This window comes from Equus quagga, chromosome 7 (assembly GCF_021613505.1).
Source record: "Equus quagga isolate Etosha38 chromosome 7, UCLA_HA_Equagga_1.0, whole genome shotgun sequence".
Classification (NCBI taxonomy): Eukaryota; Metazoa; Chordata; class Mammalia; order Perissodactyla; family Equidae; genus Equus; species Equus quagga.
The window spans coordinates 21,869,138-21,931,473 of NC_060273.1; the positions used below are offsets into that span (position 1 = coordinate 21,869,138).

The following is a 62,336-nucleotide window of genomic DNA, read 5'->3' on the forward strand; positions in this document are numbered from 1 at the left end:
AGGTGGCTAATCTGGTTGAGCCACTTTACTCAAATAGAGGACCGGGCCTGGCCTAGTCTTCCCTTTGCCACCAGGGCCAGAGCACCTCCTTCCCACCCTACCTGTACTGGTGGGTCCGCGTGCTGAATGTTGTCTTGTAGATGGCTCATGAGCATGAGGTCACGGGCCTGGTACCAGCGGGAGTGCAGAGCATGATGGTAGATATGGCAGAGGATGGCACACGTGCGGATACGGTCTGTGCGGTCCTTGGCATAGATGTACTTGCACAGTCTCTCCATCAACACAGCTGAGTCCTCGCCCTCATTTTCTGCCTGGTCTTGCTCAGACTGGGAGGGGGTGTTGTTGGAGGAGGAGATATGGCAAAGATAATAGTTCTAAATGGCTCAGGCTCCAGCAATCAAAGATGAGACTCCATTCAGCCTCGGTCTAGTCCCTCCAAGTTCCCCTCCCTGCTCCATCTCAGAGTCCCCAGTGAAGAGGAGATTTGTCATCAAGTCCCGAAAGACTTGTAGGACAGACTGACACATCCCTCTCCCCTCTGACATGGCTGCAAAGCACTCACCTTTGAGGAGCCCTCAGGCGGGGTAAGCTGCCGCTGATGGGCCTTGTAATCAAATTTGTAGTAGGTGTGGAGGATGCGCCTCAAGTAGACACGACAGATCTCCTCAGTAGTGCCCTTCTCCTCCAAGTAGCGCTGCACGCGCTCAATGATGGCGCACACCTGTGCCTCATCCTTCAGGTGCTCCACATACTCTGGCAGAGAGAGCACCCACCCTCATCTCAGCCTGGTACCCAGGCTTTCCCAATCATCTGTTGTCAGTCAATCAAGTAACCTGTTTTCTGTACCCATCAGAAAAGTTTACTTGCTGTGCCCTGAAAACACCATCCTCTTTCGGGACATGCCAAGCTCACTTTTGCTTCCTCCTGTCAGGTGCTCTCTTATGCTAATTCCTCCCCTAATGAACTCTTCCTCCTCATTTGGATCTTATCTCAAATCGCCCCCACCTAAAGACGATTTGTCAACCACTATGGAAAGCAGCCACCCCTCCAGTCACTCTTTATCACAGGTGCCCCATCTGAATTTCTAATTCCCACTTTACATGGTCTACAACCGCCTCATTTGTCTGTTGAAGTACCTTTCTCCAGCACCAAAATGTGAGCTCCATGAGCAAGAAGGCCTCCAGCTGCCTTGTTCATCACTATGCCCTTGACTCGATGGGCATTCACATTTTACTGAGTAGATGCCCTCTATTTTCCCCATCCCAATGCCTCTGATCCAAACTAAACAAGCAAAGTGTTTAGAAGCTATACCACAAGGGTCCTCAAAGTGCAGTCCCCAGACAGCATCACCTGGGAATGTGTTAGAAATGCACATTTTTGGGCCCCACCTAGACTTACTGAATCAGAAGCTAGAGGACTGAGGCCCAGCATCCTCAGAGGCCCTCCAGTGTGAATGCTGGCGTAAACAAGGGTTGGCTTTCCAAACACTCCGGTTTAGTATAATCTTTACTATTACTCACTGTGCTTTTCCTCTCACTGACTCCCACATTTGCTCAGGCTCACCTTGAGAGTGAGGATCAGTATTCTGCATTATTTTGGTAAACTCTTCATCCATTCGTTCCACCAGAGTTAGGATACAGCCACGGACACGCAATGGCTAAAGAGGAAGGCAAAGGAAGAGTAAATACCTTAGCCCAGATCTCAGTCCCAAATTCAATCCTTCTGTCTCCAGTGAGTCGTCCCAAAGTAGACAACAAGCACCATCAATTAACCATTAATTCCTCTTTTTTACCTGCTCAATATTATGCAAGTTCTCACTCTCTTCCAGAATGTTCTCTCCAACAAAGATGTTGGGGTTTGCAAACAGGATGTCCATCAGCTCATTGATGCAGTCCAGGCACTTCTGCCACATCTCAGGCTGCCAAGAGATCAGACAGCAGTCAGAGGTGTAAAGGTGGAATAAGCAGATGCCTTCCAAGAGCCCCTTTACCAGGAATCCACAGGACCTTCAACCACTAAGACTGTTTCTACAGCCCTTGAATTTTAAGACATTAGGCACCTTCCCCTGACTCACCAACTCAGCCCTAGGATGCTCTTCATTGCCCTCACCTTCATGTATGTGGCCAGGTTGGGGTTGTAATCATAGAGAGAGGCGATGATATTGAACTTGATCTTGACAATTACACCCTCCCCAAGGTTGTTTTCAGAAGCAATCTGAACCAGCAGCTGCAGCAGCTCAATCTGGGCTGCACTGTAGGGGTACAGAACTGGGTGAGGCATCAGAGACAAATCAAAAAGCCTCATCCTGCCATACAGCATGCTCTCTTCAGACAAGCAAAGCAGCCTCACTCCCAATCGCCCTATCCTCACCACCCATCTACATACTTCTCCGTCATAAGTGCCAAACAGAAACGGCAATAACGCTAACAATCTACCATCCTCTTCAGTCACTGAATAAACAAACAAGGTGAGCATAATTCTCATTTTACAGATGGGAAAACAGTCCCAAAAGGTTAAGTGACCGGTTTAAGGTCAAAGGGACAGTAAAGAGCAGAAAATGGATTGGTATGTTCCAAATACACCATTCCTTCTACTGTAGTCACACAGAGGTCTTCCCCAAACAGCACTAATTCCCCTTCAACCGCCACCCTGTATCTTAGAGAAAAAGAGCTTTTCTCTGTAATCGCACAGCCCAGGCACACAAATCTTACCGATCAGTTCCCTTCTTGCCTCGTGCCTGTAAGATCTCATTCAGTTTCTTGATGACAACAGCATGGGTGATCTCAGTTCCCTTGGCAAACATTTTTGGCTTCTCCTAGGCAACAGACATCCTGTCATGGGCAGGCCAATAGGAATCCATTTTTGCCTTAACTTTTCTCCCAACCCCATCAGAAGGACACCTGTATGCTCTCCCAAACTGTTTCCCGATTCATTTTATTTCTAAAATCCTCACCTTAACGAGGGGTACTCCACCCCGGACCCTTTCCCACTCTCCGCCTTCATTGTCCTCCTCCTCCTCGTCCAGGCGCTTAGATTTCCTATCATGCTTCTTCTTGGCTTTGTCCTCCCGTTTCTTCTCAGCTGCCTTCTTGTCCTCCTCTGTGGTGGGGGCCCTGCCAGGAGACACAGGAGAATATGAAAGACCAATCCCCTCTCCACTTTTGAGCCTTCTTCCTCCCATCAACTTCCTCTTTTCCTCCACCAAGTCCTGGGTCCAAGTTACACTCTCCAAGAATGACCTAGGGGCCAGCCCCATGGCTGAGTGGTTAAGTTCCCACGCTCCACTTCGGTGGCCCAGGGTTTTGCAGGTTCAGATCCTGGGTGCAGACACGGCACCACTCATCAAGCCATGCTGAGACGGTGTCCCACATGCCACAACTAGAAGGACCCGCAGCTAAAAATATACAACTATGTCCTAGGGGGCTTTGGGGAGAAAAAAAGAAAATAAAGTCTTAAAAAAAAAAAAAAATGAATGACCTAGAGTCAACCATAACCATACCCTAAAGAAGGACCACTAAGCATTTGAATTTGTTGGACTACTTACCAAAGTCCGTCACCATATTACACCCACTAAGAAACTTATGAAGGGAAGAGTACGGTCTGGTCTAATAAGGTAGAGGTGCTAACCAGGTCACTGTAGGCACAGAAACAGCCCCCGCTGTTGCTCCACAGCTAACCTCTAAGGCTTTCCAGAGCATCCATAAGCCACATAGTTGTTCCTTGATACCAGCTGCTCTGCCCAGACTGATCTTTTTACCAGCCACCAACCAATCAGTTTAAAAATCAAAAAAAGAAAAAGGAAAAAAACTGCAAAAAACATTTACTGTTTCCAGATTCTCTGCTTCCCCCCCTTTTCTCTTCTAACAACTGATTAATCTAAATTCTGAGTTTAAAAAAGCACTTCTTCAATACAACAAAATGCTCCCACAAAAAAGTATAAGATCATTGACTGTCTCAAAGCAGTCTTAGGCCACAAGACATCTGAAATCATCTCTAGATGATTTTTTTAATCACCTTTAATACTGACATAAGGAAACAGAAACCAAATGACAGAGACAAATTACTTCAAATTTTACATAGATATTGATGAAAAAATCTTTCCAGAAAAACTCAACAGACATCTGAATTACCTAGAATTATCATAAATCACCATTTTAACATTTACAAATAAATTTCACTTTAACAGCTTAAAAGGTCTAAATATGTTTTAGCAACAGTTTATAAATTTGCCTACTGGATTAAAATCTTCCCTTGCCAAAAGATTTATGCTGTAACTCCTAATAAAAGCATGTGCCCCCCCACCCCAATACTACCACAATACTCTCTAATGATAAAAATTCACTTTACAAATATGCAAAGTATGTTCATTAAACTGAAACTGCTTGGTCCACATCATCTCCAAAGCTCTGAGAAGATCAAAGGACCTAATGCTATTTCAAAATCAATGCTGTCTAGGGGCTGGCCCCGTGGCCGAGTGGTTAAGTTCGCGCGCTCCGCTGCAGGCGGCTCAGTGTTTCGTCAGTTCGAATCCTGGGCGCGGACATGGCACTGCTCATCAAACCACGCTGAGGCAGCGTCCCACATGCCACAACTAGAAGGACCCACAACTAAGAATATGCAACTATGTACCTGAGGGCTTTGGGGAGAAAAAGGAAAAAAATAAAATCTTTTAAAAAATAATAAAAAAAAATCAATGCTGTCTAAACTTCAAAACAACCTAATCTTCTTATGCCTGAAGTTTTACTCCCGGCCCTAAGGATATTGTGATTCATCCCTCAAAAGCACAATGAATTCGCACCCTATGAAATTCTAACGGAATAACCTAAGACTTGGCTTGACCTCTCTTCTATGACAGATTATACCTTGGTATGTTCACATCTTATTAGAAATTACCAGACAACTAATATGTATGCTCTCAGTTATATATAGAACAGATGCAAGCTACCTTTCTAAAAGGACATCACCAGATGACCCTCTACGTAATATGTAGCTAAAAGACTGAGGATATTAAGAGACACCAAGAGGTGAGCCCTAAAACTACACCAAAAAGAACTACTCCATGTCCTCTTAGCCACAACTACTTACCTAGCCCCTTCATAAAGACATACACCCTTCATAGGATCCTAACAACTTGAACATCCAATCCCACCACAGATCTATCCTGAGGTTCACTTAAAAAAAAAAGGGGGGGGGGGGTTCCAGGAGTGGACAGCTATTAGAAGTAGACAGCGTCTTGTCACGATTCCATAGGTCAATCATGCTATCCGATGTAGACAACTTCCTCTAAACATCTTCGAGACAACAAACTTATATCTGTGTCTTCCTTCTCTTTCACTTCCGTGGAATTAATTATTTTTGCTTTTTTCTCCACTGCTAATCTTTTCAACCATTAAACAGTATCCAAGTTTCAAAATAAAAATTCTGGTTGCTCACATTTGATTAAGAGTCTCACAATGCTAACTTATCAGAAAGGGCCTAAGACACTGCATTTCATCAGTTTGTACTTCAGAATTTCTACTCCAACTACAAATTCAGAAACATGAATGTGTGATCTGTAACTTACTTTCAATGTGGTCCAAACAGCAAGTAAAATAATTTCAATATTTTAGCCCCAAAAATTCCTTAGCTAAAAATTAGCCCTAAATAAAACTGATCTCAAGTACTGGTCAATTGAGACTAAGTCTATGCAATAAATAACATCTTATTGTACCCAAACATGTATGTGGAAAAAGCAAACCAAGTAAGAAGAAAGCCACTTGATTAAAACTTCACTAAATTGATTCTTAGAAGATAGGTTCTAAATGTTTCTAATAATATCTGTGACTGTCCTCAGATTTTCTGCCCAAACCCGCTCTCCAATATCCAGGTGCTTTAATGTTGCTAGACAGCCTTATCCCACATCAAAAAGAGACTGAAGCTCTTGAGACTAAACCCATCCCTTTATGTGCTTGTTTTGATGAAAAGATGAAAGCTGAGAAATTCTGATGAGGGAAGGGGTATAGACTGGCTTAATATGGAGACGCGGAAAAACGATACTGGCAGACACTACAGAGATAGCCTGTCATGTTTCTAGAAAATTCATTAACCACTAAAGCTAATCCTGGCTGGCTTAGATAGCTAATGAGTTTACACAAAAAAACGTGCAAACAAAATGCATCGTTCTCACAGTCTGGGATTTTCCTTCTCTCCTCATTCCTCTTTCTCTTCTGTAAATTATTCTTTTGTCTTAGTTGGAAATCAATCCTAAATAATGGTCAGCCTTATACAAGTTAAATAGTATCTCTGAATTATTCTTTGACACTACAAAGCCACACTCTCAGTATCAAAAAGACCTTTGAGGAGTCCATGGTTAACCCAACCTCTGATACTTGAAATCTGAACTGAATCTAATTTTAGGGGTTTTTTTGGGCTAAGTATACAAAGCAAAATTTCATAGGTTAAAAAAAATCTCAAGGGTAATCTCTAAAAGAATAGCGTGTAACTCCCAAACCAGTAGAGGAAACAAACTGAGTAAGATGAAAAAAGAATACAATCTAGAAATGGCAAAACAAGAAAAAGAGTGTGAGAAATGAAACAGAAGACAAGATTAATCTCGAGTGACAGGAACATCTTCTGTTCCAATGAGGCAATTGTTGACAGGCCCTTAGATAGCTTTCAGGATAGGGGCTGGATGCCAGAAAGACTAAGGCATAATTACAGGGTTAGAACTTTCAGCTCCACCCGCTGACCACTGGGGAAGGGAAGAGGGGCTGGAGACTGAGTTAACCATCAATGGACAATGATTCCATCGATCATGCCTAGGTAAAGAAACCTCCATAAAAAACCCTAAATGATAAGGTTTGGAGAGTTTCTGGGTTGGTGAAAACATCAAGGTGCGGGGAGGGTGGCGCACCCAGAGAGGCATGGAAGCTCAGGCCCCTTCTCCCATACCCTGCCCTATGCATCTTTTCCATTTGGCTGTTCCTGAGTTGCACCCTTTATAATAAACTGGTACAGTAAGTAACGTGGTTTCCTGAGTTCTGTGAGTGGTTCTAATAAATTATTGAACCTGAGGAGGGGGTTGTGGGAACTCCGAGTTTATAGCTGGTTGGTCCGTTGGGAGTTACAGGTGCCAAACTTGGGACTTGCAACTGGTGTCTGAGGTGGGGGTAGTCTAGTGGGACTGAGCCCTTAACCTGTGGGGTCTGCACTATGGGTAGTGTCAGAACTGAACTGAACTGCTGAACACCCAGTTGGTACCCAGAGAGCTGAAGAATTGATTGGTGTGAGGAAAAAAAACCACACACAGTGTCAGAAGTGTTCTAAGTAAAAACAAATCAGATATGCAATCCTGTCCAGACTTGACCACAGTGCTCCCCAGAACAGAGTGAAAAATACTTCTCAACAAAATGCCTATGCTTAGACCTCTCTAGAGTCAGGGAACTCCCTACCTCCTGAAGCAGCATAACTCCCAACTTTTTTTTGGTGAGGAAGACTCGCCCTGAGCTAACATCTGTTGCCAATCTTCCTCTACTGTGTAGGTGGGATACCTCCAGAGCATGGCTGACGAGTGGAGCAGGTCCGCACTGGAGATCCAAACCCACAAACCCGGGCCACCAAAGCAAGGTGTGCATTCAGAACTTCAACCACTTGGCCACAGGGCCGGCCCCAGTGTAACTCCAACTTTTGAAACCAGGAAAGCAACCAAAAAAGCAAAAGAGCAGCAATGGTTCTGCCCATGAAAAGAGTACTGTTTACCAGAGCTTTTCATTTGACTCCTGTGCAATACATAGGAGCAGGTATCACTTTGACTTCAAAAGAGGAAACTGAGGGTCAGCCTGGTGGTGAAGCAGTTAAGTTTGCACACTCCGCTTTGGGGGCCTGGGATTCACCGGTTTGGATCCCAGGTGTTGACCTATGCACCACCTATCAAGCCATGCTGTGGCAGGCGTTCCACATATAAAGCAGAGGAAGATGGGCACAGATGTTAGCTCAAGGCCAGTCTTCCTCAGCAAAAAGAGGAGGATTGGTGGCAGATGTTAGCTCAGGGCTGATCTTCCTCTAAAAAAAAAAAAAAAAAAAGAGGAAACACAGACCTAAGAAGGCACAGTAACTTACCCAAAGTTGACAGCTACTAAAAGACTAAGGGCTAGGACCAGAATCCAAATCAGAATCTTTACCCATTCAGTGACTGTCCTGGTAAAGTTCAGAAAGGCTTGCTGCAGTCTATATGCAATATTCTAACAAGTTCTTGGGAAGAGTGACAAGAGTAGCAATTATCACTGAGAGCTCACCACACGCCAGTCCTGGGATGAACCACTTTCCTGTATCACCTCCCATCTTGCAGTTATCCTCAGAGGTAGAGTCAAATACTACCCCATTTTACAGATGAGAAAACTGAAGACTGGAAAGCTTAAGCAGCTTGTCCAATATCAACTAACTGGTGTCAAAGTGAGACTTACACACAGTCCATGTGCAGTGAGTAATGACATGGTTAAATATTGGGACTCTCAAGCCTTCAAATCCCATTGCCAGGACTCATTAGCTTTGTGTGACCACAGCCAACTAACATACTTGACTCTGAAATGCCTCTGTGCAAAGGGAGCAGTTGGCATCTATGATCTAAAAGCACTGCATGTAAGAACCAACAACCTTCAAGATGATTAAAGGCATCCTACCCTTCCCACTGTAGCCCAAGATACCACCACTTTTACTTTTTAAGGAATCTTGAAGCCAGCACGGTCTGTTTCCCTTCTTCCTCCTCTGAGTCTGAACCAGAAGATGTGGAGCCTGTGTCCCAGTCTTCATCATCTTCTGAATCTTCTGAGTCCTCATCTTCATCCTGAGAGGAAAAAAGAGGATTAGCAGGAAGGAGATGGGGACACTGACTGGTCTTCCTGCTCTCCCTGCTGACACATGTTCCAGGGATTTTCAGGAGCAGAACAAGTGGTTATTCACGGAATCAGGATATTAAGAGCTGAACTGAACCACCAAGACCCCGAGAGAAGTGGTGACTTGCCCTAGGGACACACAGCTCCCCAGGGGCAGAGCTGGGCCCAGAATCTAGCTGTCTAGATTCCAGTTTGCTCAGTGCTCTGATCTAAGAGGAAGGCTGTTCTCAAACCAGGCTCTGCTAAAACGAATCCCTCCTAACCCCAGAGTTCTGAGACTCCTCTCCTCAGGAACCCAAGAATGATCTGCAGCAGACAAACCACCCCTTAGTGTAACTCTGGCTCCTACCTCCATCTTTTTGAGGAACTTTCGACTCTCCCCAGAAGGAACTTCTGATTTCTTCTTCAGGAAAGTTGCAGCACTGACTCCATCCTCATCCTCATCCTCATCTGAAGAGCCTGGTGGCAAAGAGGAGGGAAAACAGCTAGACTGAGAGCAAGGCTGAAGGGCAACCAAGAAACCATGCTAAGGGAACCCCTAACTATGGACTCTCTAACCATTCCCAACAAGGGTCTCCTCTCTCACCTTCTGAATCCTCCTCATTCTTCTCAGCATCTTCATCTGCAGACTGCTCAGGGTTCTTAACAGCGAAGTGAGAGAAAAATTAAGAATGCCTAACAACCACCACCCCACCCTATCCCTCCAACCCTAAGAGTTTTGTCATGATTCCTTCTCCAGGCACACCTCCCATTTGCACAAGCTTTTTTGTCTCAGTCACAGGGTCACTGTTCCCACAGTTTGAAAAGTCTGCCTCTAGCATCCCCACCTGTTTGTAATTTGTAATATGAGACTCAAAATCTCGGTTGTATTTTCGGATCTTCTGGCGCAGGGTGCTCAGGGCCTTGGCATTGTTCTTGTTCATCTTCTTCTTGCCTTCCTTATCTTCCCATAGCTAAAGAAAGGAGAGGAAGAAAGGGAAAACAAGGATCTGAGACTAAGCAGTATTTCTTAAACTTCAGGCTTCACCACCAGTTTTTTAAATCTTACTATCTGTATACCAGCTGTACTGCTTACTAACTATATCTGTTACTTTTTAAAGATCTTTTATGTATTGGGGCTGGCCCTGTGGCCAAGTGGTTAAGTTTGCACGCTCTGCTTCAGCGGGCCAGGATTTTGCCAGTTCGGATCCTGGGCGTGGACATGGCACTGCTCATCAAGCCATGCCAAGGCAGCATCCCACATGCCACAACTAGAAGGACCCACAACTAAAAATACACAACTATGTACCGGGGGGCTTCGGGGAGAAAAAAGGAAATAAAATCTTTAAAAAAAATAATTAAAAAAAGATCTTTTAGGTATCACCACCAAAAGTCCAAAACTACAAATAAGATGTAACATAAGAACAAAATACACTTAAAATTCTTAGTCCAAAAAAGGACTCTCTCCTTGCTTCATCTTATTTTTTATATTCTAGAAACACTGTATACACAGCAAACAACCCAGAGGGGACATGATCCTGGAAGTAGGTTAAGGGCAGGCCCCAGGTCCACAATCCCCTCCTAGATGCCCCCTCACCCAAAGGAATCACACCTCATTAAGATAGTCTTCTAGGTCAGCCAAGATGCGGATATAGAACCGTGGGACCCCTTCCTTGTCCACAATGCTCTTAGCCTTCCCATATGCTTTTCCCAGCAGCTCAAACTCTTCCAGGCACTTGGTGACATCCCGAATCTTCATGGCATTACGGATGGTCCGGATAAGGTTGGTAAGCTCTTCAAACCTGGGTTGGGAACCCAATACCACGTTGGACATGCCCACCATAATCAACCAGAACACCCACCACTGTTCCAGAGACTCCCTACCACGCAGCCTCCCCATGGTCCTCACCTCTTGTCCTTGGCACTTCGGACAACTCTCTTGGTATCTTCTTCATCCTCACTCAGCAACAATGGCCTATTTGGAAGGAACAGAAACCAATAACCTTCCTTCTTAGTTCCAGTCTTTCCAAGTGATCTCTATTTGTCTTCTCACATGAGGCAGGTAGCACAGAGAAATATGACTGTCTCCATACTCTCAGAAATAAACAAAGGTGCTTATTTACTTTGTCAGAAAACTACTTAAAGACACAAGTTACTAAGAAGTACTGAAAAAAGTTGACAAAGAGGATACTTCAGCTACAACCAATGGAAAAAGCACCAAGAAGGTGGTACCTGAACTAGGTCCTAGAAAGCAATGTTTCCCAGGGGTTGAGAGGCCAAGGGCAAGGAAAAAGTCTCAATGGCTTTAACACCTCCATTGCTAATATTTTTTTTTTTGATGAAAGACCAGACCACAGACAGCCCTCGCTGGCAACAATGTCTCTACTCTTTTCTTTCCACTTTATTAATTTTTCCACTTATTTTATGGCAAACGATGTTGGTTTCCCACTTGTGGCAGTGGTATGAAATCATACGATATGAATTTATATGAGTGTATGCGTGTGGGTATACGTATTTTTAAACAGTAGCACAGGCATATGACAAAAACAATGATGGCATATGTATGACAGAAATTTGAGAAACAACATTCCACTGTTTCAAAGGGTGAAAAGAAATTCAATTTGAGGAGACAGAGAAAGGATATTTAAGCGGAGGTAAACAACAGAAGTTTAAGAACGTGCCGGCAGCACCAGGTGGCTGCTGGGCTTCAGAGCCACATCAAGGAGCTCCCAGACAGGAAGAGAGCATTGTGGATTTCTTTTTGCGAGCAGCGAGGAGCCACTGAGGAGTTCTTGGTGCTAAGAGTAACTGCGACTTTTGGAGTCTGATGCCGAGCGGAGGAGGGAAAAGCGAGGTGGGACTGAGACTGTCGATATAGAGGCCAGTTAGGAAGCTGACGCAAGAGATCCAGCCAGCAGGAAACCCCTTGTCCCTTGTTCCCACACTCACAGCACCCCAAGCTTTAAGGTTGTCGCTCCAACCCTGCTGCGGCCCCTTAAACTCTCCACACGCTCAGCGCCGGCTCTCGCCGCGCCTACCTCACTCCCCTCCCCCACGCACGGCCCCCCACAGCCCGCCGAACCCCGCACGCCCGGAGTGGGCACCGCGACGCACGCCCCGCTCTCACTGTTTGCCGTAGTTACCCCCGACGGGTTTGGTGACGAGCTCTTCCCCGGACAGGGACGACTCAGACTCGCTGTCCGAACCGGTGGTGAAAAACCTCGACATGGCGACGGCGCCGAGGGCGGCGGGTGCGGCTGGACCTACGGGAAAACCGGAGTCACGGCCCACGAGTCGGGTCCTGCACCGCCACCACTCGACCCTCGCCCCTCACCGTCCCTGCCCATGCTCCGACCCGAAACCCCGCCTGAAGCACGAGGCCCAAGAAACACGCACCAGCTGACCTCGCGTGTCACTCCGCGGAGCCGAAGCGGAGCCGAAACGGCGGAAACGCGGAGAGGAGAAGGCGGGACGCTTGCGTCACTTCCAGGAAGCGCTGACGAATATACTGGGCGACTACACTCCCAGAGGCCTTCGCGTCACGCGCCGGGTGGGCCCGCGTCTGACGTAACCTTGGCAGGAAGGAGCGTGCTTTGGTAATCCCCGTCCCAGCCAGCTCTGCGGTCATGTTTTCATACTCACAGATGCCCAGCCTCACCCCTCTTCTGCGGAATCAGAATCTCAGGGCTAGAAGTTTCGTTTTATAGAGCACCGACGTGATGCTGATGAACTTCAAGGTTTTGGAGCTAGGCTTAAAGCAAACTCGGAATCAGACTGGATTCAAATCCCAGCTCTACCACTTACTAGTTTGTGAATTTAGGCAAATTCTTATCCTCTCCGTGATTCAGTCTCCTCAAGCTATAAAATAAGGGCAATAATAGCATCTGCTTCATAGCGTATTATGAGAATTAAATGACTTAGTATATATGAAGTATTTAGGACAGTGACTTGTACAAAATCAAGTAATTGTCAATGAATAAGAGGCGTAAACTGTGGGAGAAGCAAAAAGTTTGGGGACTCAAGAATTGCAATTCACAATTCAGAATTGTGAAGCACAGAATTGTGAAGAATTGCAAGCACAGATTCAGGTAGAAAAACAGTGTCCCACTAGGGAGTAAAAGGGGCTTTTAAAGGCAAAGGAGGGAGCTTGTATTACAAAGAATTTTAATTAGAGGCAGAGAGTTAGTGGCTAAACATTGACTTGATTTTTTTTTTTTAAGATTTTCTTTTTCCTTTTTCTCTCAACCTCCCTCACTCCCCCGACATAGTTGTGTATTTTTAGTTGTGGGCCCTTCTAGTTGTAGCATGTGGGATGCTGCCTCAGCATGGCTGATGAGCATTGCCACGTCTGTGCTCAGGACTGAACTGGGAAAATCCTGGGCCGCGGAAGCAGGGCATGCAAAAGCCACTCAGCCATGGCTGGCCCCTGATTGACTTGATTCTACCTTCAGAAAGTCCACACTCCTCAGTCTTTGTGATCAGGATGTCCATTCTCCTGTTAACTTCTCAAACAATTGCCTGTGAAACAATTGACATTTTGGCCCAGTCCAAAGTTCAAAACAGCAAGGCAGTTTCTCTGGAAAGGCAGCTCTGACTCCATTTAAAATGGCCCCATTATAGTCAATTTTGACATAACATATTAGCTGGTATTCATTTATTATTCCACAAATACTTATTTACTGAGTATTTATTGTGAACAGCGTCCTAGTGAACTAAACAGGAAAGGTCCCTGATTTCACAAAGAACTGACATTCTAGTGGAGTGGCATAATTAACAAGTAAACAAATACAAGGTCATTCCAGGGGGTCTGGCCCTGTGGCCAAGGGGTTAAGTTCCCGACTCCACTTGGGTGGCCCAGGGTTTTCCCAGTTTGAATCCTGGGTGTGGACATGGCACCGCTTGTCAACCCATGCTGAGGTGGCATCCCACATGCCACAACTAGAAGGACCCACAACTAAAAATACACAACTATGTACTGGGGGGCTTTGGGAGAAAAAGGGAAAAGAAAATCTTAAAAAAAAAAAAAGAAAGATCATTCCAGATAGTAATAAGCACCATAAAAAATATTAATGTAGGGGCCAGCCAGGTGGTGCAGCGGTTAAGTTCGCACATTCCACTTCTCGGCGGCCCAGGGTTCACCGGTTCGGATCCTGGGTGCAGACATGGCACTGCTTGGCAAACCATGTTGTGGAAGGCGTCCCACATATAAAGTAGAGAAAGATGGGCACGGATGTTAGCTCAGGGCCAGGCTTCCTCAGCAAAAAAAAAGAGGAGGACTGGCAGTAGTTAGCTCAGGGCTAATCTTTCTCAAAAAAAAAAAAATTAATGTGAATGGTTAGACAGAAAGATCATTTTGGATAGGAAGGTCAGGGCCTCTCTGAAGAGGTGACATTTGAGCTGAGATCCAAATGACAGAAGGAGGGAGCCATACAGAGAAGGTCATCTAGGGAAAGAATATTCTCATGTCTTCTAGGGGAAGGGGGCAGCAAGTGAAAAGGCCTTCAGGCAGAAATGAGGTTGGCCAGGTTCTAGGAATAAAGAGGCGATTGTGCTAGTAGCAAAGTAAGGCATTAATAGTTTAGAAGTAGGCAATACTAGATTCATGTAGGCCCCTGTACTTCTGTGGATTTAAATCCAGGTAGGTTGGAGAAGCATTCAGCAAGGATTTTAGTAGCACAGGGACTGTTTTACATTTTTAAAAGTGGTTTCATTCATTCAACATTTGCTGCCTGTCTGGCCTTGTTTAGCATTTGGAGGCACAATGCTCCCTGGAAAGAAAACTGGGAATTAGCAGATTAAGGGGAAAAAAGAAGGCCACTTTAGGTAGAGGAAACAGTACGAACAAAATCCTGGAGAGAGAAAAACTCAGCACTTTCAGTGGCTGGTATATTGAGGTTGGACTGTAGTAGGGCCTCTCCACACATCCTGGGCTGTCACCTCTGTTCTCCTTCCTCCCTCCCCCCTTCTCCTCTCTGTCTCTCTCTCTCCTTTGCTCTCTCCCTTCTTCTCTCCCCACAGATCCACTCGATTCTGACATCAACCTCTTAACGGCCCCAAACAGAAATGGAATGCACTGAAATTGCCAGCAGAGCCTGAGGTAAAGGGTAAAGGAGGCTGAGTAAGAGGAAGATCAATGTGACTGCAGATGAAATGCAAATTCACACTAAAGTAAAGCTACTGATTTTAGAGTGGTTTCCCGCTACTCCCAAGACCCTCATCATTTGCAAAGGAAAATCATAACAAACTCTATTTTTCACTAATCCTTTACTAAGTCATTATGAAAATTTTCAATTTAACAAGGAGGGGGCTTTTTTTTTTTATTAAGGTTATGAAAGTTAACATCCTTGTGAAATTACAGTTGTACATCATTATTAGTCATGTTGTAGGTACACCATTTCACCCCTAGTGCCCTCCCCCCACCCCCCTTTCCCCTGGCAACCACCGATCAGTTCTCTTTGTCCATATGTTAACTACCACCTATGAGTGGAGTCATACAGAGTTCGTCTTTCTCTGTCTGGCTTATTTCACTCAACATAATACTCTCAAGGTCTATCCATGTTGTTGTGAATGGGACGACTTTGTCCTTTTTTGTGGCTGAGTAGTATTCCATTGTATATATATACCACATCTTCCTTATCCAATCGTCAGTTGCTGGGCACTTAGGTTGGTTCCACGACTTGGCTATTGTGAATAATGCTGCGATGAACATAGGGGTGCATGGAACTTTTGGAATTGCTGATTTCAGGTTCTTAGGATAGATACCCAGTTGTGGGATGGCTGGGTCATAAGGTATTTCTATTCTTAACTTTTTGAGGAATCTCCATACTGTTTTCCATAGTGGTTGCACCAGTTTGCATTCCCACCAACAGTGTATGAGGGTTCCCTTTTCTCCACAGCCTCTCCAACATTTGTCACTCTTGGTTTTGGATATTTTTGCCATTCTAACAGGTGTAAGGTGATATCTTAGTGTAGTTTTGATTTGCATTTCCCTGATGATTAGTGATGATGAGCATCTTTTCATGTCTCTATTGGCCATCCGTATATCTTCTTTGGAGAAATGTCTGTTCATGTCCCCTGCCCATTTTGTAATTGGGTTGTTTGATTTTTTATTGTTGAGTTGTGTGAGTTCTTTGTATATTATGGAGATTAACCGTTTGTCAGATAAATAACTTGTGAATATTTTTTCCCAGTTAGTGGGCTGTTTTCTTGTTTCAATCCTGTTTTCCCTTGCCTTGAAGAAGCTCTTTAGTCTGATGAAGTCCCATTTGTTTATTCTTTCTATTTTTTCCCTCATGTGTGGGGTTATGGCGTCCGAAAAGATTCTTTTGAAGCTGATGTCAAAGAGTGTACTGCTGATATTCAAGGAGGGGGCTTTTTAAGTAAACTTTTATTGAAGTGTAGCATAGATTCAGATGGGTGTCAGATCATAAGTGCACAGCTTGATGAGTTTTCACAAAGCCAGCAGTGCCCACATCAAGAAACAGAACATGACCAGACCATCCCCCCAAGCTCCCTTCTCATATCCCCCTCCAATCACTACCCAGCAGGCTCTTAAATCCTGAAATATTTCAAACAGGGACGAGAATAAAGACTATTCTAATTAACATCTATGTACCCATAATCCACCCAGCATTGTCAAAACTTAATATGATACCACATGCCACATTAGCTTTGGCGCTTTTTTTTTTTAAGAAAAATTACAAATACACTTGGGTCTTCCTAGGTAAATGGAGGTCTTAATGAACAAGGTTCACTGTACATCTACAAGTATCTTTAAAGCACCTAGCATGTGCCAGGCCTTTTCACATGATGATCTCTCTTTATTTTAAAATAATACATGTACATGATTACAAAACGTAAATGATTCAAAAGAATATACACAGGAGGGGCTGGCCTGGGGGCGCAGCAGTTAAGTGCGCATGTTCTGCCTCAGCAGCCCAGGTTCACCAGTTCAGATCCCAGGTGCGGACATGGCACCACTTGGCAAAAAGCCACGTTGTGGTAGGAGTCCCACGTATAAAGTAGAGGAAGATGGGCATGGATGTTAGCTCAGGGCCAGTCTTCCTCAGCAAAAAGAGGAGGATTGGCAGTAGTTAGCTCAGGGCTAATCTTCCTCGGAAAAAAAAAAATATATATATACACGGGAAAAAAATCTCCTTCCCACCCCTGACCTCCAGTTTCTCAGCTTCTCTCTCCAGAGACAAACACAATTATCAGTTTATAGTATAATATTCCAGATGTCTCTCTCTATGTAGATATAGATACATAAAAGGATATAAATACATGTGTGTATGTGTATAGATAAGGACTATATAGATAAGGACATATATATAGATAGATATCTGATATCAGATACTGTATATATAAATATCCAATAGCTAGCTAGCTGACTAGATATCTATCTGTATATCTTTATCTATATAATCCTTATATAAACATACACACACATGTATCTATATCCTTTTATGTATCTATGTTTATACATATAGAAAGACAGATTGATAGATCTACCAATATCTATCTATTTATCTAGCTAGCTATAGAGATAAAATATATATATATATCCCCACCCTTTTTCTTTTTTTCTTTTTGTTGTTGTTTTTCTTTTTCTTTTTCTTTTTTTTGAGGAAGATTAGCCCTGAGCTAACTACTGCCAATCCTCCTCTTTTTGCTGAGGAAGACTGGCCCTGAGCTAACATCCGTGCCCATCTTCCTCTACTTTATATGTGGGACGCCTACCATAGGATGGATTTTGCCAAGTGCTGCCATGTCCGCACCCGGGATCCAAACCCACGAACCCCGAGCCACCGAGAAGTGGAACGTGCGAACTTAACCGCTGCACCACCGGACCGGCCCCCTCACCCTTTTTCTTACACAAATCGCAGCATACTTTATGTCTTAGTATCCCTCTCAATGTATTTCACATAGAACATATGCAATAACGTGTTCTTGTTCTTGTTATTATTGATATACAACATACATATGGCTAAGTGCCCCACTGTATTGACTTCTACCATCATCTATTAGTTTTGCCTGTTCTTGAGCGTCATATAAATAGAATTATGAGGTATGTCCTCTTTTGTGTCTGGCTTCTTTCACCAAACATAATGCCTATGAGATTCATCCATGTTGTTACATGTACCAGTAGTTCCTTCTTTTTTGATTGCTGAATAACCTTCAATTGTGTGACTATGCCAAAATGTATCAGTTCTCCTGTTTATGTGGGTTGTTTACAATCTGGGGTATTATGAATAAAGCTTTTATCAACATTTTTGTACAACTCTTTTTGTGGTCATAAATACTTATCCTCTTAGGTGAGATAGCTGGGTCACAGAGTAAGTGTATATTTAGCTTTAGTAAATACGACCATGCTCTAAATGTATTTATTAAGAAGAAAAAGGCAAATATTTTTTATTAAAAATATATATTTAAATATGTAGCTGCTGAGACATGATTTCCCTAGAAAATATAAAGAAGTAATCAGAGATTTGCATCTACTTATAATAACAGTTTGGATTTATGAGAAGACAATTATAATAGGAACAAATGTTGCACTTTTTTCTTTATATTTGACATTTTGAAATAAGCCTGTATATACTTAGCATTTTTATATATTAAGCCTGTATATACTTAGCAGTTTTATACTTAGAATCATAGTGAATAAGGCAGCTAGAATGCAGCCAGAAAAAACAGATTTTACTATGAGTTTTACTATGAGTGATATTGCCTTCAGTGAGGGGATTTTCCAAATATAGCGAATTGCTCTTGGTAAAGATCCAAACAAAACAAAATACAATCTTCCTTCAATGTAGATGATAGTTGAATTCCTGGAAAATTCAGTGTACGTTAAAACGAAGCGAGACACACTTTAGGTTCCAATGTGAAATGAAGTTAGATTCTTGGCGCATGTTGTTAGATGTCTGGGGGGACACTGAAAAGCCACTGAGTGTAGGAAAATTATTCATCATACTAGATCACACTGCTCATGGCAGGATGGCTTGGCCCTCCCTCTCTAAGGGCAATGCCCCCATTCACAGTGAGATTCAAACCCCTCACAAACTTCCAAAATGCCCATAGGAGACAGTACCACCCCACTGAGAATCACTGTTCAAGACCTGTTCTGTCCAATATAGCAAACAATGGCCATCTATAGCTTATTATATTTAACTTAATTAATATTACATAAAATTAAAAGTTCAGTTTCTCAGTTATACTAGCCACATTTCAAGCACTTAAATACCACACACAGCAAAAACTATTCACAGACAAAAGCCTAGATCCCTATGGTTTCACAGGTTAATTCTATAAATATTTAAAGAAGAATTAACACCAGTTCTTCACAAATTCTTCCAAAAATAGAAGACGAGGGAACACTTCCCAACTCATTCTACGAGGCCAGTATTACCCCAATACCAAAAGAAGACATAAATGACACAAGAAAATTACAGACCAATATCTCTTATGAATATAGACACAAAAATCTTCAACAAAATACTAGAAAATCTAATACATAGACTATGACCAAATGGGATTTATCAGGAATGCAAAGTTGGTTTAGCACATGACATGAATTAATGTAATATACTATATCAATAGAGTAAAGGGCATAAACTGCATCATGGTCTCAATAGACGCAAAAAAAAAAAGCACTTGACACCATTCAAAACCTCTTCATGGGGCCAGCCCGGTGGCACAGCGGTTAAGTGCACACGTTCCTCTTTGGTGGCCTGGGGTTCACCGGTTCAGATCCCGGGTGTGGACCTACACACCACTTGTCAAGCCATGCTGTGGCAGGCATCCCACATATAAAGTAGAGGAAGATGGGCATGGATGTTAGCTCAGGGCCAGTCTTCCTCAGCAAAAAAGAGGAGGATTGGCAGCAGATGTTAGCTCAGGGCTTATCTTCCTCAAAAACAAAACAAACAAAACAAAAATAAAACCCCTCGTGATAAAACACTTAACACACTAGGAACAGAAGGGAGGTTCCTCCGCATGTTAAAGGGCATCTACAAAAACCCCACAGCTAACATCATACTTAATGATGAAAGACTGAAAGCTTTTCCCCTAAGATTGGGAAGAAGACGAGGATGTCCACTCTTCCTACTTCTATTCAATGTTGTACCAGAGGTTCTAGCCAGGGCAATTAGGCAATAAAGTGAAATAAAACGCATCTAGATTAGAAAGGCTTGCAGGGGACATTGTCTTGTATATAGAAAATCCTGAGGAATCTACCAGAAACCTAGAACTAATAATGAGTTCAGCAACGTTGAAGGGTAAAAAATCAATAGACAAAAATCAATTGTAATGAATAATCCAAAAGCGAAATTAAGCAAACAATTCCGGGGCTGGCCCCGTGGCCAAGTGGTTAAATTCGCGTGCTCGGCTGCAGGCGGCCCAGTGTTTCATTGGTTCGAATCCTGGGCGCGGACATGGCACTGCTCATCAAACCACACTGAGGCAGCGTCCCACATGCCACAACTAGAAGGACCCATAACAAAGAATATACAACTATGTTCTGGGGGGCTTTGGGGAGAAAAAGGAAAAAATTTTAAAAAATCTTAAAAAAAAACAATTCCATTTACAAAAGCACTAAAAAAAATAACATACTTAGGAATAAATTTAACAAAAGAAGTGCAAAATGTATACTCTGAAAACTACAAAGCATTGCTCAAAGAAAATAAAGAACTAAATAAGTAGAAAGACATTGCATGTTCATGGATCAGAAGAGTTAATATGGTGCTGGCCTGGTGGCCGAGTGGTTCAGTTCGTGCGCTCCGCTTTGGTGGCCCAGGGTTTCACTGGTTTGGATCCTGGGCACGGACATGGCACCACTCATTAGGCCATGCTGAGGTGGCATCCCACATCCCACAACTAGAAGGACTTACAACTAAAAAAAAATATGCAACTATGTACTGGGGGGATTTGAGGAGAAAAAGCAGGAAAAAAAAGATTGGCAACAGTTGTTAGCTCAGGTGCCAATCTTTAAAAAAAAAGACAACGAGTTAATATTGTTAAGATGGCAGTAATTCCCAAATGATCTACAGATTTAATATAATTCCTATTAAAATCACAGCTACCTTCTTTGCAGAGATTGACAAACTTACCCTAAAATTCATAAAACAATTCTGAAAGAGAAGAACAAAGTTGGAGGATTTGATACCGACCCTGATATCAGTTTCCCCACATTAAACCCAGCATATATGGGGTTAAAACCAAAACACTCATTCCCTGCTTATTCTCTGGCTTCCTGGCTCCAGAATCCACTATCCTCCATGGAGACAGACACCGTCAAGGACAAGCACCTGGACTATCTCCTCCCGCAAAGAGATACGGGCTGATGGGAAAGTTGCTGACCAGCAAGGTCACGGGCTCCCTCCTCTCATCAAGTAGTCTCAAGGCCAAAGACAGGCTGGTGGGAAAGCTCTGACCAGCAAGGCCATATGCTCCCCCTCCCCAATCTAAAACCCCAAATAAAAACCCTTCCTTTTAGCTTTTCGGGGAGTTTGGGATTTCAGCGTTAGCTGCCCTCTCTCCTTGCTCAGCGCTGTGCAAAAATAAAATTCCTACTTTCTTCCACCACACCCGGTGTCAGAGATTGGCTTGTTGCGCAACGGCTGAGTGAACTCACTTCAGGTTCGGTAACAGATTCACACTTCCCAATTTCAAAAACTCATTACAAAACTACAGTAATCAAGACATTATTTTACTGGCATAGGAATAAACATATATTCAGTGGAATCAAATTGAGAGTCCAGAAAAAGTTCCCCATATTTACAGTCAAGTGATTTTCAACAAGGTGCCAAAACAAATCAACAGGGAAAGTCTTTTCAACAAATGGTGCTGGGACAACTGGATATCCACATGCAAAAGAATGAAGTTGGATCCCATGTTGGAGGTCTCCAAGACCACCCTCAGCTTTGATGATTCACTAGGAAGACTCACAAAACCCAGCATATAGTCATACTCTTGGCTATGACTTATTACAGCAAAAGGAAAGAAAGCAAAATCAGCAAAGAGAAAAGGCAGGCACATGGGGTAGAGTCTGAGGGAAACCAGATGGAAACCTCCAAGGGTCCTCTCCCAGTGGAGTCACATAGGCTATACTCAGTTCCCCCAGCAAAGAGTTGCGATGTATGTGAAATGTTGGCAACTAGGGAAGCTCATTGGAGACTCAGTGCCAGGGTGCTCATTGGGGGTTGGTCACATAGGCACTGCACATACCAAAATTCCAGACTCCCAGAAGAAAAGTAGATGTTCAGCATAAACTGTGAACATTAATAAAGGAAAACCTCATCTAAAGTGGTGTTAGGAGGCTGGAAGGGCAGCTCCCATGCAGTGCTACTGAAGGTCAATTACAGGAAAGATAGTCAATTACAGACCCCAAAAGAAGGAAGTCCTCCATAGAAAGAATCATCAATTACAGACCCTAACAGAAGTCATCAACAGGAAAAAATCGTTAATTACAGGAAGAAATGTACCAGTACATCCCAAACAGAAATCGACTATCCCAGCAAGTCAGGCAATGAGAAACTGTCACCACCCTGAATTCTTGCTTTTCTCCAATGGACTTTTGTTTTAAAACAACTCCTCCCAATTTCCTCCTTTTTCTCTATAAAATAACATTCCTCTCCCTTATTTGTTGGATTTGCCTATGGTCTGCCATTGCATGCAAATACCAAATTGAAATTCTTTGGCTATCCCGTATAAATTTGTTTTGCTGGTAAAATAACTGGCTGCTTTATTTTTAAGGTTGACAAAACCATATTGTTTAGGCTCTGGCCCAGTGGTGCAGCGGTTAAGTTTGCACGTTCCGCTTTGGTGGCCTGAGGTTCGCCGGTTCATATCCTGGATATCCCAGACACAGATCTATGCACCATGTGGCAAGCCATGCTGTGGCAGGCGTCCCATATATAAAGTAGAGGCAGATGGGCACGGATGTTAGCTCAGGGCCCGTCTTCCTCAGCAGAAAGAGGAGGATTGGCAGCAGATGTTAGCTCAGGGCTAATCGTCCTCAAAAAAAAAAAAAAACCCACAAAAAAAACCCCCATATTGTTTGTACAAACAGGTTAGTCAGTATGAGCCACTCTTAGCAGTTAATGGTGGGAATCCTCCTGAAATCTAAGTTCCCAAACTCCACCCAAGGGGCCAACCTTGCAAGGAGGCTTTTACAAGCTTATTAGTTTAGGCTCGCTATGTTAACTCTTTTCTGCACAGACCCTTACGTCACACCACATGCAAAAGAAAATCCAAAAACCCAAAAGCAAAAAAAAACACCCCATCTCAAAATGGATCAAAGACCTAAATGTAAGAGCTAAAACTATAAAACTCTCAGAAGAAAACATAGGGGTAATTGTTCATGACGTTGGATTTGGCAATAGTTTCTTAGATACGTCGCCAAAAGCATAAGCAACCAAAGAAAAGATGGATAAATTGGACTTCAACAAAATTAAAAAATGTTTTGCATTAAATGACACCATCAAGCAAGAAGACAACAAACAGTGGGAGAAAATATTTGCAAATCACGTATGTAATAAGGGACTTGTATCTAGAATATATAAAGAACTCTTACAACTCAAAAATAAAAAGGCAAATAGTCCAATTAAAAAATGGGCAAAGGATCTGACCAGACATTTTTCTCCAAAGAAGGTACACAAACAGCCAATAGGCACGTGAAAAGATGCTCAAAATCATTAGCCATCAGGGAAATGCAAATCAAAACCACAATGAGGTACCACTTCACACCCACTAGATGGCTATAATAAAACAAAGCACAAAACCAAACAAAAATGGAACATAGCGAATACTAGTGAGGAGGTGGAGAATTAGAACCCTCATACGCTGCTGGTAGAATGTAAAATGGTGTAGCCACTTTGGAAAACATCCTGGCAGTTCCTCAAAGGATTAAACATAGAGTTACCACATGACCCAGCAATTCTACTCCTAGATATTACTCAAGAGAAATGAAAACATATGTCCACACAAAACCTTTACATAAATGTTTATAGCAACATTGTTCATCATAGCCAAAAAAAATGGAAACAACCCAAAAGTCTATCCACTGATGAACTGATAAACAAAATGTTGCATATCCATACAATGGAATAATATTCAGCCATAAAAAGGAATAAAGTACTGACACATGCTACGACAAGGATGAACCTTGAAAATATCATGCTAAATGACAGAAGCCAGTCACAAAAGACTACATATTATATGACTCCCTTTCATACGAAATGCCCAGCATAGGGAAATCCATAGAGACAGAGAGCAGACTGGTGGTTTCTTACGGCTATGGGTAGATGAAAGGTGATAGCTTAAGGGTACAGGCTTTCTTTCTGATGTGATAAAGGCATTCCAAAGTTGATTGTGGTGATGGTCACACATATGTTTGATTATACTGAAAACTAATTCTATGCTATGTGAAGCATATCTCAACAAAGCTGTTAAGGGGCCGGCCCTGTGGCTGAGTGGTTAAGTTCGTACTCTCTGCTTCGGCAGCCCAGGGTTTCGCCGGTTTGGATCCTGGGCACGGACATGGCACCGCTCATCAGGTCACGGTGAGGCGGCGTCCCACATGCCACAACTAGAAGGACCCACAACTAACATATACAACTATATATTGGGGGATCTGGGGAGTAAAAAAGCAGAAAACAACCTACAAAAATAAAAAAATAAAATAAAGCTGTTAAAGTTTTTTAAAATAATCAAGATTGAATGTGTTTTCACTCATCTACTTAGCAAAGAATTAAAAATCATTATACCCAGTGCTGTGAAGCACACACACACAACTGGTGCATGTAAACTGGCAAAACAAACAAAAAACCTTTCACAAAACAATGTAGTGACACAGCAACAACCTAAAAGATACTCCTTCCTACCAACTTCACTTTTGAGAATCTATCCTAAAGAAATACTCCATGTATAAAAAAATAGCTAATGCACAAAGGGTTACTTTTAATAATAACAATAAATGGAAACAAGCTAAACGGCCAACATTAATAGAATGACTCAGTTGTAAAGATCCATTGTGATGAAATATTATGCACTCATCAAAATGAAACCTATTTTTATATAGCCTACAAAACAGTTCCTGGCCTGAATAGCAGACTTTTAAGTTTTTTGAAGTGGAAAGAAAAAGAAAGGCTTATAAAGAATTTTTTTAAATGAAAAGTATAATTCAGTGGTCCTCAAAGTGTGGTGCCGAGCACAGCAGCATCAGCGGCACCTGGGTCTATGACAGAAACGCGTATTCTTGGCCTCCACCCCAGACTTCCTCAGTCAGAGCCCCTGGGTGTGGACCCAGCAATCTGTATGTTAACAAGACAATGTGGGTCCTTCCACTTGTGCTATGTGGGATGCTGCCTCAGCACGGCTTTCTGAGCGGCGCTAGGTCCAGGCCCAGGATCCGAACCAGTGAAACCGTGGGCCTGCAAAGCAGAGCGCGCAAACTTAACCACTCAGCCACGGGGCCGGCCCCAAGATTTGTGCATTTTACTGTGTATAAATTGTACCCAAAAAAGGACCCTGCAAAAATACTTGACTCTAGTTAATAATCTGCATGCTGAAGTGTTTAGAGGGAAGTGCATTGAAACCAGCCTCTGACTCTGAAATGCATCACAACAATAAGATGGACTGACGAATGGACTGATTTGGACAGAAAGTTGGGTACTTAAGAAAGCCTCTATAGTGAAATGTTCATTGCAGAACTCAGGTGGTGCAGACTTGAGTCCCAATTCTTTCAACTTCTTTGTTTGAAAACTTATATGTTGGGAAAAAATGTGTATAGATTGCCTCATACAGTGAATGAATCAATGAATAAATAAATGAATTAATAAATAAGTAAAGCCTCAAAGACTAGGTAGAAATCTGCTGAAATGCTTTCTTTACACTCTCCTGTATACATTCCAAAGTGGGCTTGTATTACTTTTATAATAAAAGAAAAATTTTTTCAAGGAGAAAAATGGCACAAGAGTCAATTGACAAAATAGGCATTTATTCCGAAGCCATAATGTTAGGAACAAACTCCTGGAGACCAGCATGGGAGCAGGAGAAGGTTGCTGCCCCTCGCTCAAAGGGGAATCAGCACTTTTCTGCAGCCCAGCTGTGCGGGGAAGTCCAGGGTCAGAGCTCATGGATGGGCGCTGGGCTGTGGGCCCAGGTGTCTGACCTGACTGCCCATCAGTGCAGGCCCAGGTCAGTGTGTTCTGTGTCCCAAGAAGCCGGAACGTCAGGAGAGGTGGCAGAGGAAGTCGTGCAGAGGCAGGGCCAGGAGCCCTGACAGGGAGATCCCCAAAGTGTCGGAGATACAGGCGGCTGCCATGGCAAATTCCCGGTGCTCATCACTGGTCTGGGGAGGGTGGGGTGCACGGGTGAGGCTTGTCCTAGACACTTCTGCCCTGGGCTTTCCCAGAGAGGCCACCCACTGCCCTCGCCCAGCTGGTGCTGACCTCCAAGGCAATGTTGTGGAAGGTGTTCACATAGGCTGCACCCCCCAGGAGCCCCTCATACAGAATGATCAGGAAGACAAGGTAGATGCTTGGCAGGAAGCTAAACCACACGTCCACCAGCAGGAAGGCCAGGTTGAGGCACTGTGGGTGCAGGCAGAGGGGAGGGCTGAGTCTGGGACCAGAGGCAGACAGGAAGGGAGGCTGCCACCCTGTCCAGTGGCCCCTGGGTCTGGGAGACGCTGATGAGGGAGAGAGCTGACAGGCCTAGATCAACCCCAACACCCAGCTGGCATCCCAGACTCTGGGATCTGGGTGAAGCCTTCTCCCTACCTCATTCCCAGCCCCCTAGGCCTTGTAGGTCTCTTCCCCCTCCCGCCCTGTGCTCATGTCACTCCTACCGCTGGGAATGCTATCCACCCCCCCTCACTTGGCATCTCCTAGTCACCACCACTCACAGCCTCAGCTGGGATCAGGATCACTCTCACTCCCATGATCTCATTTCCTTCTCCCAAGGGTTCCCCCCATTTTACCATCCTGAGGCTATGGTTAAATCAATGTTTCTCAATCGGAGGTGATTTTGCTGCCCAGGGGACATCTGACAACGTCTGGAAATGGTCTTGGTTGTCAGAATTGCCCGGGGCGGGGAAGAGGGGGGGGGTTTGCTACCAACATCTAGTGGATAGAGGCCACTAGATGCCGCTCAACATCCTACAGCCGCACAACAAAGAAGGATACGGCCCCAAATGTCAGTAGTGCTGAGGTTGAGAGGGTGTAGGTCCCTCCTCTGTGCCCCAGCCCCTCAGGGGATCCCGCTATCCCAGCCCTGAGCCCACAGGGTTGCCTTCCCAGTGTGTAGGTCACCACGGTGGTTCACACGCTTGATGCACATGAGGATCACCTGGGGATCTTGGTACCCACAAGGCCTCGCCCTCAGAGGTTCTAATTCATTCAGTCTGAGGTGATCTGCATTTAAAGCATGCCCTGGTAATACTAATGTGATGGGTGAAACACTCCAAACACTTTCATCTGTGGCATTAGCTAGGCGCTTTCTGTAATGGAATTAAATGATTATAAGTCCCTATTTCTACGAAGCAGCCTTGGTTAAAATTATAGCTAAAATCATAAGCTACACATTTTAGTTGAATCTCATGAAGAAGCCTGAGTTAAGAAGTGTTGACGCAGGGGCCAGCCCTATGGCCGAGTGGTTAAGTTCGTGCGCTCCACTTCGGCGGCCCAGGGTTTCATGGGTTCGGATCCTGGGCGCAGACATGGCACCTCTCGTCAGGCCATGCTGAGGCGGTATCTCGCATAGCCCAACCAGAGGCACTCACAACTAGAATATACAACTATGTACCGGGGGACTTTGGGAAAAAGAAGAAGGAGAAGAAAAAAAGAAGACTGGCAACAGATGTCAGGTCAGGTGCCAATCTTTAAAAAAAAAACAAGTGTTGACACAACAACTTGGGACTTCGGGGGTACAAAGCCCTAAGCTGGCAGTCCTGCTTAAGATAAAAAGGAAGAAAGAGAACACTTACCTGCTATTGCCATAACATTAAAGTGTAATTTATACTTATTCTTATCTTGTTATCATAGAATTGAATTAAGTTTACTAAAAACAACAAAGGACTCTCCCGTAATCATTGAAGGTTTATTTTAAGTGACCTTCAAGGGCTGTAGACATGCGACCTAGAAACAGTGGATGCTGGTTCTGTGAAACTACTTTTGTTAGACTGTTGTAGGGAATGGTGTCTGTTTACTTAAAGCTTTAGACTACTTTCGCTGTGTGTGGTTCAATTTGCTCACCAATCTTGAGATAAATAACCCATTGACTACAACGTCACTGCTTCTATTATCATTAACAATCCAGAACAGAGTGAACATTTTCTTTTTTTTGAGGAAGATTAGCCCTGCCAATCCTCCTCTTTTTTGCTGAGGAAGACTGGCCCTGAGCTAACATCCATGCCCATCTTCCTCTACTTTATACTTGGGACACCTACCACAGCATGGCCTTTGCCAAGCGGTGCCATGTCCGCACCTGGGATCCGAACTGGCAAGAAGCAGAACGTGCGAACTTACCTGCTGCACCACCGGGCCGGCCCCTGTACCTTTTCTTATTGTTACAACATTATTTGAAAGCCTGTGTCTCGGCATGAGCTTGTGCAAATAATCATTAAGTGCTTCTAGCTGATTAAACACAATACAAAATCTTGTTCTTTCATTCTTCTCATCACCATTTCCTACAACTACCCTGAGAAGTAGATGTTGGCCACACCCGATTTATAGATGAGGAAACCAGGCTCAGACTGGTTCAGAGACCTGCCCTAAGTCACACAGCTACTGGGTACAGAAGCTGGGATTTGCATCCAGGTTTGTCTGGCTCCTGAGGTCACACATTTTACACAGGGCCTTGCTGGCCTCTGTTCCTTGTGCTTAGAGCATGACAATGTGCAATAAATACTTCCTGCTGAGGGAGGGAAGCCTCGGGGCCCAGGGAAACTGGGAGCCAAGGTGGGTAGGGAGTGAGGGCGAGGGTCTTGGTACCTGCAGCAGGGCCAGGGCCCATGTGAAGCGGATGCGACAGCAGCGGAGAGAAGAGCGGGAGGCAAAGACGCCAGCCTGGTACAGCATCTGATACCTTAGATAGGGGCAGGGAGTAGGAGGAGGCCCCTCCGCAGCCTAATCGGCAGGGCAGCCCCTCCAAACCCCCATTCTTATCATCAAGGGGCCCTTTCAGCCCACTGCCCGTCCCGCCACCCACCCTCACTCTTCTCACCAGCGGTACTGCTGAGCGTGACTCAGGGATGTGTTCCGAAAGAAGAGGAGCTCAAACTGTAGTAAAGAACAGACAGGGAGCCGGACGGGGATATGTGGGTCCTCCTCTATCACTACTTCCACACCCCTCCCAGGAGCCCTCACTCACAAGTCCCTGATTGATGAAATACTCAGCAAAGTAAACCACGACCAAGGGGATGATGTGCCACAGCAGGCCCTGGAAGAGTCAGAAGACATGAGAAGAAGGCTGGGAGACAGGCGCTGGCCACAGGGCACAGGGCACACGCCACAGCCACTAGCCATACCTTGAACACGGTCCATCTTTCTTGAAGGGAGAGGTTTGGGCTGTAGTCTGCAGGGGAGCAGGGAGAGAAGGGCAGGTGAGATGGGCACATTGACTCAGCGAAGGGGTGCTGGTGTGTAAGAATCACCCAGCTGACACAACAGTGTGAATGCACGTAATGCCACTGGATTGTACAATCAGAAATGGTTAAATTGGTGAACTTCATGTTACATATATTTTACCACAATTAAAAAAAAAAAATGAACTAACCAGGTGAGACCTCTGGATGGCTCCTGTACAGCTCAAGGGCTGTATATCTCCATCCCAGGCATATCGGCCCCTTCTGTTTTTTGAACGCCAAGCTCATTCCTACTGCAGGGCCTTAGCACTTGCTGTTCCCTCTGCCTTGAACCTGTTCACCCTAATGTCCACAGGGCTGACTCCTTGTCATTCATATTTGAGCCCAGAGACACATCTTCAAAAAGGCCTTCATGGACCACCACCTTCTCTAAGGCCCCTCTCCCTTGCCCCCTAGTTGTCATTTTCTAGCACAAAACTGTGTTATGTTCTTCCAGCACTTAAGCAATATGTGAAAATAACATGTTTCTGACTCTGTTATTTGTTTACGAATCCATCTCATTTCCTTGTCTTAGTCGCTACTGCACCCCCAGTGAATGGCAGGCCTGGCACATAGGAGGAACTCAATGAGTATTTCTTAACTAGATGTGACTGGCTCTTACCATACCCAGCACGCCCGTCCCCTTCCCCTCCTGACTGCGTCCACTGTAGACAGGAAGAGACTAAAACTCAGAGAGAGAAAGTGACCCCTCTGAACAACTGTGTCTCCTACCTGGCTTCAACTCGGGGGCCTCACTGCTTATCAGCGGCTGCCGAGCTGCTGTCTCTGCCTCTTCTTCCCCTCCAGGGTCCTGGGGCCCAGGAGATGTGAGCAAAAAGAAATAGCTAGGAGTGGGCAGAATGGAGATGAAATCAAAGAGCCTCTGCAGGGCTGGAAAGGCCACTCCCTCCCAGGGCAGCCATCCCCTCACTTCTACACTCCCCCAAAGCATGTGATCCTCGGCCAGAGAGCTCCAACTGTGGAAAAAGGCTTCCTTCTCTTGGGCTGAAATTTGTCTCCTTGTTGCTTCTACCCATGGGCCCTCATTCTGACTCCTGACTCACACCACGCGAGTCAGCTCTGTTTCCATGTCATTACTATTCTAATGATTGCTCTAGCTACCATTTACTATGTGCTCCTTCTGTGCTGGGCAAGAATGTCCCAAATTTCAGTCACTCATGTTTTGCCTTCATGATATTCACCATATCCACATTCCTCCTGTATACAATCTTTTTTACTTAATATTTTCCTCTAAATTGATTCACTTTTTCTGCATGGCCTTGTCCTAAGCAATGATCTGTGAAATCACAGGTTTGATTCACTAGATAAAATATTTTTCCTAATACACATGGAAATACACACAAAACTAGCAAAATAAAGTCCATCCTTGTCCCCCTCAAATCATCTTGGGAACCACAATATATTGGATGCTTCACGAAAGTCACCTCATGGGGAAGCAAGGAGAACTACCACCCGGTGACATATGGGGAAATAGAGGGTCAGCGAGGTGAAGCAACTCGTCCTACTCTACACAGCTAACAAGTCATGGCTCCAGAACTCAAACCTGGGCCTGTCAGAGTCCAGAACCCACATCCCCTCCTAACAAGGCTGTAGGGATCTGAAGGTTGGGATCATGATCAAGTTCTCTCTCTGTGAACCCCCCTTCCTCCCAGCCCAGGGCTGCTTACCTGGCCAGCATCAGGGCGGGGATACCCAGCATGGACAGTAGGGTGTGCTGTGGGGAGAGGCCAGCCTGGGTGAGGCCCAAGTAAGACAATGCCCCCAGCAGCCCTGCTCCTCCAGTACCTGAAGACCACCAGGCGATCACAGCCCTGAGAAGGAGAACATAGGAGCACTAAGAAGGACCAAAGTCAGCAGTGGGACTTCCTCTCCCTCATCCTTGCTCTGCCTGCTTACCTGGGGTAGAAGGCGGTGAGTGAGAGGAAGGTGATCTCCCCCAGACCTGATGAGATGCTAGCCAAGACCACACCTGGGGAGAGGACAGGCACAGCATAGCTAGCCTTTCCCTGACAGCCCCAGTCCCCTGAGATGTCTGGCCATGGCCACCTCTGCATGAGCTCAGAGGGGCTAAAAACAGATCCCTTGGTCAGGCTGGGCTCCAGCTCTGAAGATGAACCAACCCCATCTTCTGCCCATCCTCTCATAGGGAATGAGACCTATATCCACCCAGTGGTCAAACCAGGAGCAAGAACTCATCCTTGACACCTCCTCCGCCCTCTTCATAGAGTCTTGGTGACTCTGCTCATCTCAATCTCCATCTAATCCATCCACTTCCTTCCATCTTCCCCAACTGCCCCTCCAAATTGACCTCATTTCACAGTCCTAGCAGGTTTCTGAGGGTTACAAAAATAATCCCTTTCCTCTGGGAAGCTGGGGAGACCACTCCCACAAATGCTCTGTTGTGGTTTCTCTGGGCCCCTCACCTGACACAACACCTCACGCTTACCACACAGGCTGGTCCCCATTGAATGAGAAAAGGCAACCAGGATGAAGCTTCCAGCAGCACAAACCCCACTGACAAAAACCCGGGGGCTGAGGGGGAGACAGGGGAGGGAAGGGAAAAGTCAGCTTCTGCTCTCAGCTCCCCAGGCCTCCCCCCACCTCCTTTACCCTCCCAGCCTCCCCACTCTCAGATTCCACCTGCCCTTCCTCCTGCCACCCCTACCAGACCTGTAGGGCAGCAGATGAAGGCCAAGAGGAGCCAGTAATTTGATGGCAAGGGTAGGGAGGATGTCTGCCAGGAGCACTGCCTAGGACAAGAGAACAGAGTGAAACCCCAGAACTTCCCAGGGACAAACCTCCCAACCAAGTGGCCAAGGAAAGAAAGGGACTAGCCAATTAGACCTGCTACAAACTATCTGCTATCTGAAGTGAGACAGATCTGGGTTCAAATCCCAGCTCTGCCGCTCCTTAGCTGTGTGTCAAGGCATTCACATTCTCTGAGCTTTAGTTTCCCCATCTGAAAAATGGGGATGATTATAGTGCCTAGCTCACAGTACTATTGTGTGGATTAAATGACCACACAATATACTACACACAGAAAGGGCTCAGTAAATGGCAGTCTTAATTATTACAATCAGGACAGTCCCAGCTAGGTGCTGAGTGGGTAAAGGTGGTGTGTAGACCCACAGGGCCTGGATAAGGGGAGGACTAGATGGGTACTCACAGCCGTGGAGACAGGGTTGCAGTCAAATCGAGATGAGCTATTGTGGGGGGTGGGCGTTGGGCCTGGGTCCACCTGATGGGAGAGAAGAAAGTCTTTCACCCAAGGAGGCAGGAGTACAGACAAACAGGGCCTGGCTCCAGTCCCAGCACTGCTCTAACGTGAAGCATGACCTTGGGTCAACACTGGCCTGTTGGGACTTCAGTTTCTGTATGTGCACAATGGGGACAGGGAGGTTTCCATAGAAACCTCAAGCTAATGACCCACAGGCCAAAGACGGCCCTGTAAATGGACTTTATTTGGGTAACACATTCAAAAGCTTTCATCAAGAAATTTGAGTTTCCAGAAAATCTGATCCCCTAACCCTAAGCCTAAGCCAAATTCCCTGCGGGATCTGCAAAATGGCAGCTGCTCCCCTTGGCCATGTGCCTTCCAGCTCATCATAGACAGAAGGTTCTCAACTGAAGGTGATTCTACTCCCCAGGGAACATTTGCCAATGTCTAGAGACATTCCTAGTTGTCACAAGTTGGAGGGGGTAGGGTGTGGTATGCTATTGGCATCCAATGGGTAGAGGCTAGGTATGTTGCTAAACATACAATGCACAGGAAAGCCCCACAACAAAGAATTATCCAGCCCGACATGTCAACAGTGCTGAGATTAAAAAACCCTGCCACAGACCATGGTCCTACCCAGCCAACAACTGAGTTTGTACACCTGGCACCCAATGATTCTTAAAGACCCTTCCTGCTCTGAGGTCTGGGAGACTGGGAATTTTAGCCCCCTTGCCCCACCCCCTGGCCACCCCATTCCATGACTTTTTCTTTTCTTTTTTTAAATTAATTAATTAATTTTGTGAGGAAGATTAGCCCTGAGCTAACATTCGTGCCCATCTTCCTCTACTTTATATGTGGGACGCCTACCACAGTATGGCTTGCCAAGCAGTGCCATGTCCGCACCCGGGATCTGAACCGGTGAACTCCATGCCACCAAAGCGGAACCTGCGAACTTAACCCCTGTGCCACCCGACCAGCACCTCCACGACTTTTTCAAGGGGGCCTCTGCCCCAGGGTGACTCCCTCATCTTCACCTAGGGACTAAATATGATGGTGGTAGGAGAGAGCGTCACTTACGTGGCTCTGGTTCCCGGGTGCCCTCTGGTGGCTAAGTATGTCATGGGCAGCACTGAGCATCACCACGTATGAGAAGTTGTTGCAAAGGCCCAGGAGCCTGGAGTGAGCAAGACAGATTTTTTCCTCCAGTTTTATTGAGATATAATTGACATATAAGAACAGATCTTAACTTCCTTTCAGGCCTACAATCTATCCACAGTCCTAGCACAAAACCTCCCCTTTACCTGTGCCTTCAATCAGCTCCCTCTTTTTTCTCTATCATCAGACCCCATCTTCATTCAGTGTTAGGGTTAGAAATATGGTCTGTGGGATTACAGACTTGGGTTTACATCTAATCTCTGAGACCTCCCCCATGAAGAGAAGGAAGTCATCCCTGACGACTCTTTCCTCCAAGCTCCCACCATGATTCAGTTCCTGGGGCATTTCTCATCCACTGCTCCAGTGTCTCTGATGCCCTACAGTATAGTAGAAACATCCTGGGGCTTGAAACCCAAAGGACTATGTTCAGGTCCCAAGTCTGCCACTTCCTACTTGAGCAGCCTCAGCCTACTCATGTGTAAAATGGGGATACAAATTTCTCTCCTGACTACCTCACAGAGTGCTGTAGGGATCAAAACAAGGTCATACCGAAGTCCTTCACGATCCATGAAGGATCTTGTTCACTTACTCTCATCTCCCAGTGCTGTGCTCAGTGATGGGAAGGAAAGCGGCTCCAGCACCAGAGATCTCATGTGTCCTTTTCACAATCCTAGGAAGTGCTACTACTGCTTTTCTCATTTTACTGCTGAGAAACCGAGGCTTAGAGGATTATATGACTCTTCCAGAGTCCCATGGGAAGTCACCTCCAGCCCAATCTGCCATGCAAGACCTGGATGTTTAGGTCAGTGCGAGAAGTATTTTCCAAGGCTCAGTATCTGAATGATTTAGGAGGTAGATGAATGATCTTTCAAAAAGTAGCGATGTATTTATTTAAACATGTATTAGGGAAATGTTGGCTTTCCGTCTCGAGTAGTGATTTAAAGTTTTCTTTTAAAAAATCTATGTACTTACAAATTGAAAGGCTGGTTGAAGTAAAAACATGAAGTAAGTAATCCTCCAGGTGGTATGGGGATCTGGCCAAAACGTGAGGGTGCTAAGTAAATGAGTGAAGTTAGGGAAACTTACAGGCTGCAGGGCAAACTGGTTCAGTAAATATTTGTGGCTTCAGCTCCTTTTTCGCAGCTCAACTCCCTTTTCCCATCCCATTTTTACTTCTGCTGAACTCTTCAGGCCACTCACCAGAAGCCCACCGCGTTCTTCCAATCGACGCCCTTACGGTCCAGCAGAGGGGGCCGAGGTTCCGGGGCGGTCTCCTCTGCGAGGGCGAGAAGTGGGCATGACCCCACCCCACTCTCAGGTGCACGATGGCCCCAGAGGTGTTCTCCAGGGGCCGAGCCAGTTCTCGAGCCTGTCAGGAAGATCGCAGGCCGAGGCAGTCTATCTGCTGAGGATGGGCGGGAATACTCACCTTCGGAATGCGAAAGACGCCGCCGCGAGCCCGCACAGCCTCCCATGGCATCAAGTTCTGGTCTCCCGAAGGGTCCAGCGTCAGCGAGATTTCAGAGTTGGTTCCGATAGGGTGGATGAGGGTCTGCGACAGGTGAGAAGATCAACGCCTCATTGGCCAGTTCCGGCTCCGTCTTCCCTGCTGCACTCGCGCCCGCCGATCCATCACGCTCCGCGCTCCATCTCGCCCCCTGGAACGCCCCACCACGCCCCACCCGTGGGACTCTGCCCCCGCCCCCTCTAAAGCAGGGGGCCGGGCAGCTTGTACCTTTAAGAGTTTCTGAACATTCCTGTCCCGGGAACACCAGGTTGATGGGTCATGTGACAGCACAGGCGGGTCTCCCATCACGTGCTTGGAGGTCCTCACCACTTCCGGGTCTTCTCCATGGCTTTGTTTCAGGACTTCCCAGCTTCGGGACATGGAGCAGAGACATACTAGGGGGACCCTCGAAGAACTGGTTTAAAAGTGGAGCAAGTGATATCGGCAAGAAGAGCGGTGACGTTAGATTAGCAGCGCCCGAGACCTTGACCGTATCGTGCCAGCACTAATCATGGCTGTTAGCAGCTTCAGCTCCTCTCTAGGCCCTCTCTTGCCAGAAACAAATATGGTCACCTGGCTACTCGTTTCAGACAGGCCTGTTTCTGGCTGGGAGCAAAGGGGGCCAGCTTCAGGTCATACTTATTCCTATCTGTTGCCCTTAGATTGGTTTAGAAACCAAAAATAAAAATAACACCCACTTAGGAGGATTTCATGAACTATCTATTGGCAGTATCCAAGGAGTTCAGTGATCCCTTCTCCCAAATTATCCTAGAAGCAAAGAATATCACAGTAGTCGTCCAAGCCCCGGTTTTACAAATGGGAAAACTGAGGTACAAAAAAGGAAACTTAACTGATGATCATACAGTGTGAGACGTGAAGGTCACCTCAGAGGCCCTTTTAGCATTAAGAAATAGAGCACCAGAGGCAAGGAGCCATTAAGGCTGCTTCAGGATTCATGCCTGCATCAAGGGTGCTCAGACCAGTTGATTCTAAGGCCCGAGATTCTGATTCTGTGATCTCATCTAATTCCCCTAGTTAGAAATTAGGAGGGGCCGGCCTGGTGGCACAGCGGTTAAGTTCACTCCCTGCTTCAGCTGCCTGGGCTTTGCTGGCCCAGATCCCAGGCATGGACCTAGGTACCACTCATCAAGCCATGCTGTGGCCCGCATCCCACATATAAAATAGAGGAAGATGGGCACAGATGTTAGCTCAGGGCCAATCTTCCTCAGCAAAAAGAGGAGGATTGGTGGCAGATGTTAGCTCAGGGCTAATTTTCCTCAAAAAAAGAAAAGAAAAGAAATTAGGAAAGTGGGGCTTGAGATGGGACTAGGGGAAGAGGTGCACATCAAGGTCACTTCATGTGGTCCCAAATAAGGAGTTGATTCTCTTACCTTCCTCTAGGTGGTAAAGCAGCATCCTGAATTTTCTTCATCACATCCTTCCCCTGCTAATCTCTCCTTTGGACTTCCAACGACTAGTGCCCAACTCTACCAGCTCTTTCTCACCACCAGGCATTCAGACTGCTGTTTGAAATGTGCCCCCTTTGGTCTGCTTCCCAGGTCACTCAACCAATGAAAATTAGGGTCCTACCACCCATGCAGGGATCTAGAAATTCAGCAACATGTCATACAGGGCCTTTGCCCTCAAGGAACTCACAGGAGGGTGGGAGGTAGATACAAATAACCACAATACAAAGCTTAGCCAAGTTTTGTTTCACAAGAATGACCACAGACGAGGGAACAGGCATTGGAGTCACCAATCCAGTCCCTTCTTCCTCTCGGGGAAGCACTAATGATGCTGAAATGAGAAGCCAGGGCTCTCACCAGCCCCCTCCTCACTCCTACTCCTTGTCCCCAGGCAAAACAGGAACCACAAACCCCAGCTTCCTCTCACAGAGTGGCTGCGGCTTGGGGGGAGACGGAAATGGCTGAGGTGTGAATACAAGACCTGAGTCAGCTGAGCTGCAATTGCCACATGCAATGCACCCTCTCTCTCCCCCATTCTGAGCTCTCCTGCTCCCACTTTCTTCTTCCTGGCCTCCTCCTTTGCCCTTTAGCTCTAAAGGTGCACCTGAGTTCCCTGGGTGATACACACCCTTTTCCCCAGCCTAGTCTGGAAGCTGCTGAGGGCGTTGCAAAGGGTGGGCAGGGCCTGGGTGGGGATGTGTCAGGGAGAGGCAGGGGAAGAGGAAGTGGCTTAGGTCCTGGGGAAGACTGGCTTTTCTTGGTGGGTGGGGACAGTCATTATCAGCCTTCTGGACACATAGACAGAACAGAAAGAATGGATTTCCTCCAGCTACATCTCCCTGGGCTGCATCAGGCCTTGAGGGGGGCACTGGTGAGAAGGGCAAAGGGATGCCAGAGACTTTCACCCTGTTCCCTGGGGCCTCTCCTTCCCTCCTCCCTTTGAGCTTCTCCTCAGACTCGAGATTCCTTCCCCAGCATCAGGTAGCCTCCTAGCCCATTCTTTTCTGTATTTCAGTCCCCTCACTTCCACAAACATCCACATACCCCTAATCTAGGCCCTTTCCTATTTCTTCTGAAGATCCTGCTCTCCTTCTCTTTCCAGATCCCAGAAGCCCTCTTCCTTATCCTGAGCTTCTCTGGTACAGGGCCCCCAGAGAGAGGGCTGGGCCTCCCCTTAATGCCTTTGCCCCCTCCCCCTTTTCTTCTAGGATTCCTTCAGTGCCTTTGTCTCCTACCTTATGGGAGATGAGGTCCCCACTGTAGAGAAGAGGGAGGCGGGGGCAGCTGAGGAACTGGGGGAGGTGGCTGCAGACAGGCGGGGGAGGCCTGTGGAAGAGGAAGCCCAGGAGGCCCTGGGGGACCTTGGCAGCAGCCAAAGCAAGGGGGATGGAGGGGTGAGAAGGCCAGGAGAGGCTGGAAGAGACCAGGAGGGAAGCTCAACTACAGAACAGACCTGGGGTTGGGGAGAAGGCAGCTCCCATGGGTCTCAAGCAGATAGGCAGCACGCTGGAGCCTGGGAGGCAGCCAAGGCCACCAGGTGCCAGGAGCCAAGTGCTCCCTTGGAGGCCAGGAAAAAGTCCAAGACAGGGTCTGAGGCTGGTCAAGACAGGAGCAGCCAAGCCCAGGAGAGCCACGAACCTGAAGAGCAGGAAGTGAACAAAAGGGAGACACTGAGAACCTGGGAACAGGAGGAGGAGGAGGAAGAGGTCAGGGCAAGAGAGCCAGGGGTGGCTGGAGGGGCGGAGTCAGAGTGGACCTGGCACAGGGAGTGTGAGGAGAAGGCCGGTGCTGACGGGCAAAAGGTGGCAGGGGATGCCAGGGAGACAGAGCAGGTACTCAAGGAGGCAGGTGCAGAGGAGATCCAGGGTCCTGGGGCTAAAGGGGCTGGGAGGGAAGAAGAGGTGGTGGTAGTGGTGGGGGATGGCCAAACTACAAGGGCGCAGGGGACACAGGAACCAGGGGAAGAATCTGAGGATGGGGCAGCCTCAGGCAGGGAGGAGGCTGACTTCCTAGGAGCTGGAGAGGGAGAATATGGGGCAGTCCTAGGAAAAAGGATCCCAGAGGGTACTGGGAGAGTCTGGGCCCTACAGGAGGCTTACGAGGGAGACCAGGAGGAGGGAGATGAGAATAGAGAGGATGAGGTGAGCCTGTTCCCCAAACAGACCCAGGCCCTGGAAACTGAGGGAGTGAAAGAAGTGGCTAAGGACCAGACAGCGGGAAGAGAGGCTGCAGAATACCAGGAGTCAGAGGGGGAAATTGGGAAGGGCTTTGAGATCCAGGCAGATCAGGGTGGGAAAGAGGCTGAGGGGAGGCAAGACTCAGAGATCAGGGCTGCTCAAGCCGGTCTGAAGGAGATGGTGCAGGCAGAGGAGGCCAAGGAAGAGAGACAGAGTTGCCAGGCTGCAGAGGCTGAGCTTCCCCAGGACAAAGCTGCAAATGAGGCTGAAGGTGATACTGACTTGGAGGCAACCCCAGAGGCCAGGCCTGAGAAGGAGTTCATGGGGGAGAGGAGTGAGGAGGAGGCTCAGATGGATCGAGAAGCATCAGGAGTGGAGTGGGGTGGCCTTGAGCACGTAGTCAGTGAAGGCCAGGAGCCTGAGCTGACAGGAGGTCCCAAGACCCCAACAGAGCAACCTGAGGAAGGACAGGCATGTAAGGAAGAGCTCTGGAGTATTCCAGCCCTGAGCAAAGAGGAGACAGAAGGGAGCCTGGAGGAATATCCTAGTAACATGGGGTATGTGAAGCCTGATACCTCTGAGGCAGAAGTCTGGGAAAACCAGAGGAGGAGGAGGGATGTGGAGAGAGGACACTCTCAGGAGGAAAAAGCAGATGCTGAAGAGGTAGAGGTGGAGGCTGCAGAAGGCCAGGCACTGAAGGCTGAGGCTGAAGGAGGCCAAGAGTCTACACTACCAGAAGCAGAGTGTGGAGCAGAGGAGGGAGAGGCCGCTGGAGCAGAGAGCCAGGAACCGGGTGGAAGGCATGGGACAGAAGCAGGGAGAGGCCAGCCACTGGGAGAGTCAGATGCCAGAGAAACCAAGGATGAGGAGCTGGAGGCTGCAGTGCCCTCGGGGGCCAACCAAACATCCGAGACAGGCTGGAGGCTGGAGGAGGCAGCTCTGAGCCTCCAGGACAGCGAGGACATGTGGGACAGTTCTTTGGCTGCTGAGGTTGTGAATGATAAGGCAGCTCTTTGTGGAAGGACTGCCAGGGCTGGGGAAGGGCCCAAAAGAGAGACTGGGGAAACATTTGGGAGAGGCTGGGATTCAGAAGGGGGAGAAGAAGGTGGGGGAGGTGAGGAGCTGGTGGAGGCTGCAGAGGGAGAGAACAGAGGTGAGCAGGAGTCTGGCCTGGAGGGCTCAGCAGAGGAGGAGGTGACCGGCAGAAGTGGCCAAGCAGAGGATTTTGAGGCCAGGGAGGGTGAGCCCTGGGGAGGTCAGGCAGAGGTTGGGGAACCTACCATGACAGAAGGAAGCTGTGGGATGGATGGCTTTACCTCAGGCTCCCAGGCAGCAGGAGCAGAGGGGACCATGGACATAGTGGAGGCCAAGGGGCTCCCAGGAGGGCAGACACTGTTGGAAAAAGAGGCTGGGGGGTGGCAAGTAAGGGAGCAGGGGCAAGGCAGAGAAGGGCAGTGTGGGGACCACCACCCTGAGGCAGAGGCACGAAGGCTCCTTGCTGTGGAGGATGCTGAGGTGACTGGAGACCAGAGGGCAGAGGCTGAGGAGATTGATCCAGAAAACCTGGTGGATGTCCAGGGCCAGAAGGGCCAGTCAACAAACCAGGACCACACAGAGGCTGAGCCTGGGCCACCTGCCAAGTCTGCAGAAAGTACTGGAGGGGATGCCCATGGCAGCTGGAATGAGGTGAGGGCTCCAGGTGGGGTCCACGGCCAGATAGAGCAGAATCTCGAAGCTGGCCCCTTAGTACTCTGTGCCCTCTTCCCTATAGGCCCTGCTCCCCGGGTCGCGCCTGGATGTCTCTGTCCCGAGGAGCCGTGTACTCCTCTCTCGTAGCTCCTCACAGCGTCGCTGCCGGCCCTCTTTCCGACGGACTCTTGCCCCTGAGCAGCAGGAGGAGCCTCCTAGCCCACCACTCAAAGAAGAGCTGTCAGCCCCTGAGCAGAGACTTCTCCAGCCAGAGGAACCTCCAGAGCCCAGCCCCCCAAGGCCTGAAGGGACCCCAGTGCCGACCAGGAGAAGGCCCCTGGGACACGGGTAAGCACAGGGTGAGGTGACAGCAGGGCTGGGAAGGAGGCTGCGGACACCCGGAGACCAGCTCCCGTGGCCTGTCTTCCATCTACAGGTTTGGCCTTGCACACTTCGGCATGATGCAGGAACTGCAAGCCAGAATGGGCCAGCCAAAGCCCCAGTGAATGGGACCCGAGACCCTGGGAGCCAGCTCCTGAGTGAGGGTCAGAAGGCTCAGCTGAACCCTGCTCAGCCTGACTCCCTCTGCCACTTTGGTTTGTTTTTTGCTTTTTTTGGTGAGGAAGATTGTCCCTAAGCTAACATCTGTGCCAGTCTTCCTCTATTTTGTATGTGGGATGCCGCCACAGCCTGGCTCGATGAGTGGTGTGTAGGTCTATGCCTGGGATCCAAACCTACGAATCCTGGGCTGCCGAAGCTGAGCACATGAACTTCACTATACCACCAGGCTGGCCCCCCCTGCCACTTCAGATGCACCTCTTCCACTCTCTAGGCCTTAGTTTCTTGGTGTGTCATTCATGGAGCAGACAGAACCAGATGTCTGTGAGAACTATGAACTTAAAGAGTCTGAGTCTCCAGGGCAGCTGACGGACCACCTGCCCCACCGGGACCCCCTCTCATGGCCCGTCCTGACTACCTCCCCAACCTGCCTCGCCTATCTGGAGGACTGAGGTGACTGAGACAGTTCACCCTGTAGCCTTCCCTCTCTGACTGCCCCCGCGCCCGCCCACCTCCAAGCCTGCTCCCCGAGGCCTCAGAGAGCTGTGTAGGAGTAACACAAACCTCGGGGCTTGAAGCCAGCCCAGAGGAAATGGGTCAGGAGGGCCTACAGAGCTCCATTTGCCATCACTTTGCTGGGAAGCAGACCAGCCACCTTGAGCTTCCAAAATGGGAGCTCGGCCTCAGAGCTCTGCTAGTTACTGTGGCAACCACCAGCTGAGCAAGCCAGAGTTGAGGAAAGTGGGCCAGGAATCTGCAAAATTTAGGAGCAGAGAAGGGTCTGAGGTCCCGAGGCTGCAGACTCCATTCCAGGCCCCCTTTGGGTGTCAGGCCACCCCTTCTCTGAAAAGAAGCCGAGGCAGAGAGAGGGTGACAGTGCTTTATTAGGCACCCTGCATGGCAGCCTACCCAAGGATGACTAGCAAGCTCTGAAACAATAAATAAACCATCATTTCCCTAAACAATAAATAAATATCCAAGAAATAAATATCTGGCAAGGACTGGAGGGGCCTTAAATTATTGGGTAGGGTCTGGGATGGGAGGCCGGTGGAGTCCTGCCTTGTCTAAGGCAAATGAGCTGGAGGCTGTCCTGTTGGCCCGGACTCCAGTCCTAAAGTCCTAAAGAGTGAAGGGGGATGGATGGCTTCACTCCATCAGGGCTGGGAGCTGGGTGTGGGGCACCCCAAGGCCTGGGCTGGGTTCCCAGCCTGGGAGAGCAGCAGCAAGTCCCGCACGGCCCGAGACAAGACAAGCTCCAAGGAGTGCAGCAGCTGGTAGGTGTAGAGGAGCTGGGGCCAGGACACCTGGACTGACATCTGTGAGGGGCTGCCTGGAGCTCCTGTGAGCAGCTCCTTCCCCTTCTCATTCTCCTCTTCCTCAGGGAGGTTGAATCCTGCAGCCAGCACCTGTGAGGAGAAGCCCACGGGTCAGGGAATGGCCAGGCTGAGACCCTGAGTGAATCGTCATTCCTTTGTGTGCCGGGTGGTACAGAATGACATCAGACACCACAAGATCGTGATTTCCCCTGACAACCCCTACTTCAGATCTTCCTTTCTGTCATCACCTTATGTGTCTTGCCTGAGTTTTTCGTTCAAGGAAATGAAAGTCATAGAGCAAAATGATGCTCACAGAGCAATAGCTCACTCATCCAGGATTGCCCTGGGCATTGGGCTCCGGAATTTCCTCTCTTAAGGGTCGTCCTAGGATCAGAAATGAGCATAAAGGTGATATAGTTAGTTTTTATGCTGCTTGCATTTTCTATTCTCCTTTTGTTAACGGTAAAATTTCTATTTTCCTTTGAAATGTTCAGGAGGATCTGGTGATGTCAGAGAATGAGGGGGAAGGGAAGCAACTTTGCTGCAGGGCCTGCTGAAGCCACATGCTGTCTCGGGTGCTTCAGAGCTATTCTCTCATTTAAGGCTAAGACCCTGAAAGAAGGCAGAGGTCGAGGGGGCAGAGCCAGGGCACGGTGCAGCTACACACACACACATACTCAGAGGATCTGGAGTATCTTCCTCCCGACTTATCCCACCTGTGGCCAGGGGATGTTAGCAATGAGCCTCAATTTCATGTGTTGGTCTCTGGGGTTGAGGAGGGTGGGTGGGCACTCTACCTGGAAGTGGAGATGCCGCTGCAAATCCCGGAGATCCAGCCTCATGGCCCACAGCTGCATCCTCTCTGAGCTGGTCCAGCCCCCCTGGCTCCCCAGCCCTCCCAAAAGGGCATGGAATGGCCGAAGTGTCATGGAGAGGAAGCAGAGTCGTTCTGGGTCCTGTGGAAGGAGAGGGAGGGAGTCAGGAATGGTTCACAGGCCAAGGATGACCCACTTCAAACCCAACTCCATCTCTCTTTGGGTCCCATTCACATCCCCAAATCCAATCTCCATTCCATCTCCGTATCTATTTTCATCCTCAACCCCGTCTCCATCTCCACTCCCTTCCTATGCTCACCACCATTCCCATCTCCACTATCTTTGACCTCTATCTTATCTCCTTTACCAAACTCATTTTCAGTCCAATGCCCAAACTTAGCTCTGACTCTAACCCCATCTCCATTGTCCTATCACTCTCTATCCACAACCCCATTCTGTTCCCTTCTCTACCATCCCATCTCCATCTCCTCACTTGTTTTCATCCTGTCTCCAAACTCTTTTCCTCTCCTTATTCCTAATCCCAATTCCATCCCTCCTCCATATGTCCAGCCTCATTTTCACTCTCTCTTCATCCCATCTCCAACTCTATCCCAACCTCATTCTACTCGCATCCTCACTAGCAATCCCTGTCCTTTCTCCATCCTCCACTTCATTTTCACTCTCATCCCCAGGTTTCTTCCCAACCCTAACCTATCCCCATTCACATCTCTACACCAACTCCATCCCTCCTCCATAATAATCTCTCTCCCCAATCCCATTCTATTCCTGTCCCCACCTCTTTCCATGCCCAGCTTCACTCTTACCTTCTTCTTAACTGCATTTCTTTGTTCCAGCTTCATCTTTGTATCCAACAACATGCTCAACCTCATCCAGATTCTATCCCTCAGTTCATCCCCACATCCATCTTCAATTCAATCCCCAATTTCATCTCCATTCACCCAGCTGAGCCTAATTGCCAGCTCACCTGCCCCACCCCACCAGCCCTGCCCCAACTCACGGAGAGGCTACGCCAGGCCTGGAAGGTCATAGAAACGTTAGGGAGCTGGTCTCCCAGAGGCAGGAGGTCCAGGCTCACTCCTGGCAGATGAGATTCAGCCTGTGGGGCAAAGTCTGTTAGTGGGGCCAGAGGGCATTGAGGATCTGCCCATCCCCAGAGCCAGTTGCATTAGGGAGACTCACAAAGCGATGGGCCTGGGCCCGAACCTCGGAGAGCAGCTTCCTGGCGAGGTGCAGGCTGACCTTGAACTCCCTCTGCAACTCCTGCAGGCTCAGGGGGGACCTCCCTGGGGGTCTTGGGAATCCCCATACACCAGCTCGAGCCAGGAGCAAGGAGAGCAGCAAAAGACTGAGCCCTGGAGAGATGGGGAGAGGGTGGGCAAGATGAAGGGAGGGTTTAAGAAGAACTTGGGAGAAGGAAAGGAACGTGCCTTTTCTGAGCCTGCCCTCTGGGCAAGCACGGTGCATCTTCTCACAGACCCTTTAAAACCACTAATGAGATGGAAGCTATTGAGGACACCATATGGCATCTCTGTATGAATGAAAGGAAAGTGCCCCTTCCCCCAGGTAGACACAACCCTGCACAGAGTACCCACCCTTGCAAGCAGACCTCAGGCTGGATTTTGACCCCCACTAACTCCCTTGGCCAAGTGTCTTTTCAGTGAACAAACTGCATAACTGTGTGTGGCAGCCTGAGTGCTGTTATTCTCCCCATTTTGCAGATGAGGAAAGTGAGACTCAGTGAGGTTGACTTGCTTGAGGTCACAGCCAGAGAGTGAGGGAACCGGGATTGGATTGCAGATCCGCCCAAATGCAGAACCTGTGTGCTTCCCCCAGGGAACTCAGAGGAGACAGCCACCTCCCCTGGAGTGAGCACATCCTGTTCTGCCAAGGATTCCTTGGGCTTAGCCAGGCAGCTCTGATGGCCTGACCTAGGGCCCTAGGTGTGGGCTGGCAATGCTGGAGGCTCTATCCCAGGGAGTTAGAAGGACAGATTGGTCCAGCCTCCACCAAGGGAGGTGAGTCACTCTGCACTGTGGGAGGAGCAGGGGGTACAAAGAGGGGGAGGAGGGCCTGGAATGGGAGGCAGAACCTCTCTTTCTCATCTAGATTCTTCCCTTGATAAGTCGCTTATTATCTCTGTGCCTCAGGCTCCCGTTTGTAAAATGGGAGAGTCAGACCAGCTGATTTCTGGAAAGCTTCCTGCCCTGTGTTTCCCGGACAGAAGGAAGAGGGGCAGTGGGGCGGGTGCTCTGGGAAGAGGGCGGTGTTCAGCAGTTTCTCCCCCAGGGAGAGGAAATCTAGCAATCACGGTCGTTACACAATTCTCCTCAAAACGCAAACCAAAACTGGCCCCTTGGTCTACGTCCGCTCCTGCACGCCCTCCTCTCCATGCCTCTTCCCTATCCATTCTTGACCTCCAACCCCTGGGCTCTGCCCCTTGAAATGTCCTCTCAGTAAAGACTAAGTGGGTCCTTCCACTTCCCCCATGGACTTCCAGAGGTGGCGGGCAGTGCCTGCGATGTCTAGCTTTCAGGCTCCCTGGCTTGGGGGCCACTCTGGCATTCTAGAGACTTAAGGCAGAGTGGGGTTCTTCCTAGCTCTATGTTGAGGGAGAGTAGGTGCCCCAAGGCCCTGGTGGATATCGTCCACCCAGAACTGAGCTGTGCCATTTCCTACAGACCCTCCACTTCCTGCCGGAGTTCTGGAGCTCCCAGACACTTCCCTTGGCTTCTCCTCACCCTCTGCAGCAATCCTGGGCCCTTGGCCCCCGCCTTTCAGGGTTCTGTGCTCATCTTCCAGCCCTTGATCCCTACTCTGGCCCTACCATCTGCTCCTCTGCCTACAGCCCTGGTTCTAGCCTCTGAGTCTTTCAGTCACCAACTACAGATTGAACCTCCTTCCAAGCTTCAAACTATAACCCTTGACCCAGATAGGCTGCTGACTCTGTGCCCCCAGCCTCCCACTCGTGCCAACCCCTCCTGCTGTTCTTCCTCTAGCCAGCTCTAGTTCTCAGCCAGGCTGTCTGGAGCCTGCTCATTCACTCCAGCCAAACTCTTCATTTATCCACCTAGTCCTGGTCCCGGTCAAACCACCTGCCCAGCTCTCCCCATTCATACCTCTTCCCAGCCCTCACCAAACCACCACGCCTCCACCTCTCTCCCCCATTCATGCCAGCCAAACTGTCCTATCCTCTACCCCGCCCTCGCCAAACCACCACCCCTCTCCCCTAACCCCTCTTCCCCATTCGTGCCAGCTTCGTTCCCATCCTCCAATCAGCTGTATCCTGTATAGTCTTGGCCAAGTTGTTGCCCCTCAGCCCTTGGCTCCATCCACACGGTCAAGCTCTCCCATCCTCTGCCCAGTCTCAACCAAGCCTCCCACCCCTCTGGCCCCAGCCCTGGCCTCAAACTCACGCCAGCCAAGGTCGCCTGCCGTCTGGCCCATGGCGGGGCCCAGCCTCTTTGGCCAGCCATCTCCCGGGTAGGGGGAGTCTTATACTGGGGGCTGTGCCCGGTTTCACTTTCCGTCCTGCTTGTACTTTCAGCTTTGCATTCACTCAGTCTTCCCTCCTCACCACCCCTTGCTAAAATGGGGAAATGTAATTTCCCTTCCCAGAGTGGGTGGGAGGTGCGGTGGGGTTGGCGGGAAGCTGGAGTTTCGGTCAATCCCAGCTCCTGACCCCCTGCCGAGCTCCCGGGTCCAGCCTCCCTTCACTTCCCCGCTCTTAGGGGAGCCACCCACTCTATTTGCTGGTAGGTCCCAGAGACTCAAACCCCCTCCTGTTTCTCTGCTCTGTCATTATCATCCTAGAGCCGTCACCAGCCCTCTGTCCTTCAAAAGATGGATGGCCAGGTAAGGGGCTGCCCATCAGAGAGCACTTGGGTTTTGAGTCATCCTTACTATCTTCTGGTTTACCAGGTGGCTGAAGAAGGGAGTGCCAGGGGAATCGGGGCTCAGTGGTGGCTGGGATGGGGCTTTGTGTGGGGCCGTGGGGTCTCAATCTGCACAGAGTCAGGGCTCAATCTATACCAGGGTCAGGGCTGGAAGAGAACAGGTTTGTTGAAGGCCAAGAGCTCAGTCTTTGGATAGTCAGATCCAGGATTAGCATTCAGTCTATAACCAGGATCAGGACTTGGTCTAAGGCTGGGCCAACGTCCCAGCTCTGCGTGTGTTTGGGATCAGAGCTATCAATGACCTGGGGGCTCTGCTTGGGACCAGTCAGGGTTGCACTTAGAGATTAGTCCACATCCGTCACAGAGCTCGGTCTGCGGCCGAGGTTCTGACTGAGCCTGTGACTCAGGTCACGGCTCAGGCTTAGTCTGGGATAAGAGCTCAGTCAACAATCAGGGTCAGGACTCAGCCTGTGGCCAGGTTGGAATTGTATGAGGTCAGGATCGGGACTCAGAATAATCCTGGTGTTTCTGCTCTGTAGACAGATGTCAGGGCTGTGCTGCAGCAACCACAGACCTCCCTCCCAGCACGGCCCTGCCCTTAGCCCCACTCTGGATTTCCCATCTTCAGGGAGAAGATGGGGGTTTCTTGGTCTTCCCCGAGGACTACTGCTGCCACTTTCCTTTTGGGACCTGTGGGCTTTCCCTGCTAGGTCCCTGCTGTGAGACAGAAACCAAGGGGGCTTCCCCTTCCTACACTCTTCCTCCTGAGCCCTGCCTGGGCACTGCTTACCAAGGCTGCCTGGGACCAACTTCCACGGAAGTACCAGTACCTTTGGGGAGCAATCCCAGAGGGCTGCTGGAGGAGAAGGAAAAGGAGGCGTGGTTGCCTAGCCTGGGCTCCTTTCCCTTGCAGTGCCCCCCAGTGGTGGCAGCTCATTCCACCACATCCCATGCCACTAGGGCTTCCCAAGAGGGGGGTCCCATACATCCCGAGATTGATGGTGAGGACAGACAGAGGCCCTGGCTGGTCTTCCTCACATCCCCAGGATGCTGTCATCCTGGAGGCCGGCTACTCCACTCACCTGCTGACCACAGCCACTCCCTGACCCTTGGCCATCACACAGAACTGCTGTATCTCTCAAGCCTTGTACTCCATCTCCCAATCCGTGACCACAACCTCCTGGCCCTCCCAACCTACTCTTGGGGTTCCCTGAGACCTCCTGTCCCTTGCTGCTTCTTTGCCCTTCTCAGTTTGGCTGCAGCTGACTCCTCCAGCCTCACCCCTCTCTCCCACCCTATTTCAGCTCCAGCAACTGGAGCTTCATGCTTGAACATGATGAGCCACTTCATATGTCCTTTCCTTTGGACAGGCTGTTCTGTATGCCTAGAATGCCCTCAGAGCCTTCTCTGGAGTTCCCTCCCCTGAACCTTCTCGGAACCCAGACCCCTTGTGTCATGGGCTTTCTGCCCTGAATGGCCCGTCCCTTCCTGTTGTAAATCTCATCTCCAATGGACATTTCACGTTTGTTTATCTTTCTCACTCTGTCCTGGCTCATACCACTTCAGCCATACTGGCCTCCTCATTGCTCCTAGAACGTGCCGGGCTTGCTCCTGCCTCAGGGCCTTTGCACTTACTGTTCCTTCCTCTTGGGACACTCTTCTTCCAGATATTTGCAAAGCTCACTCTCTCCTACGATCTCTGCTCAAATGTCACTGTCTGAAATGGAGTCTTCACTGACTGCCCTACTAAAAAAATGCAACCCTGCCCCTGGCATTCTGTATCCCCTTCCCTGCCTTGTCTACACAGCATGTTAGATATCTAACATTCTAACATTTCCTTTTTTTTTTTTTATTAAAGATTGGCACCTAAGCTAGCAACTGTTGCCAATTTTTTTTCTTCTTCTTCCCAAAGCCCCCCAGTACATAGTTGTGTATTTTAGCTGTAGGTCCTTCTGGTTGTGGCACGTGGGATGCCACCTCAGCATTGCCTGATGAGCGGTGCCATGTCCGCGCCCGCAATCCAAACCAGCGAAACCCTGGGCCGCCAAAGTGGAGCGCGTGAACCTAACCGCTCGGCCAGGGGGCTGGCCCCTAACATTTTCTTATTTATCGTTTTTGTCTGTCTCTATGCAGTAGAATGTGGGTTCCACAAGGGTGAGAACTTTTGCCTGTTTTGTGTACTGGCAGTATCCCAGTAGCTAACAATAGCAGGTTCTTAATAAATCATCAAACAAATCTGTCTTCTGCCACAATCCTGCTAATCCACATTCTGTTCATGGCTAGTGATCTGTAAGTTGTCTGGATGGAGCAGCAGGTCTGGGACCAGCCTGAGCCCTGAGGTCTCACCGTCAGCCTTCTCCTACTCAGGCCAAGGCCCCAGCCAAGGGCTGAGGGAGGTGAAGGGGGCACCTGGGATGCTGAGCATGGCCCTGGGCTGATGATCTTAGCAGATCCCTGGCAAGAAGCAAGAGGGCCAGTAAGGGCAGCACCAGCCTCTGTCCGTATTCTTAGAGGATGGGCTTGGGACTATCTGCCTACCTGGCCCTCAGTTTCCACAAGTAGATCTTGGCTTGTGGGCTGAGGCTTGGGCTAAGGCTGGCAAGAAACGGAAATGATGTGGTGAGGGGTGAGAACTGCTGGAAAGAAAGCCGAGAACCCCGGGTTGTAGATTCCAGTGTATAGTTAATCCTTATGGTGACCTCAGGTGTGTCACTAGCCTACTCTGGACCTCAGTGTCCTCATTGAAAAGCGATAGCAATTTTCAAATGTTGCCATTATTATTACGTAGAGAAATTAAAACCTAGATGATTTAGGGGCTGGCCCCATGGCCAAGTGGTTAAATTCGTGCACTCCCCTTCGGCGGCCCAGGGTTTCGTGGGTTCGGATCCTGGGCGCGGACATGGCACCGCTCGTCAGGCCACGCTGAGGCGGTGTCCCACATAGCACAACCAGAGGCACTCCCAACTAGAATATATGACTATGTACCGGGGGGCTTTGGGGAGAAGAAGAAGAAAAAAAAAGGAAAGATTGGCAACAGTTGTTACTCAGGTGCTAATCTTTAAGGGGAAAAAAAAAACCTAGATGATTTAAAAAAAAGAGAAAAGAACCATCCACCAGCCTTCTGATTATTTTCCAAGCCCTGTTACAGCTCTGACCCTGTGGGGCACTCCATGGGGTTGCATGGGGATCCTGAGCTCAGGAAGCAGAAGTTAGAAGCTTCAGATGTGACATCAGGATGGAATCAGGGAGGGGAAATCTTGCTCAAGGTCATATAGTGGATCAGTGACAACACAAAGACTGGAACTCAAGCCCTCCATTTTCAGCTTGGGCTGGCGAGGGGAATCCCTGAGCCATTTGATATCAGCTCCAAGGCTTGGAACTAACCCCTTGCTGAAACCAAGATGGTCTTTGGTGAGGACAGGAAGCCTAGGGGGAGATGAGGCCTGGCTGGAGCTGAGGCCACCCCTCTGAGTCTCCCAAACACAGGTGGCGAATCCTGAGGCTAGGCATAGCACCCACCCCCTCCCTGGAGAGCGGAGGAGAGAGGTGGACAAGGCCTGCGGTCCCAGCCCTGATGGCTGGACCTCTTTCCCTTTGTGCGCTTGCACCCCACCCCACAGCAGATGTAGGGTCTACCAGGATTTATTCCACAGTATGCACTCACAGCAGGAGTAAGGGGGCTTGGGAGTCCCGCCCTCTCCCACCTACCTTAGGGGCTGCCCTTAAATGTGGTATCTCTTATGGCACTACCGACCCTGGGAGGGGGAGCCTTTCTCCCTCACCCCCACCTCTTTTTTCCCTATAAAGGAAATAAAGGGTCCCTCTCACAGCCATGGCAGACACCTGGGGAGGGCTGAGATAGAGTGGGGGCTTCCCATGGACGAGATGTTCATCGCTGGGGGTTCTACGTAAATGACACGCAAATGCAGTGGTGAGAAGACTGAGCTAGCAGGGTGTGAGGAGAGGCTGGGAGGCCAGGCCTGTTGAGTGCTGGGAAGGAAGAGTTCGAAGCCCAGAAGGCAGGGCTGCAGAGGAAAAGCACCCGCCTGGGGATGAAAAGTCCCGGTTCAAGTCCCGGCCCTGCTCTGCCCTTTCCCCCACGTGAGCAAGACGTTCAAACACTCTCTGCTTCGGTTCCTCCGTCTGTAAAAGGAGGCCCAGCATCCCAGCCCGGCCCACCTCTCAGCCCCGACATGAAGGGAAACTTGGGAGGACACAGGACATCATGGGTCAGGGCCCCACTCAGGAGCTAGACAGACCTACACTCCTTTCACAACTCCCACACTTCCCAGTGTGACCTCGGTCAACGCATGAAACCTGCCTTGTTTGGCTCATCTACCAGGTGAGGACACTACTCATACCAACCGGATAATTATGACAGCCATGATGATTATCCACATAAACGGTTAGCATTGCCTCTGAGTAGCTGTGTGATCTTAGGCAAGTTACTTAACCTCTCTGTGCTTCAGTTTCATCATCTATAACATGAGGAAAATAATATAAACTCCTAAGACTCCAGAGGATTCAATGAGCTATTGTTTGTAAAGTGCTTAGAACAGGGGCTGGCGTGTGGTAAGACTGGGGTTTTAGCTAGTCTTGGTAGGGTAAGGCCTGACCCACGAGGAAGCTCTCAAGAAGTGTTAGTTGTCATTAATAAAAGAAAGGGATGGCTGTCATCAGTGGGCAAAGAAAGGCCAAAGGAGAGTTGGAGGAAGAAGGTGAGGAATAGAAGAGGCTGCAGTGAGAGCCTGAGGGGGAAGGGTGTGTGCAGGTGGGGAGGCCACAAGCAGAGGGGGCCTCATGGCTAGAGATGTGCATCAGAGAATTCAGGCCAGGAGCAGAAATCTCAGGGAGGCAGCCAAGCGGGCCCTGGGCCAGGGTGTGGACAGCCTCAGGTCTGAGGACCACCAGGTGAGGCTCCATCCAGCCTTCCTATGAAGAGGACTTGGAATGGAGACAGACCCTGGGCTGAGCCCTGCCAGGTGTCAGAGAGGCTGGCAGGCCCTGGGCAGACACCACATCCCCAAGCTCCCAGGCTGAGGCTGGGCCCCACACCCATCCCGGGGCTCTCACTTGACAGCCTCCAGGAGGTCTCAGCCACCCCAGGCCACGATGGCCATCTCTTGTCCTGCCCACTGCATGTGGAACCCCTAGGTGAGTGGACATTTCACTCCCCAGGAATAGGACATACCTGCCACTTACATTTTTATGTACTATCTGATTCATATGAAGAATAGATACCGCATGTGTTTCTGCCCACCCAATTTTCTTCCTCCTGCCTCAGTTTGGTCCTGGGTCCCAGCAGGCTATCTGCATGACTGATTCATTGATTCCCATGGCTCGTTTCACTCTGACTAAAACCAAAAATCCTTCTCATGGCTTGCAAGGTCCTCATGATCCCTTCCATTGACTTCCTCTCCTATTCTCTCCTTGGCCTCCTGGCTGCCCTGCAAACATACCAGGCACACTCCTACCTCAGGGCCTTTGCACCTGCTCTTCCCTCTGTCTAGGACACTCTTCCCTCAGCTCTTCAAATAACTGGCTCCTTTTTCCTCCTTCAGGTCTCATTTTTTCATAAATACCTTCTTCCTTCTATGGCTCTGAGGACTGTCCCATCCCTTCCCACCTACACTAAGACCTTGTGTACAACCTTAAGATCTTGATGTTAGTCTCTTAGCTTTTCAATTTTTCTACACATTCTAGGTTGTAGACCCAAATCTCTGGGGTCTTCTCCAGACCTCGAGCCTCCACCTACCTCACCAGACATCTGGGTCCTGTTAGCAATATGAACAACTTCCAGTCCTTTCCTGTTTCTGAAGTGAAATGGTGCCCCTGGGTTGGAAAGGGGAAGACAGAATTAGGGGTTGAGTACCGAGGTGTGGGAACCACGGTCCTTGTCCACAGAGGGGGCCGCCTAGCTGAGAAACTGGACAAACACGTGCAATGAGAGAGAACAAGACGAAGCAGGCCCATTTGTAAGTTACTGGGTGACCCTGGCAAACCACTTTCTGGCTTTCATTTCTTCGCTGAGAGAACGAGCATAGCAACATCTTCCCCACAGAGAAAGAGAGAGTACATGAACGTGTGCTCTGGAAACTGGAAAGCGTTATTAATATTGAGAGCCCACAAAGCAAAGGTTGTCAATTAACTGTTCAGTGGATGAGAGGATGAGGAGAGAGGGACATTGCTTGGGATAAAGTTCACGTCTGTCATTTCCGCCTGCCCACCCATTCTTCCTTTTTAAATAAAAAATAATAAAACATCTGGATTTTTCCTTTGGTGAATTATCCATCCTTTTTCTCAGAGGCTGACACCACCCAGGGTGGGCACATGACACAGGCTGAGCCAGTCAGGGTGCCCCATGCCCCTTGCTACAGTGAATGGTTCAAGGATGGGTACACGACACACTGAGAGTCACTCTCTGGACTTGCTGTGAGGAGAGGGCCTCTCTGTGCGGATTGCTAAACTGGTAAGAGGTGACCCCGAACCTGCTAGAGGCTGCAATGAGGGGAGACTCTGCCTCAGACTAGAGCCAGTGCATGGCGAAGTGCAGCCGAGAGCCTGAGAGGTAGACCAGAATCTTGATTGTCATTTACTTTGAGCTCCTGGCTCCCACTATTCCTGAAGTAATTAATTTTGAAATGTTCAGTTTCACAAGCCAATCTTCTTTTTTGCTGAAGCTGGTTTGAGTTGTCTTTCTACTACTTGCAGCACATGTCCCCTCCCCTTCTTTGATCTGCCTTCGCAATTGATTTCCGATGTCAAAAATCACAGACTAGATTTTAAAAAGTCATGATAATGTCCAATAGTAGTCAAATATATAAAAGTCAAATATAGTAGAAAGAGTACAGTGTCAGAAGCCAGCGGGAGAGCATTTCAGATAGAAAGAACAGTGTGAGAACAGAGTAGATGCCCAGTCAGTATGTACTGAGCACCAACTCAGGATTGCCCAGGAATCATTTTAGGCATTAAAGATACAGCAGTGACTGGAGCTGACAGAGAGCTCTGCCTTCACAGAGCTCCTACTGAATGGAATAAAATTAAAATTATAGCTAAAATTTAATCAAATGCTTATATGTGCCAGGCACTCTTCAACTATTGGCTCATTTAATCCTCACAATAACCCTATGTTGTAGGATTATTATTCATGCTCATTTTATATAGAAGAGGGAATTGAAGCCTAGAGAGGTTAAGGCTTCGTGCCCAAGGTCACAGAGCCAGTAAGTGGCAGCTCTGGGATTTGAACCCAGGACATCTGGCTTTCTTAACCACTATACCATACCGCCTGGTATAGCAGTTAGTATTTACTGAGACTTCTCTCTATGCCAGGCACTGTTCTGGTGGCTCTATATGCATAAACTCATGCGATCCTCAAAACAATCCATTTTGCAGATGAGAAAACTGAGGTTAAACCATAGGTACAGAACTGAAATTTGAACCAAAACAGTGCGGCTCGAGAATCCGCATTTCCCCGCCCCCCCAGCTTGATCGAGGTATAATTGACAAAGAAAATTGTAAGATATTTAAAGTGTACATAGTGGCATTGGATATACATATATATTGGGAAAGGATTCCGCCCTCCATCAAGTTAATCAATGCATCCATCACCTCACATACTTATCTTTTTTCTTTTAATAGAAACATTTAAATTCTGCTCTCTCAGCCAATTTCAATTACACAATACGTTGTTATCCACTATAGTCACAAGAGTCCGTACTTTTTTTTTTTTGAGGAAGATTAGCCCTGAGCTAACATCTGCTGCCAATCCTCCTCTTTTTGCTGAGGAAGACTGGCCCTGAGCTCACATCTGTGCCCATCTTCCTCTACTTTATATGTGGGACACCTGCCAAAGCATGGCTTGATAAGCGGTGTGTAGGTCCATACCTGGGATCCAAACTGGCAAACCCCAGACCACCAAAGCAGAACGTGAGAACTTAACTGCTGCACCACTGGGCTGGCCCCAGAGTCTGCACTCTTAACCACTAGCCCATACTGTTTCTAATGAGTGAGCAAAGGAATGAAGGGGGGCCAGAAGGCAGAAACCAGGCCCAGAAGTGAAGGACAGTCCTGAGGCCCCATGTCCAAATGGTGCCAGGGTTTGGTCTTGATAAAGAGACGATCCTTCCTGCATTCAGTGAGAGTATGAGCCCCACTTGCCCTGCTACCAGCCCCACCGGCCAACAGCTGGATCTCTGTGTTCCCCAGCACCGTGGGTCTTGCTGTGATGACTACGGTGAGCAGTAGAGGTTAGAAGAATGCAGGGAGGAGACACAATGAGAGGGCAGAGGAGAGGAGCAGGGGGCAAATCAGACAGAGCGGAACCCAGAAGTCTCCCAGGCCCCAGGGGCTCCAGATCTTCCCCTACCAGGAATCTCAAAGCTATTTACCCAAATTCCCGAATTGCTCGCCTGTCCTGGAATAAGAATATACATTCCAAGCTTTCTCAGTAAATGCCAGGAAGTCTTCAGGAGCAAAGAGGTGGATGAAGGCAGGCATCTGGATGCCAGAGAGGGAGCTGGGTGGAGGTCAGAAGTCAAAGCTATGTCAGGCTCCCCGGCTTCACCTCCTCGACCTCCATCTTGGCTCACACTCACCTCTGCAGATGATAGTGTAACCGCCAAAAGGGGTCCTCTACTCACCGCAAGATAAGCCAATAGTCAAGAGGCAAGGTGGTAGGAGAGAAAAGGTCTTTTTTATTACAGCTTGCCAGCAAGGGGGAACATGGTGGACTAATGTCCTAAAGAACCAGCTTCTTTTTTTTTTTTTACAGAACTTTTTTTTTTAAAGATTGGCACCTGAGCTAACATCTGTTGCCAATCTTCTCTTTTTTCTCTTCTTCTCCCCAAAGCCCCCCAGCACATAGTTGTATATTCTAGTTGTAGGTCCTTCTGGTTGTGCTATGTGGGACACCGCCTCAGCATGGCTTGATGAGCAGTGCTAGGTCCGAGCCCAGGATCCAAACCGGCTAAGCCCTGGCCACTAAAGCGGAGTGTGCGAATTTAATCCCTTGGCCATAGGGCTGGCCCCAAGAACCATCTTAAAATTACAAAATTTTGAAGCAGTTATATAGAGCAAATGTGCTGAAAAGTGTGTGTGTGGGGAAGGGTCTCTCAGAATGTTGACCATCTGGTGCCGTCGTCCTTGAGACTCCAGAGTGTCCCTTCTCCTATCACAGGTGATGGACACCAGCAGAGGGCTTTTTCCCCAAGGTCGTTACATCCCTCGGAAAACTTGGAGAACAAATTTATCATCTTATCAGAATGGGGAGGTTTACCTATAAGCCAAGGCTACGAAAATAGCAGAGCATGCATATGCATATTTCTCACAAGCAGGTGTGTACTTATCTAGGCTACATGCAAATTAAAGCATTCCTGACAAGGAAAGCGGGGTGTCTTATGGATCAGGGTCATATATAGTCCTAACATGGTTCCCCTTTATAAGATGGCTTCCCTAATGCTAGCCTATGTTAACGGTTGGCTGTATTTATCTTAGTTATTTACGCGGTGCTAACAATAGACTTTGTGGGTAACTGGCCCCATTTACCAGGACCCCCTCACAGAGCTGGTTGGTCAGGACCTCAAGGCCCTTGCTGTTGTCCTTGCTGGTCTGGGCCACAGAATACAAGTGTCCACCTGGTACTGGACGAGGAGACTAGAGCAGCCCCAGCCAAGTCAAACAGAAGCAGCAAAGTTATATTTACTCCCCCATCTAACTTTGTTTTCATTCCAAGGGGAAGAGATGTTGACACAGACAGCCCTAAAATAAGCTGGACTGCAGCAAGAGGTGCCCAGGGCGTAGGGCTCAGTGTGAGGAGGGCCAGTCCTATGAGGAATCTGAGGAAGCTTCCTGTAAAAGAGAGTCTCTGACCCAGACCTGGCTTACGAGCTCCAGTTCCACCTTTGCCTCAAAACAGGTGTATGGCTCCTAGCAAGTCATTTTCCTTTTGAGCCTCAGTTTCCCTATCTGTAAAAGGGAGATGATGACCATATTTGCCTGATGAGGTTATTGGGAGGGTCAAATCTGTTGGACAACTAGATAGGGGAAACTTTGCAAGGGGAAAGGCGGCACTAACATAGAGGATCATTATGGAGAATCATTGGAATTCTGACAGGTCGGAATGAGAGAAGAAATGTCCCTAGGAAAAAGGACAATGTGAAGCAAGACTGTTTCTGACACATTCATGCATGAGTATTGATTGCACACCTGCTCAGTGCCAGGCACCAGCCCTGAAGAAGAGGAACTGGAAGGCACCCAGACTAACATGTAAGGGGTTGAGGTCCTGGAATGTCACACTCAAGAGTACAGACTGTGTCAAACGAGCAATGGGGAACCATGTTAAGAAGGATGGTGAGGGGCTGGCCCGGTGGCACAGAGGTTAAGTGTGCACATTCTGCTTTGGTGGCCCTGGGTTCGCCGGTTCGGATCCTGGGTGCAGACATGGCACTGCTTGGCAAGCCATGCTGTGGTAGGCGTCCCACATATAAAGTAGAGGAAGATGGGCACAGATGTTAGCTCAGGACCAGTCTTCCTTAGCAAAAAGAGGAGGATTGGCAGATGTTAGCTCAGGGCTAGTCTTCCTCAAAAAAAAAAAAAAAGAAGAAGAAGGAAGGTGACAGAGAGGCCTTCCCACAGAACAACTTCAGGAGACTCCTGGAGATAGCACATCTCCTCCGTGGAGAGGGGCGGCAGCACCTGGCTGAAGGAGATGGCGAGGTTGGGCCCAAGCAGAAGAGAGGGAACTTAGGCCTCCCCGCCTGGCCCCCTTGGCCCAACCCAACCCCTGCTGTCCACCTATGGTCACTCAGCCCCCAGCCCTTCTCATTGCCTCGGGTTTCTCAGCAGCCAGTGGTCACCTCTCCTGACCCCAGACAATAAGTGAATAAGCAAAATATATAGTATGTCAGATGGTAGTATGTGCTCTGCAGGAAATAAGCAGGAATTACTCCCTAATTTCCTTCTGGTCTTCGTATAAATGCTGCCTTCTCGGGGATGCCTTCCTTAACCAAGGCATTTTATTTTTTTTTATATTGCAGTAACATTGGTTTCTAACACTATATAAATTTCAGGTGTACATCATTATATTTCTATTCCTGTGTAGATTACATCATGTTCACCACCCAAAGACTAATTACACTCCATCCCCACACACGTGTGCCTAATCACCCTGTTCTCCACCACCCCCCCCCTTCCCCTCTGGTAACCACCAACCCAATCTCTGTTTCTATGTGACTGTTTGTTGTTGTTTCTATCTTCTACTTATGAGTGAGATCATATGGTATTTGATTTTCTCCCTCTGACTTATGTCACTTACCATAATACCCTCAAGGTTAATCCATGTTGTCACAAATGGCCAGATTTCATAATTTCTTATGGCTGAGTAGTATCCCATTGTGTATATAAACCACATCTTCTTTATCCATTCATCCCTTGATGGGCACCTAGGTTGCTTCCAAGTCTTGGCTACTGTGAATAATGCTGCAATGAACATAGGGGTGCATGTATCTTCACGCAATCATGTTTTCATGTTCTTTGGAAAAATACCCAGTAGTGGGATAGCTGGGTTGTATGGTAGTTCTATTCTTAATTTTTTGAGGAATCTCCATACTGTTTTCCATAGTGGCTGCACCAGTTTGCACTCCTACCAGCAGTGTACAAGGGTTCCTTCCTCTCCACATCCTCTCCAACACTTGTTTCCTGTCTTGTTAATTATAGCCATTCTGATGGGAGTGAGGTATGATATCTCAGCGTAGTTTTTTTTTTAATATATTTTTTTTGAGGAAGATTAGCTCTGAGCTAACATCTGCTGCCAATCCTCCTCTTTTTGCTGAGGAAGACTGGCCCTGAGCTAACATCCGTGCCCATCTTCCTCTACTTTATATGTGGGACGCCTGCCATAGCATGGCTTGCCGAGCGGTGCCATGTCCACACCTGGGATCCAAACTGGCGAACCCCAGGCCGCCGAATTGGAAAGTGCAAACAACGACTGCACCACTGGGCCGGCCCCCAAAACAAGACATTTTAAATTGTGCAAGCCATGCTGAAATTCTTATTTTTAATTTTTTAAATATTATTTAATTTTATTTATTTATTTATTTTGAGGAAGATTAGCTCTGAGCTAACATCTGCTGCCAATCCTCCTCTTTTTGCTGAGGAAGACTGCCCTGAGCTAACATTCGTGCCCATCCTCTTCTACCTTGTATGTGGGACGCCTGCCACAGCATGGCTTGCCAAGCAGTGCCTAGGTCCACACCCGGGATCCGGACCTGCAAACCCTGGGCCACTGAAGCAGAACGTGCAAACTTAACCGCTGTGCCACCGGTCTGGCCCCTGAAATTCTTGTTTTTGTTTGTCCACTTGTGTTTGTCTACCCCCACTAGAATGTAAGCTCCATGAGGAAAGAACTAGTTTACACTGTAGCCATAGCTTTTAGAATAGCCTCTGGCTCAATAAACGTTTGTTGAATGATTAAGTGATTATTTCCTCAAACAGAGAAAATAACCTCTCCAAACCAGTTCTCCAGAAAAAAGAGAATAGGACAAGGTTGCCCAGAGCTAGTGTGAGCATTCCACGGAGTGAGTATAAATGAACTCGAACTTTACAACTTAAGCATTTTGCAAAAGTAGGAAAGAGGGTGAGTTTAGTCAGGAAGACTGAACCAGAGGTTGGGGGCCATCTTCTGATTCCACCATTAACTGCTTTTGTAATCAGAAAAGCAAAGAAAACCTTGTTTTACAAAGAAAAGGAAGTGCTTCTGGTTGACCGAGACCTGGGTCTGGGCCCACCCCCGGGGAGAGGTCTTCTCTGTCAAGGCTGGCGGCTTGCATGGGAACTTGGCGGCCAGGGTGCTCTCCCTTCTTCGTTTGCTAAAGGCCCCAGAGCTCTCTAGAAGGCTTGGGCATGGGTGTTAGCACACCTGGTTTACTCCCGGCTGTGTGTGTGACTGATAGTAAACCCATGACCCAGTCTTTTCCCTTCCCAACGGCTTCAGTAAATATTCAACATGATAGCAGTAATCATGGTGGCTGGATAATATTTTCATATACAGTCATCCCGTGGTATCTGCAGGGCATTGATTCGGGACAACCTCTACTCCCCGAACCCTACCCGACTCCCATCAAAATCCAGGGTTGCTCAATCCCTTATATAAAATGGTGGTAGCATTTATACATCCTCCCAAACACTTTAAATCATCTCTAGATTACTTGTAACACCTAATACAATGTAAATGCTATATAAACAGTTGCTATACTGTATTGTTTAGGGAGTAAGGACAAGAAGAAAAAGTCTGTGCATGTTCAGTGTAGAGGCAACCATTATAGGCTTTTCTGTCCACGGTTGGTTGAATCTGGGGGTGTAGAACCCGTGGATACGGAGGACTGGAGCACTGACTCTACAAACCAAGGTGGAGTTTCCCCCGCATTCCCTTTTACATTCATCCCCTTCCAGTTTAATCAGTGAGGGCCATGTGGCTTTCATTGCTAAAGTGAAGAGATGTCATTGCGGTTTCATTTTTAGTTCAACAGCCTTAGGGGACTCGATGCACAGAGAACTATGATGACGTAAGAGCAAGGTGGATGGGGGTAGCGGGTGGGGGAAACTAAAATACTCCCCAAGTCAGGGAAGGGAGGGGGCAATCTGGAAAGGAAACAAAGAGAACTTAGAAGTGATGTGTCCCTGAGAACGTGGTCCGGTGCGCAGCTCGTTCTGAATAGTTTGGTGAGTTCTGAGGACCAAGTGGACTATACCCCATTTTCAGGTGGACAGACCCCAGCTGTGCCCCTGCACCCCAGTGTGACACCAGGGCTATGGGAGGTGGCCCAGAGCAGACAGACTAAGCGCAGGGGCTGTGTGGGTGGACAGCAAAGAGCAGACAGAAAGTTACTGCCCAAGGGGAGTCGTCTGCTCACCACAAGACATGCCAACAGTCAAGAGGCAAGTGGTAGGAGAGAAAGGGTTTTTATTACAGCTTGTTAGCAAGAGAGAAGATGGCCAACTCATGTGCAAAAGAACCATCTTACAGAACAAAGACGACAGGCCAGTTATATACCAGGCTGGTCTCCAGGTGGGGGAGGTAGCTGGTCTCTGGTGGGGTCTCCATCTGATCTCTGAGTGGGCCCAGACATTTGGTGCCAGCTCCTGATAGTCCTTTGTTTTTCGTTTTTCGTTTTTTAATTTTTTATTGAGTTAATGATAGGTTACAATCTTGTGAAATTTCAGTTGTACGTTATTGCTTGTCAGTCGTGTTGCAAGTGCAACCCTTCACCCTTTGTGCCCATCCCCCACACCCCCTTTCCCCTGGTAGCCACTAATCTGATAGTCCTTTGTTTTACTGGATATGCATCAGAGAATGGAGCAACGCCCTCTACCCTGATCTTTCAGTTGTCATTGATGATGGCTATCAGCATAGGCTCTCTGCCCAGGGGTCATCGCATTCCTAAGGAACTCAAAAGAACAAAGTTATCATCTTAAAGCAGCTAAGAGGGGCCACAAAATCTACAGAGCATGTCTGGGCTAGTTAATCAGAGGTCATTCAAAGTTACAATATAGTTTCTCCTCTGCAATATGGCTTCCCTTTTGTCAACCTTGTGTTGAGCTGGTATCAAAAGGCCAGGAAGAGGGAAAGGAGAACATTTTGGCAGATGCCATTGTACCAAGGGCATGTTGAGGCCGGGAGGATACATGCCCCTTCCCAACTCTACTCCCAAGGGGAAAGGAGAGAAAAACTGCAAACTGATTCCATCAGACACCTGCCACCGGCAGAAAAGGAGGAGGAATTATCAATTTAGTTAAACGCTGGACAAGCCACATTTCTTGCATATCTGAGCTATGTTTATGTATCATTGTTTTAATCAAGCACTTACGTGGTACTTACTGTGAATTTTACAATATTTACTCAGTCACAGCAGCAACTCTATGTTGAATGTTATTGGCTTTCCTATTTTTACACCTGGGGAAACAGGCTGGAAAGGTCAGGTAACTGGCCTAAGGTCACACAGATAGTAAGTAAGAGAGCTAGGACTTGAACCCACAGA

At 48.0% G+C, this 62,336-nt stretch overlaps 4 protein-coding genes across 6 annotated transcripts in view; 1 reads left to right on the plus strand and 3 right to left on the minus strand.

Annotated features, from left to right (window-relative positions):
- The window catches only part of LOC124242284 (eukaryotic translation initiation factor 3 subunit C), a 20,570-nt gene extending 8,211 nt beyond the window's left edge, over nt 1-12,359 (minus strand). Inside the window, exons 1-15 of the mRNA XM_046667170.1 lie at nt 12,246-12,359; nt 11,977-12,112; nt 10,759-10,824; nt 10,462-10,651; nt 9,698-9,823; nt 9,457-9,511; nt 9,220-9,329; nt 8,694-8,821; nt 2,954-3,113; nt 2,712-2,815; nt 2,110-2,251; nt 1,793-1,918; nt 1,564-1,657; nt 563-753; nt 102-326 (exon numbers count right to left, since the gene is read on the minus strand). Coding sequence (XP_046523126.1) covers nt 102-326; nt 563-753; nt 1,564-1,657; nt 1,793-1,918; nt 2,110-2,251; nt 2,712-2,815; nt 2,954-3,113; nt 8,694-8,821; nt 9,220-9,329; nt 9,457-9,511; nt 9,698-9,823; nt 10,462-10,651; nt 10,759-10,824; nt 11,977-12,077 — 1,818 coding nt within the window. The 5' untranslated portion in view covers nt 12,078-12,112; nt 12,246-12,359. The remainder of the gene's footprint in view (nt 1-101; nt 327-562; nt 754-1,563; nt 1,658-1,792; nt 1,919-2,109; nt 2,252-2,711; nt 2,816-2,953; nt 3,114-8,693; nt 8,822-9,219; nt 9,330-9,456; nt 9,512-9,697; nt 9,824-10,461; nt 10,652-10,758; nt 10,825-11,976; nt 12,113-12,245) is intronic.
- Nucleotides 12,360-25,821: 13,462 nt separating this feature from the next.
- On the minus strand, nt 25,822-35,840 carry CLN3 (CLN3 lysosomal/endosomal transmembrane protein, battenin). 3 transcript variants are annotated; one of them, XM_046667342.1, is made up of 16 exons: nt 35,598-35,840; nt 35,292-35,414; nt 35,063-35,138; nt 33,785-33,881; nt 32,657-32,728; nt 32,161-32,240; nt 31,937-32,022; nt 31,387-31,459; nt 31,158-31,301; nt 30,202-30,314; nt 29,374-29,420; nt 29,217-29,285; nt 29,070-29,125; nt 28,838-28,931; nt 26,297-26,437; nt 25,822-26,196 (listed from the first exon to the last, which is right to left on the minus strand). In XM_046667342.1, the coding sequence occupies exons 2-16, from the start codon at nt 35,335-35,337 to the stop codon at nt 26,077-26,079; spliced, it is 1,314 nt and encodes a 437-aa protein (XP_046523298.1). In that variant the 5' UTR covers nt 35,338-35,414; nt 35,598-35,840; the 3' UTR covers nt 25,822-26,076. The 3 variants fall into 3 exon arrangements, with proteins under 3 accessions (XP_046523298.1, XP_046523297.1, XP_046523299.1); XM_046667341.1 differs by lacking the exon at nt 35,598-35,840 and having other exon boundaries at nt 35,292-35,550; XM_046667343.1 differs by lacking the exons at nt 35,063-35,138; nt 35,598-35,840 and having other exon boundaries at nt 35,292-35,551.
- A 1,683-nt stretch (nt 35,841-37,523) lies between these two features.
- Nucleotides 37,524-42,260, plus strand: APOBR (apolipoprotein B receptor). Its single transcript, XM_046667340.1, has 4 exons — nt 37,524-37,706; nt 38,044-40,698; nt 40,784-41,049; nt 41,138-42,260. Exons 1-4 carry the CDS (start codon nt 37,650-37,652, stop codon nt 41,205-41,207), a joined length of 3,048 nt encoding a protein of 1,015 aa, XP_046523296.1. The 5' UTR covers nt 37,524-37,649; the 3' UTR covers nt 41,208-42,260.
- Nucleotides 42,261-42,321: 61 nt separating this feature from the next.
- Nucleotides 42,322-46,937, minus strand: IL27 (interleukin 27). The gene is made up of 5 exons (XM_046667344.1): nt 46,825-46,937; nt 44,591-44,763; nt 44,409-44,507; nt 43,373-43,531; nt 42,322-42,665 (listed from the first exon to the last, which is right to left on the minus strand). The coding sequence occupies exons 1-5, from the start codon at nt 46,853-46,855 to the stop codon at nt 42,414-42,416; spliced, it is 714 nt and encodes a 237-aa protein (XP_046523300.1). The 5' UTR covers nt 46,856-46,937; the 3' UTR covers nt 42,322-42,413.
- Between the last annotated feature and the right edge of the window lie 15,399 nt (nt 46,938-62,336).

Excerpts from the sequence above, each read along its gene's own strand:
- IL27 (XM_046667344.1), bottom strand. The coding sequence starts at position 46,855 with ATGGGCCAGACGGCAGGCGACCTTGGCTGGC. Across the intron at positions 44,764-46,824 it reads GGCAGGCGACCTTGGCTGGC|GGCTCAGTCTTTTGCTGCTC; the intron begins GTGAGTTTGAGG and ends CCATCTCTCCAG. Across the intron at positions 43,532-44,408 it reads AGGCCTGGCGTAGCCTCTCC|GACCCAGAACGACTCTGCTT; the intron begins GTGAGTTGGGGC and ends CTCCTTCCACAG.
- APOBR (XM_046667340.1), top strand. The coding sequence starts at position 37,650 with ATGGATTTCCTCCAGCTACATCTCCCTGGGCTGCATCAGGCCTTGAGG. Across the intron at positions 37,707-38,043 it reads AGGCCTTGAGGGGGGCACTG|GATTCCTTCAGTGCCTTTGT; the intron begins GTGAGAAGGGCA and ends CTTTTCTTCTAG. Across the intron at positions 40,699-40,783 it reads CCCATGGCAGCTGGAATGAG|GCCCTGCTCCCCGGGTCGCG; the intron begins GTGAGGGCTCCA and ends TCTTCCCTATAG.
- CLN3 (XM_046667342.1), bottom strand. The coding sequence starts at position 35,337 with ATGGGAGGCTGTGCGGGCTCGCGGCGGCGTCTTTCGCATTCCGAAG. Across the intron at positions 29,126-29,216 it reads ATTTCATCAATCAGGGACTT|TTTGAGCTCCTCTTCTTTCG; the intron begins GTGAGTGAGGGC and ends TCTTTACTACAG. Across the intron at positions 28,932-29,069 it reads CACGCTCAGCAGTACCGCTG|GTATCAGATGCTGTACCAGG; the intron begins GTGAGAAGAGTG and ends CCCCTATCTAAG.